The following is a 69,530-nucleotide window of genomic DNA, read 5'->3' as shown; positions in this document are numbered from 1 at the left end:
TCACCAGTCTTGCTCTTGCTACGATTGATTCTCCACATGGCACCCAGGGAAATCCTTTAAAAATGTGTTTATTTTATGTTACTTCCCAGCACAAAACCTTTCATTGAGTTCCCATAGGTGCTTAGAGTCAAATCCACACTCCTTCCCATGGCCTGTGAGGCCCTGCCTCGGTGATGCTCATGGCTGGGGAGAATTAGAGTTTGATGGGCGCATTGGGATTGTCACTCTGTTTGAGAGCTGGTGCTGCAACTGGCCGTTAGTGGGCAGGGTGAGGAATGCTAGATGTCCTACAGTGGCAGGGTGGGCCTTCATTCTGCCTATTGATCATTAACGGAGCCTGGGTCCGGACTCAATACCATCTATTAAATGCAAAGTAGAAAAGGATGTGCTGTGTTTTGTACCAAATTTTCTCCCGAACTGTCCCCCATTTCAGAAAATCCTCTTCCTGCTGAAGAAGCCACTGGCTGTGTTGGAGTCACTATTGCAACCTCCCTTCACATGCACATCAGTTCCACCCAACTGGGCTGTTATGCGCTCACATGTGTCTTCTAGCAGAGTCATGCCTAAGCATTTACATGTTGAAATACAAAATATTTCATTATAAATTGCTTTTTTAAACTTACTCCCTTAACAAGAAGTAATGGCTGATTGATGATACCAGTTTGGGCTCATCAGCAAAAATTTTGGTCTAATTCTATTCATCCATTGAGAGATGAGATGATATGTGAAGCATGAATTATTTCCCAATGCATAGACTATGGTTATCATAACAATCTTATAACAAAATAAGCAATAATCAACATGGGTCATGTTGGACACGTCTTACTCCTTTCACGGGAAAAATTGCAGATGAGGTCTGTCAATTTCTTGGCCACCTACAAAGAGGAGCAGAAATTTATGGTCTAATACCATTCTTATCTTTCCTAGAGGAATTAGATAGCTTTTGTCCTCTTGATACGTGGTTCAATTTTAAGACAGTGAAGGTGAAATTAACACATATAGGAATTTTATTTTGAGCAGTAGGAGCAGCACTGCAATTCTTTTTAAAGAGGCAGTGGGTCTCAGGTTCGAGATTTAGTGTCTTGTGTGCTCTGGTTCTAAAGTATCTTTCCTACCTGGCTTCATCCCACCCCAGTCCAAATTCTTGAACATATGAGGTTCATTCCCACCTGAGCACCTCTGCACCAGCTATTAATTCCCCCTTCCTCTAAGGCTCTTGCCCTGCTGTTCGGATGATGGCTCCTCCTTGAGTATTACTTCCTTTGGTCCTTGCTGACCTCTCTGGCAGTAGTGGCCCCAAAGGCACCCTCCATCACATCACCAGTGGTCATCACCTACTCAGGGATCTTCTCTGCCTTACACAAAAGAACACAGAACATTGCCTGGGAATATGGTAGGGGCCCAGGACATGTTGGTGGGATTGAAGAATGAATAATGTGAGGCGAGGTAAAGCATCTTGGTGGTAACATACAAATAGCATTCGTAGTTCTGTAACATACAAACTGCAAATGCTTGCAATACAAAATAAAATGTGAAGACATTTGAAACAGTATGGTGGCATCAATGGCACTCATGCTCACCATTTTGTAGATGACAAATTAGAGCTAACTGAACATACATTCACGATCAATTTGCAAGCTCTTTTTTCCAATTAGGTGTGGTATTTCTTAGTTAAAATATATTTGCGGCCACATATACAGGGTATAAAGTATCATATAAATGACTTCTCGTTCAAACTGGGGTTAAAAACAAAATCACAATGGATGAATATGAGGTCAAATGTCTCCCAGCAAACCTTGAGCACCAATTAAGCAAAGAGAAATATTTGTCAAAAACTGGCATAAGCATAGTGCTTAGGTGAATAAAACGTTTATTAAGAGAGCATACAAAGAGAAACGTGTGTAGGGACGCCTGGGTGACTCAGTTGGTTGGACAACTGCCTTCGGCTCAGGTCATGATTCCAGAGTCCTGGGATCGAGTCCTGCATCGGGTTCCCAGCTTCATGTGGAGTCTGCTTCTCCCTCTGACCTTCTCCTTGCTCATGCTCTCTCTCACTGTCTCTCTCTCAATAAATAAATAAAATCTTAAAAAAAAAAAAAAAAAGAGAGAGAGAGAGAGATGTGTGTAAAGAGTGTTAACGGAAAAAAAAAAAAAGAAAAAAAAGTGTTAATGAGCCTGCCTTCAGGCGCCCCTATCTTCAATCCATCCTCTACACGCTCTTTCTAAAATACCAGTGTTATCACTCTACTCCGTTGAAAATCCTTCAGTTTAGTCCTTATCACCATATATGACATGTAAAATAATGAGACCAGGAAGGGCCACCCTCCTGCCGAGCACAGTCTGGCTGTTCCCACCTCTTGGTATGTCCCCACATAGGCCCTAACCTCCAGTGACTCTGGAAAATTTGTTCTCCTCACCCTTGATGACCACTTGCCTTCACACAGCCTCTGTCTGAAAGGTCCTTCTGCCCAGAAAATTCCAACGCATTATCAAGAAGCATTTGGGGCCTCCCTGCAGCTGTCTCGGACAGTGTTGGACCCCCCTCCATTATGTTATCATAACACACTGGACATAGTCTCACTGTAAGCAACGGACACTCCTAGTGTAATTGTCTCCTCGTAGTCCTCCACTCAAGGAGCTGCTGTTTGAACACTATCTAGGGTCTGTATCTCATCTATCTTAGGGTCTGGAGTGTTATGCGAGGTTCAGAATACAATAGGTACGCAGTGAATGCTTGTCTGAGTGAAAAAAATGTATTTACTAGACACTTAGATTCTTTTACTGGAGTAAACTGATATCCTGGAAACTGATTTTCTAAACATGATTTTTGTCCTTTCACCCTTGAACACAATTTGCTTTTTCCATGGGGAAGTCTCACCCTGAGTCTGAATGTGAGATCTAAGCAGCCTTTCCTTGGGATTCTCATGTTCTACTTCTTCAGAAGAGTGTTGAGTACAAATACAGAAGATGCGTGAAGCCAGGTGAATATTTGCGAAGGTTTAATTCAACAAGCTTTCATGGAAGGTATTTGTGACTGGAAGGCTATATTGGGGGGGCAGGGGGGTTCCCAAGAGTGGAGGATGTGGTCGGGCCTGATGCAGTACTGAGCTGAAGTGGCCCAGCAGACAGTCACAGAAGGAGAGAGCTTGAAGAACCAAGGAGAGCTGGTAGCCCACAAGCCCTCAGATATCCACGTGGTGGGGTGGGGGGGTGGGGGGGATATGATGAGTCCCTGAAACTGCAGGTAAAATATTTTGTGCTCGTATTGAGATGTATTTTCCCTGCAAGTGAATGAGCCCCCAGCTTCCATTAAATTCTCAAAACCATCTGTGACTGATAAAAGGTTAAGATCTCGCCCCATATTGACTTCCCTCCCTCGAGGAAGCAAGCTCCGTCCCGGCGGGCTGCGGCAGCTGTCCCACGGCCACGCCGCACCTCAGCGTGCTGTCTGGGAGCCAGTCTCCAGGGATCTTTCCGCCGCTTGCCCGCGGGTCTTGCCTTCCCGTCAGGGAAGCCTGACGCTTCTGGCAGTTTTCTTAGAAAGGCTTCTTAAGGGGCGCCTGGGTGGCTCAGTGGGTTAAGCCTCTGCCTTCAGCTCGGGTCATGATCCCAGGGTCCTAGGATCGAGCCCCGCATTGGGAATTTCTGCTCAGCAGGAAGCCTGCCTCCCCCTCTCCCTCTGTCTGCCTCTGGGCCTACTTGTGATCTCTGTCAAATAAATAAATAAGATTTTTTAAAAGAAAGAATGAAAGGCTTCTTAAACTGGTTGAATATAATATCAGAGGGTACCACTTTAAAAGTGGGGCAAAGGTGCCCGCTTGCTGACTTGCACTTGATCTCCGCTTGACACCAGATTCCGTCCCTGTACTACTAGGACTGAGCGCTCTTTGGACTTTGGTTGGTTTCCCCCAACTCCCCGCCCCCACTCACACACGGTTTTGGGAGATACTTCGAAGTTTCGCTTAAATGTGTACAGCAGGTCCGAACGCAAAATCTGTAATAAAATTACCGAGCTGTGCTGGAGCTCTTAAAAGTGCCTGTTCGTAAGCTCTCGGTTTCTGACGCGATGACGACTTGCTTTACGTCTACCTGGGCCAAGCGATGTATCTTCTTTGAAGGGACTCTGCATTTTGCTCCTTCGTTTTCTCTATAGGGAATGACAGAAGTTCTCCTGAGCGTTCTTGTTCCAGCTCCTTTTTTCTGCTTTTAGAAAGAGAAGCCTCACCGCCCTTTGGTCTGGAATGGTAAAAACGAGGTTCTTCTTCTCTCATGCAACGCACCCCTCTCCAGAATCACAGCCTCGATGCAGTGGCCGTGGAGAGTGGCAAGGTCGGTCGGCGACGGCGTAGCCATTTTCCCAGCTTTGAACCACCACCGAAGGGCGGCAGTTCCGGGTTCCGCCGCAGTTGCCTCTGGGGGTTCTACTTGAGCTTGGAGCTGTGACTGAAAAAGTCTCGCTCCGGAGGTGCTCTCGTGGGGGCAGAGACGGGGGGAGAGCGCCCAAGCCCAATTGCAGAACAACTCCATGAGGTATGTCGCTCTCATGAGACGGTCAGCGGGGGGCGGGGGGGGGGTGTCCGTGTGTGGCTCCCTCTCTCTGAGCGCCTAGAAAAGACTAGATGGTATGGAGGAAGACAGGCCAGGAGGGAAAGGATAGGAACATTCTGTGAATGTGGAGGAGCCAAGCATTAGAATTGGGTGCATGGGAGGGACAACTGGTTTGCCCATTGCAGGTGCGGAGCAGAAGGGAGGGGTGGCTGGGAAGAGGCAGGAGAGCCATGGCCCGGGGCCAAGCGGCAAAGGGCAGGAGAGAAGGAAGAGTTCGGACTGGAGAGCACAAAGAGAAGATTGATCAGAAAGGCCAGCTCTCCACAGTCTGCCCTCCCCCCATGTCTCCCACATCTCTCCTCGCGCCCACCCTGCTGTCCCACCTACAAAGATAGCACTGCCCGCTTGCCGCCCTGCTTCCCTTCCAAGCCTGTCTTGGAGGCTTTTTTCCTCTAGCTTCTAATCATTCATTCATGTATGCAAGCATTTATTCAGCAAATGTTTATTGAGAGCGGCTTCTGGTAAGAGTCAAGATTTCATCTCGCCTTGGAACACAGCTGCGGGGAAATGGCCATGAGGAAGTCAAGCCTGGCACTGTTCCAACAACAGGCTTACTCACCTGCAGCGTGTAGGGAGCCTCTCGTAGAACTGGGGTCACTGGCAGAGCAGTCTCCTCTCTCTGGGTTCTTTCCCAAGTGGCCGTTTGATCAGAACTGACGGTGCCTGGGAGTGGCCGAAAGGCAGATGGCCTGGGAAGCTGGCGGTTGGAGAAATGCCCTGTGATATTGATTAGGGGTCGGATGTTTCATTGTTATTATGTGGTACTTCATTTGGCCTGTGGCATTCTTCCCCAAACCCCAGGCCAGCTGTGTGCCTAGTTCTGAATGTTGACTCCCAAAAACCAATCACGGGGGACTTCACTGGGGATGGGGACAGAGACGGAAGACGGGATTGGATGGTAATGCTGGATTTCCCCTGTAAATACGGTGATTACTACAGTGTTCTCGAACTTTCTTCTTTTCCTTCTCTCACAGAGCCTTCTGTTTGGGTTTGAGATTTTTGTTTACAAACACAAAATGTAAACACATTTTTCATTCAGGTAGCATGCCTGTGATTCATTAAGGAACGGCACAGAGGGACTCTTGCAAAGCGACAGTGCCAGACTCTGCTCTCCCCTTTCTTAATTTTGCTGCCCTGAGGCCACCACTGTCATCTGTTACTATTTTTCTTTTTACTTTTTTTTTTTTTAAGATTTTTATTTATTTATTTGACAGACAGAGATCACAAGTGGGCAGAGAGGCGGGCAGAGAGAGAGAGAGGCGGAGAAGCAGGCTCCCTGCTGAGCAGAGAGCCCAATGCCAGGCTCGATCCCAGGATCTGGAGATCATGACCTGAGCAGAAGGCAGAGGCTTAACCCACTGAGCCACCCAGGCACCCCGTCCCTGTTTTTCTTTTGCTTGCCATCTCCAGAGCTCTAAATAAACTCCTGCTTTTGTTTCTTGATTTATCGACTCTAGACCTTGTTTATTGATCCCCTCCCCATGACAGACGACTCCGCTAGCCTCCGTGGCTCCCGCTCGGTATAGCAGTTTCATGATTCTTGTTTCCTTAACTTTGCCCTCAGCTTCTCCTCTCAACCTTGTAACCTGAACCTCTATTTGCACAAAGTTGGAGTTGACAACATTTACACCATGTTCTCTAAACAGAGTCAAGTCTCCTGAGATTCACCCACAGGTTGATTCTAAATGTTCCAGGCTAGTAAACTTCATTGGCATTATCATATCTATGTCAGTAGCATCCAGCTAGAGGCAAGAAACTCTATGGTTCTAATAACAACAGGACAACAGGATCCCTCAGAGGGAAATGTTTCTGGAGGGAACTTCAAATGGGTTTTCCTTTCCTGTGTTCTCCCATGTACTCAAAATAACATTTGAGTGCAGTTTGCTTTTTATTTGGACCATAACTATTTTTTTTAAGATTTTATTTATTTGAGACAGAGAGAGAGACAGAGAGAGTACGCATGAGCCGGGATAGGGAGTGGAGGAAGGGACAGAGGGAGCAGGAGAAGCAGACTCCCCACTGAGCAGGGAGCCCCAATGCAGGGCTCCATCCCGGAACCCTGAGACCATAACCTGAGCCACAGGCAGATGCTTAACCAACTGAGCCACCCAGGTGCCCCTGGACCGTAACTTTCTAATGATGGGATTTTTTGTTTTGTCTTGTTTTTCTTAGAGTTACTGATTTTTTTCTTTTCTTTTACCTGCGTGTCATAGGTTTTTGATATTGTCATTCAAACTCCAACCTAGGTGTTGCCATGAAGAGATTTTGAAGATTCAGTTGAAGCCCCCAGTCAGTTGATTCTAAGTGAGGGAGATTAAAGTGGTAGGCTGAAGTTTCCCTTAGAGAAAAAGAAGAAATTCCTCCTGTGGACACCAGCTTTCACCCTGTACCATGGTTTCAACCTGTTGTCATCTTCCTTTTTGATAATCTGGCCTATGGATTTCAGACTTGTAGAGCCGGGCCCCACAGTTGTGCGAGCAAATCTCTCTCTCTATCGACCCCTCTCTCATTTAACTATCCCTACATCTAATCTATTATCTATCAATCTTCTATTGTCTCTATTTCTTTTCTCCTTGAACATTTCTGGTCCTTTGTTACATCTTCAAGTTTTACCAAAGTCTTCATAATATTATTTAGTCTACCAAATGCCCTCCCCTTTTTTCCAGAGCCCTTCTTCCTGGAACTGTCTCCCTGGCCCTGCATTCTATGTAAGTCAACCCAGACCTGGACGGCTGCTTTCTCAGGACTTCCCTTCATGGTTGTCCCAGGTTGAACTTAAAGTTCCTGGATTCCGTATCATCCTCTTTGTTGTCTTACTTCCTAATTCTGTTGGGAGTTCAGCTAAAAGTTATTTCCTTAAAAATAAATAAATAAATAAAGGCCAACTTTGAGAAAATGTCTTACATTTCACTCTCCCCCTTGATGGAAAATTTGGGTAACAGAATTGCAAGCTGAAAATATTTCCCCCAAAGAGCTTTGAAGGCATTGTTAAGAGTTTTTCCTTGCTATCTAGGATTGTTGGTGAGAAGCTGATGCCACCAGATTGCTTATCAGTCTTTTTTAGAGGATCTCTTTTTCCACGGAAAGCTTGTGGGATCTCTTCCTTCTTTGTCATGTTAAAAGTCACAATTATAGTTCTAGCTGTTATTAAAATTATGTCATCAGTTTGGCTAGGGATAGCCTAATCCCTAGAATCTGTGAACATGTTACCTTGCATGGTAAAAGGAACGTTGTAGATGTGAGTTGAAGATCTTCAGATGGGCCAAGGGAAATCACAGATGTTCTTATTATAAGGGAGGGAGGGAAGCTGGAGAGTCAGAATCAAAGAAGAAACTGGGACTAGGAAAGAGACATGAGAGAGAGTGGTCAAATGGAAGACACGGTGCTGCTGGCTTTCAAAGCAAGGGAAGGAGCCACAAGTTAAGGAATGCAGACAAGCCTTAAGAAGCTGGAAAACCCAAGGAAACTTCCTTGATCCTCCTTTAGAAACTCCAGATGGAACATAGACCTGCCCACCCCTTGAGTGTAGCCCAAGACAATCCATTTTAAACTTCTGACCTCCAGACTTGTAGGATAATACATTTGTGTGGTTTTAAGCCACTGAATTTGTGGCAATTTGTTATAGCAATAATATGAAACCAATAATATGAAACCCAAGAGATTTACTCATCTTTGTCATCCAGCCCTTCAGCTGATTGCTTTATTTCAGATATATATTTCATTTCTAAGACCTTTTATTACTGGATTGTTTCTCTTCTACAAGATCCAGTTCTTGTTTTATGGATATAGTATATATTTCATAGGCATATATCTTCTTTCAGACAGAGTATCTCAAAGCGAATTTGAAATATCCTTTATTTTCTAATTTTTTTTCCTGAAATTTTTGGAAATATCTTCTAATTTTTTTCTTCCTCTGCTACAGATTTTTCTGGGTTTTTGTTGTTGTTGTTGATTTTTAATCTTGGACTTTCTACATCATGGTGCTTGCTTTTCTCAAATGTCTGTTCAACTACTATTCTCCATTCATCCTGAAGAAACAAGCAATTAAAAGGCCCCTTAGAAGCCTAATACCTTCTTGAGTGTCAGCAAGGGGCTTGCTAACCAGCAGGGGTCCCTTCATGGCCATTATGTTAGGGGCATCCTAAATGCCAAAGGAGCAGGGTTTTATTCTTGGAGTCCAAGACCCATGGTGGCTGCCTAGTTCTTCGCAGAGAGTTTGCCGGGGGAAGAATCCTCCAATTTCTTTGTCTTGGAGTAATTGCCAGGCTGGAGCAGTTCTGCAAGCAAAAGCTAGAGAGGGGGATGAGAGAATGCTTCTAAATATTAGTCTTTCTGTTCTCTGTGCTGTGCTGTGTTCCTGTGCTGTGTTCTCTGTGCTGTGCTGTGTTCTGTGCTGTGATGTCTGTCATTGCCAGTCCCATCCCACAGCTGTAGCTCTCACCTCATGTTCTAGTCAGATGCTGCTTCCGGTGTGCCTCACCATCAACACTCACCATCCTCTTCACAAATTCCAGAAATGTGTTAAGCTCTCTTACCTGCCCGATGGATCCCTTGCGTTTTTTTAATTGCTGAGATTTGTGTTTTTTTGTTTGTTTTAACTTTAAGTTACTTAAGTATAATATAATACTAAAGGGATAATGGAGCTCTATGTGTGCACTTTGGTCTGCCATCTTAAATAAGATCTCCTCTGGAATTCTGAAACAGCAAAAACGTGGGCCAGAATGTGGTCAAAGGAAAATCCAAAAAAGTCCCTCTTGAGGCAGATGGGCTTGATTGTGCCTTGAAGGACAGGAAATACAACCACAGACAAAATAACATGAGGTTATATATATATATATATATATATATATATATGTATATGTATATATATGACAGTTTTAAGTGGTCCATAAATGACAGAGGCAGTCAGAAGCACCTCCAGTGTTGACATGCATCATTGTAATGATTTTTTTAAATTAATTTATTTATTTTCAGCATAACAGTATTCATTATTTTTGCACCACACCCAGTGCTCCATGCAATCCGTGCCCTCCATAATACCCACCACCTGGTACCCCAACCTCCCACCCCCCCCCCGCCACTTCAAATGCCTCAGATTGTTTTTCAGAGTCCATAGTCTCTCATGGTTCACCCCCCCTTCCAATTTCCCCCAACTCCCTTCTCTTCTCTAACTCCCCATGTCCTCCATGCTATCTGCTATGCTCCACAAATAAGTGAGACCATATGATAATTGACTCTCTCTGCTTGACTTATTTCACTCAGCATAATCTCCTCCAGTCCCGTCCATGTTGCTACAAAAGTTGGGTATTCATCCTTTCTGATAGAGGCATAATACTCCATAGTGTATATGGACCACATCTTCCTTATCCATTCATCCGTTGAAGGGCATCTTGATTCTTTCCACAGTTTGGCGACCATGGCCATTGCTGCTATAAACATTGGTGTACAGATGGCCTTTCTTTTCACTACATCTATATCTTTGGGGTAAATACCCAGTAGTGCAATGGCAGGGTCATAGGGAAGTTCTATTTTTAATTTCTTGAGGAATCTCCACACTGTTCTCCAAAGAGGCTGCACCAACTTGCATTTCCACCAACAGTGTAAGAGGGTTCCCCTTTCTCCACATCCCCTCCAACACATGTTGTTTCCTGTCTTGCTAATGTTGGCCATTCTAACTGGTCTAAGGTGATATCTCAAATTGATTTTAATTTGAATCTCCCTGAGGGCTAGTGATGATGAACATTTTTTCATGTGTCTGATAGCTATTTGTATGTCTTCATTGGAGAAGTGTCTGTTCATATCTTCTGCCCATTTTTTGATATGATTGTCTGTTTTGTGTGTGTTGAGTTTGAGGAGTTCTTTATAGATCCTGGATATCAACCTTTTGTCTGAAGAAATTGACAACCTGAATAGACCGATATCTAGTAACAAGATTGAAGCAGTGATCAAAACCTCCCCAAAAAACAAGAACCCAGGACCTGATGGATTTCCTGGGGAATTCTACCAAACTTTCAAAGAAATAACACCTATTCTGAAGCTGTTTCAAAAAATTGAAGCAGAAGGAAAACTTCTAGACTCTTTCTATGAAGCAAGCATTACCCTGATCCCCAAACCAGGCAAAGACCCTACCAAAAAGGAGAATTTCAGAACAATATCACTGATGAATATGGATGCTAAGATTCTTAAAAAGATCCTAGCAAACAGGATCCAACAGCACATTAAAAAGATTATCCACCATGACCAGGTGGGATTCATCCCTGGGCTACAAGGATGCGCTACAACATTTGCAAATCAATCAATGCAATAGAATAAATTAATATGAGAAGAGAGAAGAACACATGGTCCTCTCAATTGATGCAGAAAAAGCATTTGACAAAATCCAGCATCTGTTCCTGATTAAAATGTTTCAAAGTATAGAGATAGACTTGAATGCTAATCTCTTCTGGAAACTTCTGCACAAACACACCCTGAAATAACTGAGTAAAGAAGGTCATCCTCACCAATGTGGGTGGGCACCATCCAGTATAGTGAGGACCAAAATAGAACAAAAAAGCAGAGGAAGGTGAATTTGCTTGTTTTGCTTGAGCTAGGACCTCCATCTTCTCCTGCCTAACTTGGGTGCTCCTGGTTCTCAGACTTTTGGATTTAGACCAAAGTATACCTTTGGCTTTCCTATTCTCCCTCTTGCATCTGTCTTCTCAACCTCCACAATACGTGAGCCAATTCCTACAATAAACATATAAATATAGATATATAATTGTGTGTGTTTATATACCTTAACTCACATTTTTTTCAGTCATTAACACTAGAGACCACCATTCATTCAATAAATGGTTTATTAAGAGCATCTGTTTAGGGAAGCCTGGGTAGCTCGGTCAGTTAAGTGTCCAACTCCTGATTTCGCCTTAGCTCGTGATCTCAGGGTTGTGAGATGGAGCCCACGAGTCAGGGTCTGTGCTCAGTGGGGAGTCTGCTGGAGATTCTCTTTCTCTTTCTTTTTGCCCTCTGCCCCTCCCCCTGTTCACACACATTCTCTCCCTCTCAGATAAATAAATCTTTAAAAAAAAATCATCTGTTTAGTGCTAGATGCTGTCCTAGATGCTTTCAATATAATACTGAGCAAAAACAGTTGTGCTTCCTGTCCTCACAGAGTTAACACTCTTGTGATCACACAAGTAAATGTAAAATTATGCCCAGGATAGTGCTTTGAATGACTGGGACATTAGTCTACAAGAGTGAACGGGAGGCTTGCTGACCAAAACTGAGGGATAGGTGAAGGTTTCTGGGAGGAACTGACTCAGGAGTAGCATAACTTTCAATATGTACCAGTATATATTTTATAAGCATGTATGTATATTATATTATTGCATATTTGAATTTCCTCAAACACACACCATGTGAGAAATGGTAGAGTAGGAGTGAAAAGTGTTCAGCCTAAGTGTCAGGAGACCTGAGAGTCCCGGAGTCTTTGAGTTTCAACTTTGTCAATGGATGGCTCTCTGGTCTTGGACAACTAGATTTCACTACCCCAGGGCAGGAGTCCTTTTATCTGTAAAATAAAGGGGTTGGGTCAAACAATCTGTTGGGTCATTTTCTGATCTAAAAGTCTCTCAAAATATGTACATTTTATTAGGAGTTTTGTCTCCCTTAAGTATCTTGACTTAAGAAATAATTCTGGTTGGGTCATGTACATGTACTTTGCAATACTAAGGATCGTTTGTTCAAGAAATATCTTTCAAGTGCTTATTATCTAATTGCATGAGCGTGTAAAGAGAGACAAGAGAACGACTGAGCAAATGTGAGTAAGATGAGCCATTTTAAGTGAAAGTAGAAATATATCTCTATGTCACAAATACTTATTTTTTTAAGGATTTTATTTATTTATTTGACAGACAAAGATCACAAGTAGGCAGAGAGGCAGGCAGAGAGAGGGGGGGAAGCAGACTCCCTGCTGAGCAGACAGCCCAATGCAGGGCTCAATCCCAGGACCCTGAGAACATGACCTGAGCCAAAGGCAGAGGCATAACCTACTGAGCCACCTAGGCGCCCTACAAATACATATTTTCTTTCTTGGAGACGTGTTGACTGAACAGAGTTTTAAGCAACAACTATTTTTTGAGCATTAATTAAGTATTCCTTTGGGACTTTTGCTCCTGGCTTCATTTTAAATTGTAAAAGTTCCTAAAATATTAACATATGATAGTATCGACTACTCTTGAAATATTATTCATGAAACTAGATGGAAGCTTGTGTCTATGTGCATGCGTGTGTTTGTATAGAGTTTATTTATTGGCAAAAAAAGCACTCCTTGGCAGAAACACAAGATCTACTTTCTTTCTTTCTTTTTTTTTTTTTAATTTTTTAAAGATTTTATTTATTTGTTCAGAGAGAGTACAGGCAGGCAGAGTGGCAGGCAGAGGGAGATGCAGGCTCCCCGCGGAGCAAGGATGTGGGACTCAATCCCAGGATGCTGGGATCATGACCTGAGCCGAAGGCAGCCGCTTAACCGACTGAGCCACCCAGGCGTCCCACAAGATCTATTTTCTAAGTCCATAGAAACATCCTTAGAAATGGGCCCAAGTGATTTGGCAAATTGAAAGAGAATACTTCCATGTGACCAATAAACCAAAAGAGATTTTAGAATTAGGCAAGTTCTGTGTTCTTGAAGTGCATGATCTTTAATCCTCTATTAGTTTGTGCTTATTCTTATACTTGATCAGAAATGTTTATGCTTTGGAAACAATGATATCCCTAAGTGAATAAACTGCCCATATATTTAAAAAAATAAAGATACACACTTCCATCTTTGAAATTAATTTCAAAGTATGCCTGATAGTGTTCCCTACTTTTAATTCCTACTTTATTTTTGTTATTATCATTGTTTGTTTTTGTTAAGATTTTATTTACTTATTTGAGAGAGGGAGACAGATAGTGACAGAGACAGTGAGGGAGAGCACAAGCGGGGAGGAGAGGGGGAAGAAGACTGCTCCTGAGCAGGGAGCTAAATGCGGGGCTCCATCCAAGGGCTCTGCTGGGATCCTTACCTGAGCCGAAGACAGAAGCTTAACTGAGCCACCCAAGGGCCCCTTGATTCCTACTTTGGAGTAAATCCTCTAGCCTTTGGGAGCTTCAAGCTGGTGACCTAGAGGGTCCTCAAATTTAAGAGAATTTGCTATTTAACCAGAGGAATGGTCCCTCTACTCGCAGAGTGAGAACTCAGTTGCAGTGTAGCTAAACTAACAGAAGTACCTTGTTGTACCAAGACTTCTGTGGGGAGTATTAAGGTGGTGAGAAAGGAGGAGACATGATGACAAGGGCGGGGGAGGTCCCACACTGGAGTCCTTAAAAAAGACTCTGGTTTCACCAACACAGCCTTTCCTTCCTGGAAACAGTGGTTCCCCCAGCAGCAGGCAGTCTTCAATCTCTTTTGATCTCCAAGGGACTTTGAAATAGGAACATAATTACACATAAGGTTTTGGGTGGCACATGGAAATACTTAGGGAGCATCATCTTTGGAAAAGATGATGATTTCTACAGATTTCAATTCAAAAGTCAAATTTCTTTGCTGGAAGATGGTTTGCATTTTTCCCATTTTCTCCCCTGAACTTGGCGTTTCTATTGCTAACCACCATTGGTCGTCCAGAGTATGCAGGGGAGGACAACCAATGCACAGATAAATATACGTGAATTGCTAACAGGTGTCTCTCGACCTTATGGTCACTTTTCAGGATCCATCTAAGAACTAGGTTATAGGCAATTATGTTAGAGACACACATCACGTTGATCAGCTGTGGCTCTACCTAACTAGTCAAATGCAGCTGTGGAGGGATCAGGAAAAGCTGACCGATTCTGTCCTTAAAAATGGCATTAAAGGGGCACCTGGGTGACTCAGTGGGTTAAAGCCTCTGCCTTCAGCTTGGGTCATGATCTAAGTTCCTGGGATCGAGCCCCACATTGGGCTTTCTGCTTGGCGAGGAGCCTGCTTCCTCCTCTCTCTCTGCCTCTCTGCCTGCTTGTGATCTCTCTCTCTCTGTCAAATAAATGAATAAAATCTTTCAAAAAAAAAAGCTATTCCTAAAAAAAAAAAAAGGCATTATAATGCAACCCAGAAGAGATCAAATGTATGAAGGTGTTTATGTATTTCCTGAATCTATGAAGTCTGTGCCAATGGTTCAGACCTACATTTTAATATTATATTTATGTATTTATAAATGTGGAATTTTTTAGCCACTTAAAAATGATACTGTGGACAGTAAGACTATTCTGTACATACTTCTGGAAACTGATGTTTAAATTAAGTGTGTACAGAATGGTCTTCCTGTAGTATATAAATGTGAATATTTATAATAAGAAGAGGCCTGAACTGATACCTAGAAATTGTTAATAGAGATGACTCCCAAATAGTGGGATCATGGGTGTTTTAGTCCTTTTGCTGATCTGTGTTTTCTAACACAGATAAGATTTCCATAAGATTGCATTGCTTTTCTAATAAGAAAAAAAGATTAACGTCATTTAAACATACTGTATAACAGAAAGCATTAAGATCATTTGACAGTGACTAAGCCACAGATAATCTGCAGTGATCACATAAAACAGGGGTGAAAAGCAAAGAAATGGTAATATAAATGATTCTGATAAGGGAAAAACTGTACTCTAAGCTGGCTGACCAACCCAGCAAGGGAATTCCAGTCCCTGTCTCAAAGCCCTTCCGGGTTCTTCTTTCCTGCCCCGTGTCCCGCATGTGCCAAAAGTATCAAGTATGCGGATATTAGAGTATAAATTACCCTCCCTGCTTGTGCTTGGGACTCAGGCCTTTAGAGAGCACTCACCACCGAGCCCGCTGGTGTTAAATAAACCTCCCATCCTCCAGAGTCTCTGAGAGCTGCTTGGTTCTTCCGCCAGGATCCAGTCCAGGTTCCATAACAAGTCCTTTCATTCTGACACCAATTTCAATGTGTGGGTTTTTTCCCTACTACCAAGCAATTCTCCAACACTACCTGGGTGTCCTACAATTCAGTTCAATTCAATTCTGACACTATCTACAAGATCACCTCAGATCCCATGGGGTCAGGATTCAGTCCTATGACATCCCTCCCCTGCCCCCCACACACAGTTTCAGATGCCAGATGCAAGTCAGACTGTCACCTGGGCTTCCAACCCACCAGCTATAGATCAGAGGGCTTGGTTAATTTGCTGGAGCAGCTCACAGCACTCAGAGAACCATTTTACTTAATAGATCACTGATTTATTACAAAACGATATAACTCAAGGACCAGCTGGAAAGATGCATAGGGCTAGGTATGGGGGAAAAGGCAGAACTTCCATCCTCTGTGAACACGCCTTTCTCCCAGCGCCTGCAAATGTTCAGCAACCCAGAAACTCCAAACCCCATCTTTTGGTGGTTTTTATGGAGGTTTCATTATATAGACATGATTGGTTTAAATCATGAGCCATTGGCAACTGATTCAACAACCTCCAGTTCCTCACCCATCTCCAAGGTCAGAGAGGTTGAACAGGAAGTTTTAACCCTCTTATCAACCCTCTTATCAACTGGTTGATTTTTCCCCTGGCAGCCAGCCAGCTTTAGATACTTTCCGGAAGTTACCTTATTAACATAAATTCAGGTGAGGTTGAAACGGGTTTGTTTTATTGTTCTTATCACTTAGGAAATTCCAAGAGTTTTGGGAACTCTGTGCCAGAAATGGGGATGAAGACCACATACGTGTTTCTTATAGATCACAAGATCACAATTCTGTAGTGTGGCCTTTCCCGAAGTGTGCTTCCCAGACCACAGGTCCCACAAAATGCTATGTGAAACATAAAAAAAAAAAAAGGAGGCCTGTATCTAATACTTGAAATGTTTGACTTCAACCTTAGAGATTATGATAAATGGAATCCTACTCCACTTTGATTTCCTTTGGCTCTAAAAAGTGTTCTTTTAGTTTGGGAAAAACATTTGGATTGCTTTTTTTTATTATCTTATTTTTGGAGAAGATGACATTTAAGGATGTCATCACATGCTGTCCTGGATTTCCCAGTGAATGAAAAAAATCAAGGATTAAAATCAAACTTGCTGATTAAAAGGTTTTAATAGACCAGTAAATAGACCATTTAATAGACCAAACTATAGTTTGGTCTTCTTAGGAAATCCTGATAGTAACAATATTTAAAATGAGAAAATTTACACTCTGGCATGATAGCCTGAGGCTATTTAAAACAAAAGCAAAACACAGAATATAGCATTGAAATGTACCAGTTGAAAAAAACCACTTTAAAAAAAAAATTGCCATTACTAGTGTCATGAGGAAATTTTTTTATCTCAACCCCAATCAAAAGCTCGTCTAAACACTTTCACCTTGATAAACAGTTTACTTCTGTGTGGAAAAGTAGGCCTGTACTGACTGCCAGTTTCTTCACAAAGCAGGCTTCAAAGGTAAACATTCAGTAACCACAGTTTGAACACATTAACTATGTTCACCAATCATGTTCTGAGATGAAGCAATAGGTAAAGGGACAATTTCTCCAATAGGCAAGTACTTCCTTGTTGAAAACAGGACTGGTGCTGTGAGTCTCTTTCCAGCCTGCACCATGGCTCACGAAATAATTGCCAACTGCTTGAGATGAACTCCTCCAGCACGAGTGTGGAGTACTAAACTCACCAGTGAGCCCCCGAGCACCTCCTTTCTCTACATTTCTGGACATTTCTGCCAAGTGTTGATTGATACTCTGCACATCTGTGATTCTTCCCAAATGTAAGCCAAATGTCTACTAGCAGGCACTCAACGATAGACATTGCCCTTCTGTGCTCTATACCATGAATATTAGATGATATACAATGGCCCTCTTTGATTATGAAATTCCCAGTAGCTAATTTAAGTTTCTTCCTGGGCATGGTAATTATCATTAGCCTTACAGCTGGATTTATAAACTTCTCAGCAACAATGTGGCTTCCTATTTGTTGTTGTTGTTGGTGGTTGGTCTTCGGTGTACAATTTCAAATAATGTTTCTTTAGGTTGGGTCTTTTCACCTTTAAATGACAAAATTTATCAATTTCATATTAGAAAGCATTATTTTGTGCTTGTTCAGGAAAAACTCAATCGGTTTATCAGAAAGGTCACGGTACTTTGAAAGCAATGCAAAAGCTTCTGTGGCTTCTTGCCATTCCTTAACAAAGTTTTGTAACAGACAATGCAATAGAAACTAGAGGCAAATTGATTGCTAGTCTGATAAAATCCAATTTTCACATATTCATCAAGATTCCCTTGTTCTAGCACACACGGTTTCACATTCGATATTTGCATTGGACTCCTGTTCACTGTTTACAGTGGCTCTGTTATGTTGATATTGTCATTGCAATATGACTCTTAGACCGTTAAGCACTTGGACATCATAACATGCAATAACACATGTAAAATTAACAGATGTAAATATCACTTCAATATATAAAATTCAATGGTCAAGGCAAAGGGCACCATTAACAGAATAATAGCTGGGATGAACAACTTCTAGGAACATAATGATTAGGTATGCAACTACAATTTCTAGAAAATATAATAAATTAATCTTAATCTTCAAATTTACAAAATGAACATGAAATTATTTTCTTGCTCTTTCCTTCTATACACAGGTGGGAGAACACCAATGATCCACGGTTTGCCTGTGAGCAGTACTTACTGCCAAAATAGCTCATCATCCAACTAGCCTGATATCCAAAACCCCAAGTCATTTGTTATTCCTCTGATGACTTCAAGATAGATCAAGTAGGTTTTTTTAAAAGATTTTATTTATTTATTTTTGAAAGAGAGAGAGTGAGTGAGAGGAGGAGTAGGGTGGGCAGAGGGAGAACAGACTCCCTGCTGAGCAGGGAGCCCAATGTAGGACTTGATCCCAGGACCCTGAGATCATGACCTGAGCCAAAGGCAGATACTTAACCAACTGAGCCACCCAGGCACCCAAATCAAGGGATTTTTATTAAATATGAAGCCCATAGCATAAAGGTAGGCTACAGACATAGACTATATATATCAAACAGTCTTCACTTTCCAGAACTTATGATTCAGATCTTAAATAAATAAGCACAAATAAACTAAAAGCTACTGACTGTGGTAAGTGCTGAAGGAAAAAAAAAGATGAGAGGGAATAAGAAAGTGGTGGGTAAGGATGGGAAGGTCTAATTTAAATTGATGGGCCAAAGGCAAGTACTGTGTGAGCTATTTCCTTTGAAATCCTCAAAGATGAATAATCCACGGGTAGTTAGGACATGTTATTTCTTTCTAATAACATTTGTGTAATTAAAAATAACTGAAGACAGTGTTTATTCCTTCGTTCTATTACTATTATTATTAGTGTTTATGTTATGGGCACTGTTCTAGACTCTGGAAGTATATTGGTGACCGAGACAGACAAGAGTTCTGTTCTCGTGCAGCTTCTGTTCATTGTTGAGATGCTTCTCAGAATATGAAAAGAGAAAAATATGACTAAACTCTGGAGGAAGCCATTAAAAAACTTAGGAAGCATCATTTCGTCAGGAACACAAGCTCACCATGGGGATAAAGAAAAGTTCTCTTGCCCAAAAACAACACTCCGCTGTCATCCAGCTGAAGGTTTGGATATATGTAAAAAGGAAAAAAAAAAATGTATGTATCCATCAAAACTGGTGATCAGCAATGTAGGAGATAAAACTCTAAACCGGAGCTGGTATATCAGGTGATATAGATCAATGACACCGACTACTAAAACCACCTTGCTCCTCTTCTGATTGAAATCTGGCCTCAACTGGAAATAGGCCTCTAGAGAGAATGGTTGACAAGTACATGTTATATTTTTATAACCAATCAATAAGTTGGCATTCCGGTCACAGGCATTAGTGTCCATGAGTGTGCTTAAAATGAGTCCTTACCTGAGAGATCATAAATCAAGTGTGATTTATGACTGCCGGACTGAAGTTTGGTCCTGGATGGAGCAGAGCAGTCAACCACGGGTGGCACACCCCAGTAGCCATGTCAGGGTGCCCAGCAGGTTTTCCCCATGAGACTCCTGGCTTTAGATTAACTTCTCTTTCCAATCTGCAATTTGCTTTAATCAATAATCAGGAGATATTTTGGATGCATTCCATCAAGTGTACCTAGGGAGGAAATAATGATTTAAAAAAATAAAATGTGAGGTAGAAAAAGGTTATTTCAAGGCTCAGAAGAAACCATTTTCAAAACAACTGACACTCCTAAGAACTGTCAGAATAGACTAGAAAATGTTGGAGAAATTGAACCCACAACTTTTGATCCTTTCCTTTTATAATTATAGTTGCCTGCACTATCAGTAGGAAGACAGGCTAACACAGCTAGTGGAGTTCTTGTAATTAAATAAAGGGACATTTCTTATTTATTCTAACAAGCTGAAATAGTGTACAAGGTTAAAAAAAATTCATTTGGGTATTGTCTCCCTTTTTTGTGAAACTGAAAAGAAACAAAATAAGCACATTTGAATTTGGTGTAAAGGGGACTAAGGATATTTATCATAGACAGTTTAATATTGGTCTACTGAGACCAAAGCTACTCCTTCCAAGTTCAACAGAAATACACAAACAAATTGATAAATATTGAATTATGCTCAAGGCAATTCTCATTCTTTAATATAATCTGTTTTTTAAAAATTTATTTCCTTCTACTTTGAAATAAAAGTGCATCACCAGATACAATTTAAAAAATACATTGAACTGCTTTTCATCCGGTTTAGGCAAGAGCCCTTATTTGCTTTTATGCCATCACCTTTAACAATTTTTCTCCTAAATGAGAGGAAAGGAAGCTTGAATGTTTCCAGAGAAATGTTGTAAAAACCAGGCTGCCTGTAAAGTGATGTGATTATGTCAGATACACTGCGTATACTCCTGTCAAGTTAAGATAATGTATTTTTAAGACATTAAATTAGATTATGGCAACTATTTTGGAAATTTGAGTATTCATTTAATGAATTTTGTGTAGACTGGAGAATACTTAAACATTTGAAAATATTGATCCAGTTTTTCTACACTTGGCACATTAGGACCATCTGGCTGGAGAGGGATAGAGGGTGGGGAGAGTTGATTGCAAAAATATTGATGCCCGGTTCCCACCTCTGAGATCCTGGCTCCCTATTTGATTATAATCTGTCATCAAAGTTAAGAACCATTGCCCTAAGATAATTGTGGTACTGTAAGTACTTCTATAAGTCCAAAACACATTTAGGTTTACATTAGGTTGCCAGATAAGATGCTTAGTTAGTTTGAATTTCAGATAAACAATAGAAACATTTTTAGCTTTTGGAATATTGCATTAGACCCTGTCTTTATTTGCTAAATCTGGTAACCCTAAGTTTCCTTTGCTTGAAACTTCCTCAGAACAAAGCTGTTTATCTACTACCAGATTCTTTAGAAAAGACTTCTCTGGGTCAGATGACAGCAATGACAAACTAGCTAAACATGTTAGATGTTCTCCTGTCCTGGGGTCATAAATCAGTTCATCTCCTCTCTATACTTTCAGAGTTTTCCTTTCAGTGTGTCCTGCCTCTAAAGATACCCGTTCTTTTTGGGTTGCCCAGACCCAATTCCAACGTGGGTTAGAGGGAATCCAATACAAAACACTGAATTCTGACCCTATCTCCCTGGAGACAGCATCATTTAGTTCTACAGAACTGTGTCCCAGCATTCCCCACTCTGGATGCCAGTGGCAAGTAAGTCTCAAGCTGGAAACGTGCTGGTGACTGACCCACCAGTCCCAGACTGGAGATTCTGGAGACCGATCCTCCTTAGGGTCTTTTAATTTGCTAGGGTGACAGAACTCAAAGAAACACTTAGCTTGACAGTGTACTAAAAGATAGGATAGGGCACTTGGGTGGCTCAGTCATTAACCATCTGCCTTGGGCTCAGGTCATGATCCCACGGTCCTGGGAGCGAGCCCCGCATCAGGCTCCCTGTTCATTGGGAAGCCTGCTTTTCCCTCTCCCACTCCTTCTGCTTGTGTTCCCTCTCTCACTGTGTCTCTCTGTCAAATAAAGAAATAAAATCTTTAAAAAGAAAAAAAAAAAAGACAGAGTAAAGGATACAAATCAGCAGCCAGATGAGGAGATGCATAGAGCAGAGTATATTGGGAAGGGGCACAGACCTTCCAAGCCTTCTCTTAGCTTCCTCATTCCTCTCCCCAAACCCAATCTCCTCCAACTCCTAAAGGTAACCATAATAGTGACTTTTAAAAGAATCACTTTTCTATTTTTTCCCCTCAGTTTCCCCACCCAGGTATGTATCCACAAATGTTGTAATTTGCTTACTTTTAAACTTCAAATGCAATCATGTAGCATAAAGATTTTATGTCTAGATTCTTTCCCTAAGTATTTTGTTGTTGTGACTCATTAGTGTTCATTCTTGTAGCCGTTTATTTATTTGAAAAATCACTATTCTACCGTTAATGGACATTTGTTTCTATTTTAGGGCATAATGCTTCTGTGAACCCTTTTTAAAAAAAGAGTTATTTATTTATTTTAGAGTGAGAGCACAAGCAGAAAGGGCAAAGGGAGAGGGAGAGAGAATCTCAAGCAGACTCTATGCGGAATGCAGAGGCCAATGCAGGGCTCGATCTCATGAGCCCAAGATCACGACCTGAGCCAAAACCAAGAGTTGGACACTTAACCGGCTGTGCCACCCAGATGCCTCTGAACATTTCTATACATGTCTCTCAGGACATGACTGCAAACATTGCATTGTGATATATACCTGTGAGTGGCATTATTGCATCATAAGACTTGCATATGTACTTCATTTTGAAGTAATTTTTAAAACTGTTAGAAAAATTCCAAAAATGGGGCACCTAGGTGGCTCAGTTGGTTAAGCATCCAACTCCTGATTTCAGTTCAAATCATGATCACAAGTTTGTGAGAACGAGCCCTGAGTCAGGCTCCTGCTTAAGATTCTCTCTTGCTCCCTCTGTTCCTCCCCTGTCTCTTCCCCATCCTCAAAAAAAAAAAAAAAAAAAAAAGTTGCAAAAATAGTTCAAAGGGTTCCCATAAAAGATTCACTAAGATTTCCCAAATTAGAACATTTTACATAACCATAGCATTATTAACAAAACCAGGAGATTAATATTTATATAATACTATATTTATATAATACTATAAATAATATTTCTATAATACTATATAATCACATACCTTATTTGAATTTTGCCAATTTTCCGACTTTTAACACTATTTTCTTCTTTTTTTTTTTAAGAATTATTTTTACTAACATATAATGTATTATTATCCCCAGGGGTACAGGTCTGTGAATCATCAGGCTTACACACTTCACAACACTCACCATATCACATACCCTCTCCTCTCCCTAACCATTCGTCCCAGCAACCCTCAGATTGTTTTGTGAGATTAAGAGTCTCTTATGGTTTGTCTCCCTCCTGATCCCATCTTGTTTCATTTTTTCCTTCCCTATTCCCAAACCCCCCAGGTTGCCTCTCAAATTTCTCATATCAGGGAAATCATAATAATTGTCTTTCTCTGAGTGACTTATTTCACTCAGCATGATACCCTCTAGTTCCAACCATGTCATTGCAAATGGCGAGATTTCATTTCTTTTGATGGCTGCATAGTATTCCATTATATATACACCTCATCTTCTTGATCCATTCATCTGTTGATGGACATCTCGGTTCTTTCCATAGTTTGGTGTATTGTGGATATTGCTGCTATAAACATTCGGGCACATTACAGTTGGATCATTACATTTGTATCTTTAGGGGAAATACCCAGTGGTGTGATTGCTGGTTCATAGGATAGCTCTATTTTCAACTCTTTGAGGATCTTCCATGCTGTTTTCCAGAGTGGCTGCACCAGCTTGCACTCCCACCAGCAGTATAGGAGGGTTCCCCTTTCTCTGCATCCTCTCCAATATCTATCATTTCCTGACTTGTTAATTTTGGCCATTCTGACTGGTATGAGGTGGTATCTCATTGTGGTTTTGATTTGTATTTCCCTGATGCCAAGTGATGAGCATTTTTTCATGTGTCTGTTGGTTATCTGGATGTCTTCTTTGCAGAATGTCTGTTCATGTCTTCTGCCCATTTATTGATTGGATTATTTGTTCTTTGGATGTTGAGTTTGAGAAGTTCTTTATAGATTTTGGATACTAGCCCTTTATCTGATATGTCATTTGCAAATATCTTCTCTCATTCTGTCAGTTGTCTGTGATTTTGTTGAGTGTTTCCTTTGCTGTGCAAAAACTTTTGATCTCAATGAAGTCCCAATAGCTCATTTTTGCCCTTGCTTTCCTTGCCTTTGGCGATGTTTCTAGGAAGAAGTTGCTGTGGCTGAGGTGGAAGAGCTTGCTGCCCGTGTTCTCCTCAAGGATTTTATGGATTCCTGTCTCAAATTGAAGTATTTCATCCATTTTGAGTCCATTTATGTGTGTGGTGTAAGGAAATGGTCTAGTTTCATTTTTCTGCATGTGGCTGTCCAATTTTCCCAACACCATTTGTTGAAGAGACTGTCTTTTATCCATTGGACAGACATTCTTTCCTGCTTTGTCAAAGATTAGTTGACCATAAAGTTGAGGGTCTATTTCTGGGATCTCTATTCTGTTCCATGGATCTGTGTGTCTGTTTTTCTGCTAGTACCATATTGTGTTAATGATTACAACTTTGTAATCAAGCTTGAAGTCTGGAATTGTGATGCCACCAACTTTGGCTTTCTTTTTCAACATTACTCTGGCTATTTGGGGTCTTTTCTAGTGCCATGTAAATTTTAGGTTTCCATTTCTTTAAAAAAAATGATGGTATTTTGATAGGGATTGCATTAAATGCATAGATTGCTTTAGGTAGCATAGACATTTTCACAATATTTGTTCTTCTAATCCAGGAGCATGGAATGCTTTTCCATTTCTTTGTGTCTTCCTCAATTTCTTTCATGAGTACTTTATAGTTTTCCGAGTACAGATTCTTTATCTCTTTGGTTAGGTTTATTCCTACATATCTTATGGTTTTGGGCGCAACTGTAAATGGGATCGACTCCTTAATTTCTCTTTCTTCTGTCTTGTTGTCGGTGTAGAGAAATGCAACTGATTTCTGTGCATTGATTTTATCTCTTGACACCTTACTGAATTCCTGTACAAGTATAAATATATATATTTGGTAGTTTATACATCTCTATGTGGAAAAGCCACATAAAGTATCATATCATCTGCAAAGAGTGATAGTTTGACTTCTTCTTTGCCAATTTGGATGCCTTTAATTTCTTTTTGTTGTCTGATGGCTGAGGCTAGGACTTCTAGTACTATGTTGAATAGCATTGGTGACAGTGTACATCCCTGCCATGTTCCTGATCTTAGTGGAAAAGCTCTCCATTTTTCCCCATTGAGAATGACATTCACCGTGGGTTTTTCATAGATGGCTTTGATGATATTGAGGTATGTACCCTCTATCCTTACACTTTGAAGAGTTTTGATAAAGAAAGGATGCTGTACTTTGTCAAATGCTTTTTCTGCATCTATTGAGAGTATCATATGGTTCTTGTTCTTTCTTTTCTTAATGTATTATATCACTTTGATTGATTTTCAGATGTTGAACCAACCTTGCAGCCCAGGAATAAATCCCACTTGGTCGTGGTGTATAATCCTTTTAATGTACTGTTGGATCCTATTGGCTAGTATTCTGGTGAGAATTTTCACATCTGTGTTCATCAAGGATATTGGTTTGTAAATCTCTTGATGTGTTCTTTGGTTTTGGGATCAAGGTGATGCTGGCCTCCTAAAATGAGTTTGGAAGTTTTCCTTTCATATCTATTTTTTGGAACAGTTTCAGGAGAATAGGAATTAATTCTTCTTTTTTTTTTTTTTTAAGACAGACAGATCACAAGTAGGCAGAGAGGCAGGCAGAGAGAGAGAGAGGAGGAAGCAGGCTCCCCGTTCGGCAGAGAGCCCGATGCGGGGCTCGATCCCAGAACCTCGGGATCATGCCTTGAGCCGAAGGCAGAGGCTTTAACCCACTGAGCCACCCAGGTGCCCCGGAATTAATTCTTCTTTAAATGCTTGGTAGAACTCCCCTGGGAAGCCGTCTGACCCTGGGCTCTTTATTTGTTTGGAGATTTTTGATGACTGCTTCAATCTCCTTATTGGTTATGGGTCTGTTCAGGTTTTCTATTTCTTCCTGGTTCAGTTTTGGTAGTTTATACATCTCCAGGAATGCATTCATTTCTTCCAGATTGTCAAATTACCTGGTGTACAGTTATCCATAATATGTTCTTATAATTGTATTTCTTTGGTGTTGGTTGTGATCTCTCCTCTTTCATTTAGGATTTAATTTATTTGGGTCCTTCTCTTTTCTTTTTGAGAAGTCTGGCCAGGGGTTTATCAGTCTTATTAATTCTTTCAAAGAACAAGCTCCTAGTTTCGTTGATTTGTTCTACTGTTCTTTTGGTTTCTATTTCATTTATTTCTGCTCTGATCTTTATGATTTCTCTTCTTCTACTGGGTTTAGGCTTTCTTTTCTGTTCTTTCTCCAGCTCCTTTAGGTGTAGGGTTAGATTGTGTACTTGAGACCTTTCTTGTTTCTTGAGAAAGGCTTGTATTGCTATATATTTTCCTCTCAGAACTGCCTTTGCTGTGTCCCACAGATTTTGAACAGTTGTGTTTTCATTATCATTTGTTGCCTTGAATGTTTTCAATTCTTCTTTAATTTCCTGGTTGACTCATTCATTCTTTAGATGGCTGCTCTTTAACCTCCGTGTATTTGGGTTCTTTCCAACTTTCCTCTTGTGATTGAGTTCTAGCTTCAGAGCATTGTGATCTGAAAATATGCACGGAATAATCCCAAACTTTTGGTATCAGTTGAGACCTGATTTGTGACCCAGGATGTGATCTATTCTGGAGAGTGTTCCATGTGCACTAGAGAAGAATGTGTATTCTATTGCTTTGGGATGGAATGTTCTGAATATATCTGTGATGTCCATCTGGTCCAGTGTGTCATTTAAGGCTTTTATTTCCTTTGTGATCTTTTGCATGGATGATCTGTCCATTTCAGTGAGGGGAGTGTTAAAGTCCCACTATTATTGTATTATGGTCGATGTGTTTCTTTGATTTTGTTATTAATTGGTTTATATAGTTGGCTGCTCCCAGGTTAAGGGCATAGATATTTAAAATTGTTAGGTCTTCTTGTTGGACAGACCCTTTGAGTGTGATATAGTGTCCTTCCTCATCTCTTATTATAGCCTTTGGCTTAAAATCTAATTGATCTAAGGATTGCCACCCCAGCCTTCTTTTGATGTCCATTAACATTGTAAATTGTTTTCCATCCCCTCACTTTAAAGCTGGAGGTGTCTTTGGGTCTAAAATGAGTTTCTTGTAGACAGCATATTGATGGGTTTTGTTTTTTTATCCATTCTGATACCCTGTGTCTTTTGATTGGGGCATTTAGCCCAATTATATTCAGGGTAACTATTGAAAGATATGAATTTAGTGCCATTGTATCGCCTGTAAGGTGATTCTTACTGTATATTGTCTCTGTTCCTTTCTAGTCTACTACTTTTAGGCGCTCTCTTTGCTTAGAGGGTCCCTTTCAATATTTCCTGTAGGGTTGGTTTGTGTTTGAAAATTCTTTCAGTTTTTGTTTGTCCTGGAAGCTTTTTATCTTTCCTTTTATTTTCAATGATAGCCTAGCTGGATATATTCTTGGCTGCATATTTTTCTCTTGTAGTGCTCTGAATATATCATGCCAGTTCTTTCTGGCCTGCCAGGTCTCTGTAGATAAGTCTGTTGCCAGTCTAATATTTCTACCATTGTATGTTTCAGACTTCTTGTCCTGAGCTGCTTTCAGAATTTTCTCTTTGTCACTAAGACTTGTAAATTTTACTATTATGATGAGGTGTGGACCTATTTTTTATTGGTTTTGAGGGGATTATCTGTGCCTCCTGGATTTTGATGCTTATTCCCTTTGCCATATTAGGGAAATTCTCTACAATAATTCGCTCCAATATACCTTCCTCCTCCTCTTCTTCTTCTTCTTCTTGAATTCCAATTATTCTAATATTGTTTCATCTTATGGTATCACTTATCTCTTGAATTCTCCCCTTGTAGCTCAGTAGTTGTCTCTCTTTTGCTCAGCTTCTTTATTGCCCATCATTTGGTCTTCTATATCACTAATTCTTTCTTCTGCCTCATTTATCCTAGCAGTAAGAGCCTCCATTCTTGATTGCACCTCATTAATACATTTTTGGATTTCAGCTTGGTTAGATTTTAGTTCTTTTATTTCTCCAGAAAGGAATTCTATTTCTCCAGACAGGGTTTCTCTAATATTTTGCATGCCTTTTTTGAGTCCAGCTAACACGTTGAGAATTGTCATTCTGAACTCTAGATCTGACATATTACCAATGTCTGTATTGATTAGATCCCTAGCTGTTGGTACTGCCTCTTGTTCTTTTTTTTTTGTGGTGAGTTTTTACACCTTGTTACTTTATCCAAATAAGAATATATGAATGAGAGAATAAAATACTAAAAGGGTGGCAAAGACCCCAGAAAAATGTACACTAACCAAATCAGAAGAGACCCCAAACTGGGGGGAGAAGAAAGGGTAAAAAGAAATATTATATATAAAAATGAAATTTCTTTTATATAATATATTTTTTCTTTTATTATATATAAATATATAATTTTTATAAATATATATTTATATATCATATTTATATGATATACAATATTTATAATATATTATATATAATTATATATAATTTTATTATATATTTCTTTTATGATATATATATATATATATATATATATATATATATATAGACTGGTGAATAGAACAGAGCCACCCACTTGATTTTGGGTGTATTTTGGTTTCTTAGAAGAAACTACCTCTCAAATTTTAAAGAAAGAAAAACTTACATATATACAAAAATAAGGGTAAACATGAAGAAGGGATGGAATAGAACTGTAAAGATGAAAATTTAAAACAAATTCTAAAAACGGAATTGATAAGATAAATTGGTTGGAAAAAGAAGGGAAAAAAAAAAGAGGAGAGGATGTGCTCAGGCTGGAGACTAGAACAAAGCCCTATGCTAGATTTAAGGTATATTTTGATCTATTAGAAGAAATTGTATCCCAAAATGTTTTAGAAAAAAAAACAAAACCTATATGTATTAAAAAAAAATAAGGTTAAATACAATGAAGGGTAAAATATGACTATAATAATGAAGGTTTAAAAAGGTTTTTTTTTTAAAGAAAGGTATTGTTAGGATAAACTAGTTAAAAATCGTTAAAAGACAAAAGAGGAAAAGTTAAAATAAGAAAAAAAACTAAAAAAAATTAACTTTGCAAGACTAAAGGATCATGAGGAAAAAGCCATGAATTCCATGCATTGCTTTCCCCCAGCTCTGGAGTTCTGCTGTTCTCCTTGACTGGGGAGCTTGGTCTTGGCTGCATGGTCTTGCTGATCTTCTGGGGGAGGGGCCTGTTGTAGTAATTCTCAAAGTCTTTACCTGAGGTGGAATTGTGCTGCCCTTGCCAGGGGCCAGCCTAAGAAATCTGCTTGGGTTCAATCTTGGGAGCTTTTGTTCCCTGAACACTTTCCATAGAGCTCTGGAGGATGGGAATGAAAATGGCAGCCTCCCAATCTCTAGCCCAGAGGACACGAGAGCTCAGGGCCCCACTCCTCAGTGTGCTCTCAGAAAAACAGTCAGTCCCTCCCATCTCCCTGGTTTCCGGCTGCACTATGGGCTCACCTGGCCTGTGACTAAGCATTTGTGTCTCTGGCACACAGCCCGGTTTGGAGTCTCCAAACCCAGGAAATTCCTGCCACACTGCTCCTCTGGAGGAGGAAGGTGGGTCTCCCCAGATCTGCCACTTGTGGGGTCCCTGCTCAAAAAGCAGTGGCCTGACTGTGCCTTGGATCATGGCTTAAGGTAACCCTGAGCTGCGAGCTCACTCCTCGGCTCTGTCTCTGTAGTTGGCTTCTCTGCTCTGATATCTGAGAGTTCTGCCATACTCAGTCACCCTCAGTGACTCTGCAGGTCCTGAGACCACACTGTCCCTGTGAGGACTCCACCCCCACTTAGCCCCTGGAGCGATGTCCCTCAGTGGAGCTGAATTCTAAAAGTTCTGATTTTGTGTTCCATTGCTCTCTCACTTGCCAGGAGCCGCCCTCACCCCCTGTGGTCTATCTTCCTGTCACTTTGGATTCACTTCTCCACATGTCCTACCTTACAGAAAGTGGTTGATTTTCTGTTCCTAGAATTGCTGCTCTTTTTTTCTTTGATCTCCTGTTGAGTTTGTAGGTATTTGGAATGGTTTGATAACTATCTAGTTGAACTCCTGCTACCTATCATTTCAGTCCGCTATTTCTCTGCCATCTTGTCTCTCTCTCCAACTTTCAACACTTTTGTATCCTCACGTTTTAGATCTGCCCCTTGTAAAAAGCATATGGCTTGATTTTAAAAAATCCAGTTTCACAATCTATCTTTTGAGTATTAATACACTTACATTAAATATAATTCCTAATAGATAAGGGGCTTATATGTGTAACTCATTATTAGCTACCATTTTATTTTGTGCTTTGAATTTATTTCTTGTTTCTTTTTCTCTACATTTGGAACTTTTGGGTTGATTAGGTCATTTTTATCACTTCAGTTTCCCCCATTTGTTTTACATAAAAATTACAATACAAATATTTAACTTATGGAAACCCAAATTAAATCAATATATTTATCTACAAGGACCTACAACAATTTTTTAAAAGATTTTTATTTATTTATTTGACAGAGAGATCACAAGTAGGCAGAGAGGCAGGAGGAGAGAGAGGGAAGCAGGCTCCCCGCTGAGCAGAGAGCCCGATGCAGTACTCGATTCCAAAACCCTGAGATCATGACCTGAGCCGAAGGCAAAGGCTTAACCCACTGAGCCACCCAGGCACTGGACCTAAAACGATTTTAAGTCCATTTACTTCTTGTGCCAAATAAGATTTCATTATTTTAATAGATTTTAAGTCTAAGTTGTTTTTCATTCCACTAAACATTATTTTTGTTTGAAACACACAATACTTGTTCATACTTACTCATACCATTTGGCCCTTCCTCTGGCCTTTATTTCCTTTTGCCTAGCTGACTCTTCCTTTCAAATCACTTCCCTTCAGTCCAAATTATATCTTTTGCAATTTCTTTTTTGGAATTTTACAGTGGTGGTAAACTCTCTCTGTTTTTTGTTTAAAAATGTTTACTGGATATAGGATTTTAGATCAGTAGTGATTTTCTTTCAGAATATTAAAGATATTTCACTATGTATTGGTTTTCATCACTTGCTGTCAATCTAATTGGAGATCCTTTGAATATGTCCTTTCCACCCCACCCCCCTTCCTGGCTTCTTTTAAAATCTTAAGTTTTAAGTTTTTCTGCAGTGACACTGTGTTTCTCAGTGGAGATTTACTCTGAGTGTTTTGAGTACTTCTTGAAAATCCTCAGCCATTACCATGCCACATCTCTTTTTTTCTCCTCTTTAATTGGAACTGATACTAGATGTGTGATAGACTTTATTACTCTAAGCTCCATGTTACATAAACTCTCGTTTATACTTAATACTTATTTGTATCTCTGTATTCAGAATAATTTCTTATCTATCTTCAAATGCACTAATTCTTTTTTTCTTTTCCTATCTATCTTCAAATGCACTAATTCTTTTTTCAAATGCACTAATTCTTAATATGTTATTAAATCTCCATTTGAGTGTTTTGTTTTTTATTTCTACAGGTTCTGTTTTGTTCTCTTGCATATATATTAGCTTGTATTTTATAGTTTTCTATTCTCTGAAGATATTTTAACTTGTTTTTCATTTTTTAAAACATAGTAAGCATAGTAATTGTATTATCTGTCCCTGAAGAATTTGAATAGCTAAATTCATTTTATGTTTTTTGTTTCTGCAGTTTGTAGTTTCTGCTGGGTTTTGTTCTTCGTGATTTCCCCGTGACACTCCATTACTTTTGACTGTGAACTGCTTTTTGTTTTCCCTTGGAAAATTATTTTTAAGGATTCCTATGGGAATCCTTCGTCTCTGCTTGGTACACTGGAGCACTATCAGTTCAGAAACAGCTTAAATTCATGGCATAAGGGTTTTGGAACCACTCTGGTGATGTAACTATGGTATGCATTCATCTGGTTAAAACTTCTCAGGGATGGTTTTTATTTCCCATCCCTGCTCTGCTCAGAGCTAAGACAACCTTTCCTGCAGAAGTGGACTAGGTTAACTTTTGACTCATCCTTGGACCAAGGGAATATCCCTTGAGTATCTTGGCTTTATTCAAGAGTATCTTGGCTTTATCTAGATCTTCACCGTGAGAAAACCCTGGGCTTTGATTTCTATTATCCACATTCTGCAAGGCCATTAAAGTGAAAGTTTGCCTAGGTAAGCAAATGTTCTTAGGGCAAAGCAACTGAAGTGCTCTGCTAACATTTCTGGGGTCCCTCTCTATTTAGATTTTGGCCTGGAAATGCCTTACTGTCTCATAGGAGGTCTATGTTACTTTTAAGAACTGGTTTTTTGTGCTATCCATTATTTTAAGTTGTTCTTCCCTCTAGCTGGGAGGGTTGGCCTGAATAATGTAGCCTGCCATATAACTGGAAAGATAAGTCTCATTTTATAATTTAAAAAACTATATTCAACCTGTGTTTCTATTCTCTTCCTCATTCTTAATGTGTGTGTGTGCGTGTGTGTGCATTTTAATTAGAATTTTCTAGAGCATTTCTGTAGTACTTTTCCTCCATTTATGCCTCCAATAGTTTTTATTTCTTTAATTACTGATTTCACCTTTATTTGCTTTCTTATGATTTTTTAAAAAAATTCTTTTGAAAAAAAATCTAACAACCAAAAAAAATTCTTTCTAATTTATTGAGTTGAATACTCCATTTACCTTTAAGTTTTATTATTTAGGTAATGAAAATATTTAAATAATAAATGTGTTTCTGACTTCAACTTTGGGAGCATCCCATTAGTTCTATTATTTCACATGTGCCTTCTCTGAAATTTTGATTTCCTTTTTACCCTAAGACTTATTTGGAGTCATTTCCCTCCTCCGTTTTCTTTTTTTTTTTTTTTAAAGATTATATTTATTTATTTGACAGACAGAGATCACAAGTAGGCAGAGAGGCAGGCAGAGAGAGAGGAGGAAGCAGGCTCCCCGCTGAGCAGAGAGCCCGATGTGGGACTCGATCCCAGGACCCTGAGATCATGACCCCAGCCGAAGGCAGTGGCTTAACCCACTGAGCCACCCAGGCGCCCCTCCCTCCTCCGTTTTCAAACGATTCCTTTTTCCCCTGTTTTTTTATTTATTATTGATTTTGATTGTATTTTATTATTTTTAGGGAGTGTGGCCTATTTAGTTTCAGATTTTAAAAAAATTTACTGAGTTTTTGTGGCCTACTCTATTTACCAGTTTTAACACATATTTCACAGGCATTTGTCAAGAAAAGAATCATATGTAGGGTGCAATATTCAGGATATTCATAAACATAGATATCAATCTTTAAAACTAGTCATATGAGGGATTTTTTCCCCTACTTGATTTGTCAGGCCATTAATTCAAATGGCATAGGGACAAAATAAGAAGCTTTCTCAGGGCTAATGTGTTTAAACCTATTATCTTTTAAATTTGAAGACATTTTTCTTTATGTTAGAATGCTTAGTATTTTCACTAATGATACTTGAAAGAGTAAAGCACATGGTTACTGTATGTAAAAAGATTATTTTCTCTCCCTCTCAAATTTTTACTTCCTGTACCAATTTCAACACTGATACATCAACTCTGTGGTCTTTCTGTGCTTTGTCTCTCCACTAAGCAAAATCATGACTGCCTTTCTTCCTTATGCCTTGGACTGTCACTGTGTCAATTTCTTCCTAATTAACCACATATAGAGAAAAAAATAGGCAAGAATATAATCTGTAAATAGTATTTTGACTTCAGAAAGTCTCTCTTCTTACTTTTTTTAAAAAAAGATTTTATTGGGGCGCCTGGGTGGCTCAGTGGGTTAAGCTGCTGCCTTCGGCTCAGGTCATGGTCTCAGGGTCCTGGGATCGAGTCCCGCATTGGGCTCTCTGCTCAGCGGGGAGCCTGCTTCCCTCTCTCTCTCTCTCTCTCTCTCTGCCAGCCTCTCTACCTACCTGTGATCTCTCTCTGTCAAATGAATAAATAAAATCTTAAAAAAAAAAGATTTTATTTATTTATTTGACAAGGAGAGAGAGAGAGCACAAATAGGAGGAGCAGCAGGCAGAGGGAGAAGGAGAAGCAGACTCCCTGCTGAGCAGGGGGAGCCTTATGAAGACTCGAACCCAGGACCCCAGGATCATGACCTGAGCCCAAGGCAGTTGCTTAACCAACTGAGCCACCCAGGTATCCCTTTTTTTACTTTTTAAAAAAATCATTAATAAGATTTATTATTTTTTTTGTAAAATGGCTCCTTATAGAAAGTTTGAAAACAGCACCTGCAATATAAAGCAGCAGAAAAGAAAGGTGTATATAATCCCATCACTCCAAGGCAGCCATTGTTAACCTTTTTTTTTTTTTTTTTTACATAATTGAGATCAATGTTGTAATCTGAATTCTCCACAAGGATATATATTTTCCATGATTAAAAACTATCCATCAAACTTGTTTAAATACCCTGACGACATTTCATGATTTACTTAATACTCCTTTAATATTATAATTTTCAATATCTCTATATTAATAATGTTTTGATGGGTTTCTTTTCTTCTTTTGTTTTTCTTAAGTGATGCAGTTGGACTTGGATCTTTCAGCTGCATCGGAAGCACCTGAAGGGCCCCACGCCCAGAGTTTGATTCAGTCTGGGATGGGGCCAAAGAATTTGCATTTATAACAACTTGAAGGGATGCGGATTGGCCAGGGCTCACATTTTGAGTCACTGGAATAGCTTTAATGAGCAGGATGCATCCAGACTTGCTTTGGTAAATTTCTGAAAAACAGTGCTTCTTCCTTCCATAGTAAGTTATATCTTTGATATTGCAAGGGAAGAAATAGTAATACATATCTTGGTTGGAAAAAGAAATCGTGATGTCTATTAAAAGGTTCTCTAAAATCCTTACTCTCTGGCTTTTGCTTTTGCTACCGCATTTGCACTTACTGTGGAATCTTACTGGAACACTTACCATTTGACCCTGGAGCTACATCACTATACAGCTGGTCTCTTTTTTCCCTTCTCTTTCTTCTTCTCTCTCTCTCTCTTTTTTTTTTTTTTTTTTTTTTTTGGTAAGTCACCTGCTCTCATTTAGTTCATTTCCTTTCGTGTTTTCCTTCCTGTGGGAAGTCTCTGACATCTGTCCCACATACTTCTTTATGAGTACAAAGGCTCATCTTTTATCTTTTTATTTTTAACTTTTATGAGTCAGTTACTCTTACCCTTTTTATAGCTATGATCTTTTCATTCCTTATGTTTTGAAAAGATATTCTAGACTGTAATTCTTTGTGGCCAATCTTTTTTAATCTTTTTTTTTTTAACACCTTTAATTATTTTCTGTTGACATTTATATTTAGGTCTGAGCCTAATGTCAAATAGTAGCAGCATGAGGCTTCTCACTTCATTGGCACCATCATGTGGTGAAACTGAGTATCACACTGGAAAACCTGCTACGTAGAAGAAGACAAGGTGCCATTACAGTACATTTTAGAGAGAGCCAGCCCTGAAATTACAGTCATAATAAGTTGGGGGATCTGAAACAGTAGTTCTGCTACTTTATTTAAAGCACAGCAAAATGAGAACTAGTAAACACCGATCATGGATTACGTGAACACTGTAGTCATTTTTAAGAGCTCAAAGCTTGGCTTTCCTACTCAATATGATATGGCCTTGGGCACTTTGGTTACTCTCCTTGAGTCTCAACTTCCTCATACATATGGGGATACCAGTAGTATCTATCTCATAGGAACGTTGAGAGGAAAAATTACTATTATGATAATAGCACAATGGCCATCAAATAACTCAATAATATCAGTTATGATTTACTGTTAACAAACCATCATATTTGGTTTTTTCTTTATGTTCAAATCTAGAATGGAATGAGTATCAGAGAAGACGTCTCCTGAGATTTTAGAAAATTATGCCAAAATGGTATAACATTATACCAAAATGGTATAATTATCTTTAGAATGATCAGAAGTAACATGAAATTAAAAACTGCAAAAGGTGGATATTGAAAGAATATTTAAATAATAATGCCTTTTTAGAAAAAGGAGGAAACTTCTGGCAAGAAAATTCTTCTAAACTATTCTTACAAAGTGAAATTTGAAAATTATCTGGTTAAATTAACCACAATTGATAGTCAAAATAAATAATAGTGGGGGGGAGATAACCTAAAATTCTTTTCAAGGGTGGAAAAAACCTTTTAAAATTAAACATGACTGGGGCACCTGGGTGGCTCAGTGCGTTCAGCTCAGGTCATGATCCCAGCATCCATATCGGGCTCTCTCCTCGGCGGGAAGCCTGCTTCTCCCTCTCCCACTTTCCCTGCTTATATTCCCTCTCTCTCTGTGTCTCTCTCTGTCAAATAAATAAATAAAATCTTAAAAAAAAAAATTAAACATGACTTATAGTCCCAAATCTTTGTCAAGGTCTATTAAAGAGAACTGTATGCTTTTATAAATCCTGGAAAGAGATACATTTGGATGACTCCAGATGCTTGAAATTTTTTCCTCTTGGAAAATGAATTTTAATTATTTCCAGAAAAATAGAATGAAGGATATTTAAGATCAGTGAGAATAAAGCATGTAAGGTATCCGCCCCCCCCACCCCGAAAACCATGTGCATCCTTAGATAGAAAGAATAGTCTTGCCAGGAGCAGAGTCTTACATTCAATTTCCAAAGTGTGGTTTCCCCAGAGAGCTAGCTTCGTTCAATGAATTTTTGTTATGCCATTATGCAAATATAGTCTATGTTCATTATCTTTCCACTTATTAAATTCATCAAAATCTGTCCAGGAACACCTTTTCTGTTTTGTCAACTACACCCACAGTCTTGTTCCCAGATTTTTCATCAGTATTTTCAGGCTGTGAGGGAAAGAAAGCATGGAATGGGAATGATCTCATGAATCTTAAATATGCTGTAACTCTGTTCCAGTGCAAGATTTAAGTATATAACAGCCGTCTACAGTTGCTCGCAACCTATTCCAATCTCAGGGCAGTGCTGGCTTAGCGCAGTTGGTCAGAATGTGGTACTAATGTGTCCACACTCAATTGCTATGTGATTCAACTGGCTGTGGAGAGAAGAAACATGTCTTCAGTGTCAACCAAACTTCTGTGGCCAGCAATTTAGAAAATCTATGTCTTTGATTACTGAGATTTGAGGATTTTCCAGAAACTTATTATTAACATCTATTTTAATTTTATTGTGGTCTGGAAACATATTTTGCATGGTTTCAATCCTTACAAATCAATTATTGGGTTTTATAACCCAGAATATAGTCATATAGTCTTTCTTGGTATATGTTCTGGTGCACAGGTGTGTGGGGGGGGGCAGTGGCGGAGGCGGGGAGAAAAAGAAAGAGAGATCCCCACACTATCCATTTATTTGGGTCTTTCATTTCAGCAATGTTTCAGAGTAGTACAGTTCTTTCCTGTCTTTCATTACATTTATTCCTAGGTATTTAAATGCCATTTTAAATGTTATATTTAAAATTCATATTCTAATTGCTGCTTGCTAATATATAGAAATACTGATTTCTGCATACCGAGGTTATCCTGAGTGCACTAATTTCAGTTATTCATTCTAGTAGAATTCAAAGATTTTTCTACATGGACAGTTATTAATCTAAAGAGAAGTACTTAATAGTTTTTAAAAATAAATTTCTGGGCCCCTGGGTGGCTCAGTGGTTTAAGTGACTGCCTTTGGGTCAGGTCATGATTCCAGGGTCCCGAGATGGAGTCCTGCATAGGGCTCCCTGATCCAGTAAGGTGTCTGCTTCTCCCTCTGTCTCTTTCTGCCACTCTGCTTACTTGTGCGCACTTTCTCTGTCAAATAATTAAAATCCTTAAAAAAATAAAAAGTAAAAATAAAGAAAAATAATTTTCTATGAAGACCCTTGTGAATAGTTTTATTCTTCCTTTCCAATCTTTGCACCTTGTATAATTTTATTTTTGCCTATTGCGGTATCTAAGACCATTGATACAAAGTTGAATAGAAGTGAGGAGAGCAGACATTTCCAACCTTTTCCTAACCCTAGCGTTGAATATTTCACACCAAGCATGATAGTAGCTATTGGTCTTTCATAGATGCTCTTTATAAAATGAAGCCAGTCCTCTTTTATTTCTAGTTTTATGGATGTTTTCCAAATGAATTGGCATAAATTGTGTCAAATGCTTTTTCTAAGTTTCTTGAAATGATCACAACATTTTTTCTCTGTTAATATGGTATGCTACATTGTTTAATTTATTAAATGTTGAGCAAAAATTGCATTCTAGGAAAAAACTCAGTTGGCTATTGTCTTTTATCCTTTATTGTTAGGGTCAACCTGCTAGTATTTTATGTATTTTCTTTTAATGTTTTTGTCAGATATATTTCTATCATGGTTATGCTATTATTACAAAATTGGGATAATATTCTCACTTCCTCTGTTTTCTTCAAGAGTTTAGGTAAGATTGACAGCATGTATTTTCTAAATGTTGTAAAATTCACCAGCAATAGCATCTGGGCCTGGAATTTTCTTTGCAAAGTGTTCTTTAGTTATGAATTCAAATTCTGTAATAGATGTAGAACTACTAAGATTTTCTACTTCTTCAGTCAGTTTTGTTTTTCAAAGAATTTATTCATTTCTTCTAAGCTATCAAATTTTATTAACCTAAATTTGTAGTATTTTCCCTCTGTGGTTTTAATTGGAATTTTTCAGCCTCAGTGCTATTGATATTTGGGGCTAGAAAATTGCAGTGGGAACTGTCCTGTGCAAAGCAGCATCCCTGGTTTCCACACACCAGACGCTGGTAGCAGCCTCTCCAGGTGTGATAACCAAGAATGTCTCTAGATATTGTTAAATGTTCCTTGGGGGGTAAAACACCTCCAGTTGAGAACTAGGTTTTTTTTTTTTTTTTATTTGACAGACAGAGATCACAAGTAGGCAGAGAGGCAGGCAGAGAGAGAGAGGGGGAAGCAGGCTCCCCGCTGAGCAGAGAGCCCGATGTGGGGCTCAATCCCAGGACCCTGAGCCGAAGGCAGAGGCTTAACCCACTGAGCCACCCAGGCGCCCCAAGAACTAGTGTTTTAATGTCTGTGGGATCTTTAGTGATCTTTTATTCCAGATACTGATAATTTGTCTCTATTTTTAAATTAGCTCTGTTAAGAGTTTCGTCATAGGGTGTACAAAAGCAGACTCTGGCCCAAACTTGACCCATGGATCATTTTGCTGACCTAGACTTAGATCATTAAATAGCTATTCTTTTTTAAAGAGGTTATAAAAGAGCTATACATATTTCCTCTAAGAACACTTTATCTGTCTCCCATCAATTTTGAATGCTGTGTTGTGTTGATGAATATTAGCCAAATAATGGCTATGGAGAGTTATTGTTGATCTATGGAGAGAACATATGAGCATTATTGTTATTCCAAGAAAACTGCTTACAAATGGACTTTGGGTTCTGTGAGAGACAATGAATATTAATATAACTACATAATAAAATTTAGTCACATAAATTAAATACATTCTCCCAAGTAGTTGATACATTGATATAAATTCTTATAATCTGGGAACAACAGTCTTTTTATACTCTTCTAGCTAGGAAAAGCCACAGTCTGCAATACCCAGAACGTTTATCAGGACAGGAAAATTATAGCAATTTTACTGCACCTTATCGAATATTGATTTGCTGCCACCTGCTGGGAGGCAGAAATGAGTTTTCAGTGTCCTTAAAGGGCAAGAGTGATGGCCTTAGAAGTTGTAAAACTTTGCCTATCCCATAAAATGAAGCATAACATAGGTACCCTTGGGCCTGAAAGAAATCAATAATTTTATTTTTATTTTTTTCAGAAATCAATAGTTTTAGAATAAATTAACTGCAGATAAAGAAAATATGACCTGTATATAAGATTGGGAGTAAATCCTTGTTCATCTAAGAGAAATTGGATGGGATATTTGCATTTACCATGAAATGATGTACAATAAAGTTCCTTAAAAATGGGGTGAACTCCTCAAGTACTGATTTTGTATTTGTGTAAAGGTAATTAACCTCTTGACTGGGGCTAATGAAGAAACTTAAGAGCTGAGGAACTGCTAAAGATTAGTAAAAAAAATAAAATAAAATACTAAATCTAACAACGATGCTTGTGATGGGCACAATAATAACCACACAAAGATGTCCATGCTGTGACTCCCAGTGCCCAGAGTGGAGCCATGAGCCCAGAGACCAGAACCAAGAACCACAGGATTATTCCCTGGCCTTGAAACTTAATGGAGACTGCCTGATTATATTTTGACATTGTTTGGGACTGGTGACTTTTTTCCCTTCTTTGTTCTCCCTTATTGAATGGGAACAGCTGCAATTGCTCCTCCGTGCCTCCTCTTCCCTTGCATTTTGGAAGCAGACATTTTGTTTTCTTGCTTCCCAAGTCTATAAATGGAAAGGGATTTTGCCCCAGGATGGATTATAGTCAGAGCCATGCACCTATAAATACTTTACATGAGGTCTGGTAATCTTGAAATTTAGATGAAATGCTGTAATATGTTGACAGTTGGAGGGATTGAGGGAGGGGGTGAGTAGATTTTGTATGTGAACAGACAGGACTCTTTGGGGGTCAGAGGATGGACTGTGGTAAGAAGAATGCTCCTCCCATAGATGTTCGCACCCTAATTGCCAGATCTGTGAATGTTATCTTATAAGGATAAAGGGATTCTGCAGATGTGATTAAGGTTAAGAACTGTGGTATGGACAGATTAACCTGGATTATCCGGGTGTGTCCAATTTAATCACAGGAATCCTTAACAGTGGAGAATCTTTAACCAATGTTAATGGCTTTGAAGATAGAAAGGGGCCACAGGCTGAGGAAGTAAGTGGCCTCTAAAAGCAGGAAAACGCAAAGCAACAAAGCCTTCCCTAGAGAGGATTCTGTCCAGAAAGGAATGCAGTCAGCCGATATCTTGATTTTACCCCAGTGAGACCCATGTTGCGCTTCAGACTCACAGAATTATAAGATAATAAATCTGTCTTCTTTTAAATCACTAAGTTTGTGAAACAGAAAATGAATACAAAAACAGCTAGCAGTCACTATGTTCTACACATGCTAGCACTACAGCAAGGGCTTCCCAGAAAGTCTATTCAAAAAGGAGCTAAAACTCATCTGAAAGCATATTAATAATTTGGCTTCATCTACCTCTCTGGCCCCATCGCCTACAACTCTCCCTCTTACTTATCATCATTCATTTTGGTCTCCTTGCTCTTCTTGAAACATGCCAAGCATGCTGTCCCCTTCTGAGTCTGCACTTTACCACTCCTTCACTTCCTTCAGATCTCTGCTCAAATGTCACCTTCTCTGTTAGGTCGTCTTTGTTCACCCTACATAATGTAGTATTTGCCCACCCTTACTGGGGCCCCCTAATCTCTAAACCCTAGTTTGTTATTCTACATACCACTTATCATTTGATAGGTATTTCCTTTTACTCTGTGTTCTTTCTTGTTCCCCAAATGTAAACTGTGTGTGGGCAGGAACTTTATCTGTACATTTACTGATGGCAGTTTTATCTCTAGAACCTAGTACAGTGCCTGGGCACACAGTAGTAAAGAAATATTTGTAGGAATAAATGAGCAATTTTAAAAACTATTAACAGATTATAAGAATTCATTAATATTGTTAAAATTCTAATGCAACATACACAGTATAGAGCAGGGATGACTGATGTACCCGAACCTTACTCTAGTGAACAGGCCTCAGTGTAGATTCAATATCATGCCTTAAAGAGTGAGGTCATTTCTCAATCTCCTATAGTTCTTAGACATAGCACGCCATTCCTCAAGGTCAGAGTATAAGAAAACTAGTATTTCTTATATAACTGAATAAATAAATTTCTTATATTCATTTCTAATATATAAATGAATTCTGTATTTTCTAATAATTAAATGTTATCAGTATATTTTATTTTTTTAAAGTAATTGCTAGTTAGGAAAAAAAAAAAGGAAAAACTAGTATCTGCTAGCTATACTTTATTCCCCAACTTTCAATTTTTAAAAATTTCAAGTCTATAGAAGGGTGAAAAGAGCATTCATATACGCTTCACCTAGAACCATAATTAACACAGGGCTGTTTTCTCTTTACATACATATATATATATTTTTTTTAAGCAGGGACTATTTGAGTGAAGTTCCCAAACAGATATCATGATCTTTCCTCTAAAGACTTGAACATGCACCTCCTAAGAATAAAAGCATTCTTGTAATAAACACAATTTATCATACCTGAGAAATTTAAGCCAACAATATATTTAATTTTGCTTCCATGTTCAAAATTCTCCAATTGTCCACAAAAGTCTTCTGAAACTTAAAAAAAATCCAGAATCCTACCCAGTTCAGTTGCCCTAACTTGAGATCGTCCTTTCTTTTTATTTCTTCTGTGCTTTGATCTTATACTGAAAAGTCCAAATAGATCACATTGTGAATTTATCTGGGTATTCCTCACAGATTCAGGCTGTGTTTTCAGCAAGAATGCTACACAGATGTACCTCCAAAAACCTCACAGCAGCAGGTGTGTGTTTCCCCAGTACTGATGCCGGAAATTTTTTCCACAAAGCATCCATTAACATTTGCAAAGGACTAATGTTCCATAGAACAGTTTAGGAAACACCTGGATTTAAAAAGAAAAAAAAAAAGGTGAAATGAACTAAAGTGTTTAACAGTTTGTAGACTAAAAACCAGGTAAAGATTGAAAGTCATTTTTAAATTAATAAACTTCCTCAACCTCCTTAGGTAATGCAGTTTTCATAAAATTTAACACCAAAAAATAAAAAACAAAACACAAACCATTGTATAGATCATGAATCCCCAACTTAAAGAAATGAAGTAACATTACCAAGTTTTTATCTTTACTGTATTTATTGTATTCAGGAGCTGAGATCTGAAACCAGATCCGCTTCCCTGTTCTCCACTAGGCCCTCTACTTCACTTTGACTGATGTTTCGTTTTCCCTAGTTGACTATACTTGGGCCAATTACAATTGAGGTAAAAGTGGTGATCCTTTAGTCTGAACAGTAATACAGTAATGAAAACCAAGAGTTCTTTTTAAAAATTTTTTTTTATTGGTCTACGTCTAACAAGAATGAACCCATACCAAGGGTTGGGGAAGGCCTAACCCCTCACCAATGCATGCAAGTCTGACTATTACATGCAGGAGTGCGTACTGCGGCCTTGGCTCCAAATACTAATTATAGTACCATTTCTATTTGCCATAATTTGATCCTTGCTATTTATTGCCTATTGGTGCTGTCTTTATTACATTACAGCATACATTTGGGAGACTTCAGTTTTCCCTAAAAACCCTAGAAGTCATGTAAAACTCAGGTTTTATTACTTATTACACAAACCCAACAGGTTTTCAAAAAAATTAGTTACCATTCCAGTCCGGCAGTGAGATAGCAAATATTAAGCATGTTCGTTTTCATCTCCATTTCAACCGGGAAACCTTCCTCGGCAACTTTCCGAGGGCAATCGCGGGTCCTTACTTTTGGTACAAGTTAAAACGTTCATACGAATGGTAACTTTCAAGAGGAAAAAACTGTGCCACGGCTTAAACACTCGAGCTCTGTTTCGGTGGAGCGTTTATTCCAACAGGCTGGAAACTGCTCTGCAGAGTTGGGAGTCTCCGTGATGTTACCGGTTTGTCAAGCATCCCACGTCCCGCCCTCTACCCCACACTGGGAGCTCCTGGCATTGGAAGAACGGGGTCTGCGCCGGCGGATCCCGACGCCGCGGGGCCCCGGGGCTGCAGTCCGGCTCCGTCCCACTTGCTTCGCAGAGCGCCAAGGCTGAGAGGGTAGGAAGGCCGCCCTCGAGATCTGGAGGCGGGCGACCCAATGCGGACCCAGAGAAAAGCCACCCGAAAGCCCTAAACCACCTGCCCCGCCTCACTTCCAGACAGCTTCCCAGCGCCCCGCCGACTTCCACTCTCGACGCAGGCCCGCACCCTTCACGCACACGCGGCCCCCACACACGCCGGAATTCCGCGGCCACGTCCGCCGGGACCCTAGCCCCGCCCCACGCCTCCGACCAGCCCCCGGGCGCCCCAGGGCTTCTCGCGTCCGGCAGTGGGCCCTGCGCCTGCGCGCCGCGGCCAGCGCGGGGCGGGGCGGGGCGAACCCTGTCCGGCGGAAGGGGCGGGGCGGGGCCGCACTTCCGTGGCCTCGGGCGGGTGAGTGTGGGGCGGGGGTTGCGCGCGGCGTCTGGAGTCGGCGCTGGGCTCCCACCTCGGGCCGCCCTTGGGGCCCACCCGGGTGTCGGGGGCGCCCCCTGGAGGTTTTGGGGTGGGGGAAGGAAAGGAGAATATTACTGAATTGAGTGATGCTGGGAATGCGGGTTCTGTGCTGACAGGCAGGCTGGGCAGAATGGGTTCAGAGGGAAGTTTCGTTGTTTTTTTTCCCTTCAAAAAGCAAAGGCTCTGTAAGCCGTGTTAGAAGTTTTGCATCATTTTAGGCAGGGCTAAGAGCTTACCGTGTGCCACAGTAAGGAGGTTTTGGTAAGGTTGCTGGTCCCTTGCCGCTGCCAAACCTGGAATGGTTAACCAGAGAATGGATCCGGAAAGGCAGGATTGTCCGTCCAGTGTAGCTACTCCCCAAGACTGAAATTAAAACAGCTCTTCTGTGGAATAAAATCCAGGGTATAAAATTAGGGTTCAAACTGAAAGTCACAAGGCGCATCTAGGCTTTGTCAACTACTCTAGAGGGCTAAGTCCTTTCCGGCAGATGAGCTGCATTCAAATAATTTATATTTCTCATTAGCAAATGAAAGACCACTGAAGCCAAAATAGCATAAATTTTCTTATTTTACGACCTTTCTTAAGAGCTGTGCCCCGGTAAATAATACTCCGGAAAACAGATTATTATAGCTTTTCTAAGTCGGTAGAAGTTTCCCAAAGGCCTGTGCAGATTCTTAATCCTTTGGGGGTCATCTGCAGTGTTCAAAATACTCTTTTATTGGTAAACATTTAATATCGCTTTGTGTTCAAAGTAATTAGAATTTTAAAAAGGGAACAACTCTTATTTTAAGAGCTGTATTCTATTAGAGGCAAAACAGACATGAAACATTATATAATAAGAAATGTAGATCTCAACTTGAGATGTTTGGGATGTCTAAAGAAAGTCTGTATTTGGCATGGAAAGGGCTAGTGAGTGCTTGAAACATTTGCCCCGTTGACTGCCTGTTGCCATGTGGGCATGCGGGTCCCTCAGATGTAGGGATCTCTAAGTCTCTAAGCTCTAATAGGGCTCCCTAAGACCAGTTTGGATTTGAACTTCAGTGGTAAAAATGGGAATGAATGAAAATGTTTAACGGTGACGAACTTGAGAAAAATAGAGATTTCCCACGCAGATTTAGAAACCTAGAAGTAAAAATTGGGAAGTCTGCGTCTTAACTGAAAAAGTGATAAAAGTTAACATGGATAGAGAACCTTAGAATATTCCCTGCATGAGTTCAGTATGTATTCGGTGTTACTCTAATATAGCTATGACTTATTTAAAGGTTGCTTGTTTAAAAAGCCACCTGGGTGGCTCAGTGGGTTAAGCCTCTGCCTTCTGCTCAGGTCATGATCCCAGGGTCCTGGGACCCCCCCCCCCATTCAACTCTCTGCTCAGCAGGGAGCTTGCTTTCTCCTCTCTCTCTACCTGCCTCTCTGCCTAATTGTGATCTCTGTCAAATATATAAATTTTTAAAAATCTTAAAAAAAAAAAAAGATTCTCTTTAAAAAGTCATTTCTGCTGTACCAAAATTTCCTGAGATTATTGGAAAAGGACAATGTAAAACCCTCTATGGGTTTGGTGGGAGATGGTAAACAAATTAATGGCATCTGACAGTTTATCTTCAAATCAAAAAAGCATTGAGAAATGGAAACACACGGTGTAACACTGCATTGCCTGTATGAACTGTGTGCCGTGCTGTAGACACTGACCTAATGTATTGATTTTGGAAATCCTATATGCTTTCTCTTACCAGAGTAGTTATTGAAATTGAGAATATTCATTGGATCAATTTCAAGACAAATATCCCAAGTCAGACTGGTTGCTGCTGAGCAAATTTTTAATGAAGGGAAATATCCATATATTGAAATAAGACTTTAAAGAGAAAATCCTTAAAATAAATATATATTTACTGTAAAAATATGGAAAAATGTATGTTTTCAAACATCAATTGAGTAATCAGCATAATGGAGTTATTGATCCATACATAATTATAGTATATGTTAATTTATTCTGTGAGCAATGAACTATGCTGTGGGTACAAAGATAACTCACAGTCTAGGCAAGACTAACAAATCAAAACAATGTGACCAGCATTGTAATAGAGGGATGTGACCTGTACGTGACAAGAGAGGTAGTGACAACAGAAAGGGCATGGAAAGGGGGAGTAGAGAATTGTTTCTAGAGGAGACACTTGAGTTGATTCTTGAAGGCTGAAGAGGAATTTGTGAGATGATTAAAGAAGGGCATTTTAAACAGAAGGAACATCGTGTACAATGGCCAGGGTGTGTGGTTTTTCTGGGACTTGTGTGCAAATCAGAACAGTAACAGCAGGGTGGCAAAAGTGAAGGGGGGAATGAATTAAGTTGGAGAGCTGGATAAGAGCACTCCTAAAGAGTGTGTAATATTTTCGTAATAACTGTCTTAGCTGGATTGTAGACTTGACAATATTAGGACCTATGTTGGACTTATATACCAAAGTATAGCACAGTACCTAGCATACAGTACGTTCTCAGTAAATAGTTGCTGAGTACATGAATGGCTTAATTAAATAAAAATTATTTAATTGATTAATTTATATATGTATTTTATAGATTAAAGCAGAGGGAAATTTTTATGTATTTTAAGCAGATGAGTAAAATAGATTTGCATTTTATGATAAGTGGTACTATGGAAGATGAGTTAATAATGGTCATAGAGGTATCTATGATCAGCATTTTTCAAACCTAACGTTTTTCCTGTGGTAGCTTACAATTTGCATTAAAAAAAAACAGAATAGAAAAGATAAATTAGAGTATATCCCATGTATTAGAGTGTATCACATGTACTAGCAGTAAGAAATATTTTGTTAAACTTTTGTTTCAGTTATATTCTTATGTGTTAACTAATGGAAATGCATTTCTTCCTATGGACATTGATCAAAGCTTGAAAGCCGTTATAGTAGAGAAATGTGGGAAGGAAGGTGGGGAAGAGGGGATGGATATAAAGGTGATATTGGAGGGGCACCTGGGTGTCTCAGTGGGTTAAGCCTCCCAACTTTTGATGTCAACTCAGGTCATGATCTCAGGGTGGTGAGAGAGAGTCCCACTTCAGGCACCATGCTGGGCATAGGGCCTGTTTAAGACTCTCTCCCTCTTCCTCTGCACTGCTCACCCCCACAACTTGGGCGCTTGCTCTCTCTAAAAAAAAAAATAATAATAAATAAAAAGAGACTGGAGGAAAACAAATGTGAATCTTAAAATGCTGCTGTCCATATAAACCTTTTTGCCTGAGAGGGGTGTTCACTTACCTACTCACTTTAGTATTTTTGCCCACTCGACATTTTTCATTGTGTATTAATAAATTAACATTCTGGTTTATTAAGAATGGCAGTGCTTTGAGGGATCTTAATGTTGTAAATGCTGTGAGATTTCTCTTGTGTTTTGGTAGTACTCAAAATTGTAGGATGAGACCTCCATGATTCTCGGGAATCATAAAAATTCTTTGAAACAGTTTGATTTGATTATTGGCTAAGTTTTAAAACTTTTTTCCGTAAGAAAGCAGGAATAGATGGTTAGTTACACAAGCAGATGGGAAGTCTCTACCTCCATGATTTTGTCACTCTAGTAGACTTAGTCTGTTCTGCCAGTGACATGTTAAAAGGGTAGAGAGTTGTTCATACAAGGATGGGTTACATGGTTTAAAAGAAATTATGGACTTCTTTAAAATCTGGTTGGGGTTAAATTGATGAATTCATGTTATGCACTTAATTATCAGGTATGGATTATTCTCTGTGGAGTGAAAAACATTTAAAAATTGTAGAAATTTGGTCTGTTCTGTCACCTTATACTTTATTGGGATGTCCTAATAAGGTTTGCACAGAAAACATAAACCAATATCTCATTTTGCCTGAAGGAAAAAAGAAAAAAAAAACAAAATGAAGATAAACGGCTTGCCATAATCATTCCATTTTTAAATATAGAGGGTTATTTGGTATTCCCTTGGTGAGACATGACACCACCTTTCTTCACGTACATCTGGATTATTAAAATCCGTAGTTTTCCCCAAGTTCTGCCACTAGTCATGAGGCCTTGGTCAATCAATATATCTTTACTGAGCCTCATCTGTAAAATAGAATAGAATCTTGTGTACTGTTGTGAGGCTTAGCTGAAGAAGTGTATGCAGAAATGTCTCACTCATAATAAATGGTCAATGAAAGGTAGCAGCTGCTGTTCAGCCATTCACATGGTCCAGAAGGTTTGGGGACAACAAGAAAATCAGCCCCCGTGGAAAGATTTGAAGGTGTAAAAACGTTGAATTATGTACATCTGGATAGTTTTTGATTTTGGCAAAGAATGGGGGAAAATGATATCATCCTTTTCCTGGCTCTTTTTCACTTAAAGGTTTTTAAAGATTTGTATTGGCATCAAAGGACAGAGAACTTCACAATCCCAAATTGTGATAAACCCTGCAGTATAAACCAGAAGCTTGTCAGGTAGTTGGCATGGATTTTCTGTGGAAGACTTTGATTAAATTTTTGCAAAAAATAACTACTCTAAATGTTAGAACAACCTCTGTGCTATTTACTAGATGACTTTTATTTACCTCATTTATTTAGGGAATATTGTTTGCTTGCATTATTATATTTATTTAGGGAATATTGTTTGCTTGCATTATTGCATACTATATTATATAATAGATATATATATTATATATGTCCACATTATTATAAGTGGACATATTTTCATCTTGTAAAGCTCTTGTTACTGGGTTTTGATTCCTTGCAAACTTATTTTTCTGTTTTCTGTTTGGGAACATTAGATGTCAAAGGTGCCTTGATTCCAAACAGGGAACTTAGAAGATAGAATGTTTTTAGTAAAGATTGTCAGATCACACAGGATAAGGATGTTACTCCAACTTTCCTTTCTAGTATATTAGGTCGACGTAAATAGAGAATCCACTCATGAACCTTAAAAAAATTGAACAGGTTACGATGTGCCTAACACTACTGGATTCTGAGGAAACTAAGTATCAGACATTGTCTCTTCTCTGGGAGGATCATAAGCTAGGCTGAGGGATGAGAATTGGTGGGGAGAGATCTGTAAATAGATAAATTAGAAAACAAGATGAATAAAAGGCTGTGGAGCTTTGCAGATGGAACAACTGACTGCCTGAGAGAGGTGGGGGAAGGTGTGTCCTCGAAGAAGGGATATTTGAACTGAGTAGGACTTTGTCAGGCAAAAAAGTGGAAGATAAGCATTCTAGATGCCTAATTTTTGTTAGAGCATATAGACTTTTATTTTTTTTTTTTTTAAGGATTTTATTTAATTTGACAGAGAAAGCATGTACAAGTAGGCATAGTGGCAGGGAGAGGGACAAGCAGACTCCCTACTGAGCAGGGAGCCCAATGTGGGACTTGATCCCAGGACGCTGGGATGATGACCTGGGGTGAAGGTAGACGCTTAATCCCAGTGAGCCACCCATGTGTCCCTAGACTCTTTTTTTTTTTTAAGCTACTGTGCTCAAAATGGTTACTTGCCCTCGTGTATCACATCATTTCAGAGTACTATTGAACTTTGTATCTTAAAGTGGTGATTCTGATAGAATGTCTGTGCATAGAAGCATGGCTAAAACATGATTATCACTTTTTTCACTTTGTACATAATTCTTTTTACTAGGTTTTTAAGTGTATGTGCTAGTTTTATGTTTAATTTAGAAACTGACATACAAATATACATTGAATGTAATGCATGCTGACGGTCATAGTAACTGTTCAAGGACTCATCAACTTTGATTCTCACATTATGAAGAAATCTCAATGCAGAAGGAAGCAAGTTATAGGTTATAGGTGCAGTCAGAGGTAAAAATTAAATCATAAGCAGTTATTAGACATTTCTTATTGAAAATATACAAATTCCATGTTTTATCTTTTAAAAAGTTTTATTTTTAATCACAGCAACTGTATTAGTTTTCTTTTGCTGCTACAACAAATAACCACAAACTTAATGGCTTAAAAAAATACAAATTTATCATCTTACAGCTCTGTAGATCAGAAGTCTGATATTGGTTTTACTGGGCTAAAATCAAGGCATTGGTAGCCCTTTGTTCTATCCTAGAGGTTCAGCAACGGTGGGCTGAATCTTCCTCACATTGATATCATTTGGTCTTCCACCTTCCTCTTTCTTTAAAGGACTTTGGTGTTATTTTGGGTCCACCTGGATAATCCAGGATAATTGTTTTATTGTTAGGTCAGCTCATTAGAAAATTTAATTGCATTTTTGCAACTTTAATTCCCCTTTGCCATTTAACATAACATATTCACAGGTTCCAGGCATTAAAACTTGGACATCCTTGGGGAGGGGGGCATTATTCTGCTTACAACAGAAAAATATGATTCGCCAAAAAACATGTAAGCACTGTAATACCACTTACCTATAGATGAAATTAACATTTTGACATGTATTTCTGTGTGTATATGTGTAAAACTTTATGAGAAATGGTATAACACCTCTGTCTTCAGCCACTCTTCTAATCTCATTTGTTCTCATGGATTTAATTAACACCTAAATACTGAATGATTCTCAAATTTACATGTAAGCTCTGACCTCTTCCTTATGCTAGTAATGCATCTCCCCACTCAGGATCCCACCTGGATGTTTGGTAGGCATCTCAAACTTAATGTATCAGAAACTAAACGTGCCTGATCTTACCTGAAACCTGACCTTCTGTGAAGTCTTTCCAAGCTCATTAAAGGGAAGCTCCATCTTTGCTGTGGCTCAGGGTAAAACCTGTGCTGAATTCTTGACTGCTCTCTTTCTCTTCCATCCCACATCTCATTTATTAGCAGGTCCTTTAGAGTTCACCCAGAATTTGATTTAACACCATCCCTACGTGGTCCATGTCCTCCTCAGTTCTCATGTGCATTATTGCATGTAATTACAAGTAATCTTAGCCGGTCTCCCCATTTCTGTTCTTGCATCCCCATCAGATCCCTTTAGAACAGAAGTCAATCAGGTTCTCCTTTGTCCTACTGCTTCCATTCTCATTCACAGTCAGAGTTTGCCAGTCATACCTATAGCTGTATATATGACCCCCTCTTTGGCCTTAAACTTTCCTTCTTCCTTATTCACATCTAGCCACACTGGCTGTCTTATATATACATCTATAATCTGTCTTCCCTTACTAGAATGTTGGCTTTATGAGGTCAAGAACTTTGTTCTGTTTTGATCATTGTTGTATCCGCCTTGCGAGACTATTGCATGGCACATAGTAAAGGGTCACATATTTGTTGAATTAATGCTTTATAATCTTGTTTCTCTCTCAACATATTACTTTGTTCTTTTTGATCAGAGCTTTGTTGGGTAATGAGAGGTAGTCATGGTAAAATTTGTTAATTAAAGGGAATATTTTAGATAGTTATATTTTTTTCTTAGACAACATAAATAGCATTTTTCCTATGCGAGAAATGTCTCCTCTCCCTGAGAACTAGGTTTGGTAGTAAGAATTTTCTGTCTCCTCTTCATCATTTCCTTTTTCTCTGTTCTTTGGCTTGTTCTAATGCCATCACTCTCATTGCACACTTTTTTTCCTTTTTTTAATTTTAAAATGTTATTTATTTATTTTAGAGAGTTGGGGGAGGGGCAGAGGGAGAGCATCTGAAGCAAACTCCCCACTGAGCTTGATCTCATGACCCATGAAATCATGACCTGAGCCAAAACCAAGAGTCAGACAATTAACCTCCTGAGCAGGAGTGTGCACCCTCACTGCACACTTTTTAAAAGATGCTTTGGGAGGGACAGAGTTACTAACATCTCTTTACCTTTTAGCAAAAGGACTCCTCCTTGATCCTGAAATAACTTATTAAGAAAAAGTGCCATAGAATCAAAAGACCTGGGTTTGAGTCCTGGCCCTCTCATTGGCTATGACATTAGTCACCTAACTCACTCTTGTTACATGAGGAATAATAATAATAATAATTGTCATAAAATTTTCTGGGAGAGTAAAGTGAGAAGTATTTGGAAATGTTTTATAAGCTCTTGAGTAACAGGCTGGTGAGAAATGAAATAGATTCTAGTCAGCAGCCTTTTTTGTTTGTTTTTCAGCAATTACAATGTGCCAGCCTCCATTGTGAGCTTTGAGGATTCTAAAGTGGACAACAGGGTCTTGAATCTGACTTCTCTTTCCCTTAATGCCCTGCCTAAGTTCAGGTCCTCCTCATCTCTTTTGAGTCTTTGCTAGGGTGTCCTGAACTGGGTGTTAGGTTACCTGGGTTGGATTCCTCTTGGCTTCTCACCACTGCTCCTGGTGTTATCTCCCTAAAAACCCAAGTTGATTATGTCACTAATCTCTGTAAAGATCTCTGTCATTTCTCCACTGTCAGTAAGGAGCCTCCATTTACATCCTGGTCCAGCTTCATTTCCTATCACTAGTTCCGTATATACACCAGGCTTCTGTCTCACTGAACTGCTCAATTTTCTCTTGATAAGGCAGGGAAGAGACCAGGTTCCAGCTGTGACTGTACATGTAAGTCCTCAGTCTGGAAGGCTGCCTCCTCTAGTTTTTTTGTTTGTTTGTTTTTGTTGTGTTTTTTTTTTTTTAATCCTTTCAGACCCAGCCTTGACGTTGACCCCTCCGTGACTTGAACCTTCTACTCCCTAGGGAGAGTTAGCTTCTATAATTTTGTCTGTTCCCACAGCACTTTGTGGGTTTTTTTGGACATGGTGTTTATTATTCTGTGGGCTTTTGAAGTGCTGGGATTATGTCATTTAGAGTAATATAATGTGACAGTCCTCCTAAGAAGGTATAGTGGATTGAATGGTGGCCTTCAAAAAGATATACCCATGTCCTAATCCCTGGAACTTGTGAATGTGACTTTGATTTGGACAAAGGGGTTTTTACAGATGACAGTTGCCATTAAGTTAAGGATTTTGTTTTTAAGAGACACCGTGTGTGTAAGCAGGTTGACGAGGGGCGGGGAACAGAAGAAGAGGGAGGATCTTAAGCAGGCTTCACATCCAGCATGGAGCCCAACTCGGGGCTCAGTCTCATCACCCTGATATCATGACCTGAGCCGAAACCAAGAGTCAGATACTTGACCAACTGGGCTACCCAGATGTCCCGAAATTAAAGATCTTGAGATGAAATCATGTTGGATTATCTGAGCAGATCTACTGAGTTACAGATCTCCACACAGAGGAGAGACACAAAGAGAAGAGAAGGCCATGTGGTGCAGCTGTGAGCCAAGGAACACCCGGAGCCACCAGGTGCTAGGAGGGACAGGGAGAGTCCTCAGAGGGGTGCAGGCCTGCTAACACTTGGATTTCTGACTTCCAGCCTCCAGAACAGTGAGAATAATTTTTTTTTTAAGCCACCCAGTTTGTGGTAATTTGTCACAGCAGCCCTAGGAAACTAATATAGAAGGTCGCAGTAGAATGACTGGAACATAGTAAATGTCATTGTCATCACCAACAGTAACACTGTCATCACTATGATTCTTAAACCTAGAATGGGACCTGAAAAGCAGTACATGCTGAGAAAATAGTGGCTAAGTAAAAATACAGTTCTTTCCCATGAGCTTCCAAGCTGTTGTGATGGCAATGATATTGTTGAGGAGTGTGCTTAAAGAGAACTTCCAAAATAGATCCTCTCTTAACTGTATTGTTTTAAATGCCTTTGTGTGAAGGGTGCTAGTGGATGTTTTAAATTGTTTTTTTTTTTTTTAGAGCCATTTTATACAGTTTTCCACAAACTGTCCTTTTAGAATAAGACTAATTTTGTCAAAAAAGAAGTCATAATGCTCTCTTGTCCCCCCCCATAGAAAAATGATGAGCAGTTATAGTTTTAACAATAAAAAAAACTTAAAATATGTCTTCTTTTTCCTTTGAGAATGTTATTTAGTAAAATTAATTTCATGCTGATTGGCCTTGAAATATAACTTAGAGAGGAACTTTGGAGTAATAAAGTAGTTTATTTCATTCAGCTATGAGATAATTGAAAACCCAAATTTTCAAATAATCATAAACCCAAATCTGGTAGGCCATATGTATCATTTTCATGTAAATTTTAGTTTGCCACTGGAAGCTAGGTGTATGACCTAATTTTTAACTAATGTTTTACAAATTGGTATCATAATAAAAGCTAATGTTTATTGAGCTCTTACTCTATGCTAGGCACTGGTCCAGGCTTTTTACAGGAGGCTCTTTACATGAGCCTTCAGGCTCTTTAACTGAACTCATTCTCACAGCGGTCCTGTTCTCTTAACTCAAGAGGGTGCTGAGGCCCAGAGTGGTCAACAGCATGATAGCCGACATGGCAGAGACTCACTGTGGCCGTGGCTCGTACCCTCCGTACTTTTCTAACTCTCCATGACTGTGTCAGCTTTCAGTGTTGAATACAGTTTGAGGTGGAGAGTATCAGTAAATCTAAGTAAAGCATCCTCATCTAATCCCATAGTGATTCAGACTTCAGTGCACTTTCTGACCCATGGAGATGCTGATGTATGGGCCTGGGAATATGCATTTTAGTAGGTACCAGGTGGTTTGGGTCCTACTTGGAAAGACAGTGACCTAGTTACCATACAAACCTCATAGTTCATTTCACATGAAGGCCCGGGGTGATGGTGGTGGTCGTGGTGGTGGTAATTAATGGTGGGCTTATAGCACATTCTTTGCATATATCTATGTTCCAGGGTGAGCCCACTGAACGCTTACATTTATCCAAGCTTACGCCTCAAGTGCCTATGCTATTAATCACATTTTTTTTTTTTTTTTTTTTTTTTGGGTAGAGAAAGAATAAAAAGGCTAGCATGAGAAGAATTTTTTTTTTAACCTTTTGAATGAGCCTCAAAATCAGGTCCATTCGATCTGAGGAAATTGTAAAGTCTGTAGACAGAAGAAAATAAGCATGACATAAAATTTCTACCCTCACAGGAGCTTTGTATATTTATTTTTTGTTTAGAAGAAAATTTTAATGTACATTCTTTTTTACAGTAGAGCAATAATCCATCATTTGGGCTACTCTGAATATTAACTGTAGGCAAGGGGGTGATCATCTCTCTTAGGTTTGGTAAGAAACTTTCACCCATTTGTACTGCCAAGTAGCCTGATTATGTGTGTTTTAGAATATAGGGAAAACACTAAGCTTGCAGTTTTACTAACTTCAGTATCTTAATTGTATATTGAATTGGCAAAAATATGTTTTTCTTTCTTCTAGGGAGTCACAAATCACATTGAGCCAAAAAAACAATCCAGTGTTTTCTGCCGTTACAAACAGAATGAATATTCCCATGCTACTGCAACATTCTCACCGGAGTTTCCTAAAAGGCCTTTTAAGAACACCTTTCCGTCGTTACTGCTTCATCTTTCACTCAAGTACTCATCTCGGATCAGGAGTCCCTTGTGCTCGGCCGTTTAATTCTCTTGGACTCCATTGTACAAAATGGATGCTGCTGTCAAATGGTTTAAAGAGAAAATTATGTGTACAAACAACCTTAAAGGAACAAACAGAAGAACTTTCTGATAAAGAACAAAGATTTGTGGATAAACTTTATACCGGTTTAATCCAAGGGCACAGAGCCTGCTTAGCAGAGGCCATAACTCTCATAGAATCAACCCACAAGAGGAAAAAAGAGTTAGCCCAGGTGCTTCTTCAGAAAGTATTAGTCTACCACAGGGAACAAGAACAAATAAATAAGGGAAAACCACTAGCATTTCGAGTGGGTCAGTCTTTTTTTTTTTAGTCTCTTAAGTAAATATTTTTCTAAGTTTTCTATATTTTAAAATAAGTCTGAATAGTTTGCAATCTAATGGGAATTCTTTTTTTTTTCCCCCAAAATTTGGGCTGGATTTTAATCCCCCCCACTCCCCACTTTCTCTCTTTTTCTTTTCTTTTTTGCAAATATTGTTCTTGTTAAGTTGGTGGGGGGATGTCATGGTCATTTGAGCCAAGGCTCTGTATTTTAAGAGAATAATATTTCTGCTTTGGCAAGAACCTGTGGCTCCCAGAATAGACTATGCATATGAAGAATCGTTAAGTGGTTTACTCAGCTTGATAGTCCGAAGTGAACGCCTTGTTTCTGTATTTATATCAACTATAATTATCCTTATCACATTTCAAAATTCTGCTTCTTAGGTGTTTCATTAGTCTTTCTAGGGCAAGTCTCCCTTCTTCCAGGTACTTTCTGTTAGAGTTTCTGGGAGTTGCTTGGCTCTAAGCATAGCCATCTCAATACCAAAATGTGTTTTAAAGGAGAAACCCTATTCATTTGCTGTCTAAAAATATTAGAAATTCACTTGATTTCTTGAACAGATGACTAGGTTCTGTAATCGCAAATAAGCTGGCTTTATTTTTTTTAATTGTGCATTTTTAAACAATTTAGATACGTTTTAGTGGATTGAGAGTTTCCACGATGGCAGAGTAGGTGATCCAATCAACTTTCCCACTAAAAAGACCTGGAAATGGTGGACAAAGTGCAGAAATTTTGTGAGGATTGGGCAAATACACTTAAAAATTGACTGGCATTGTATTAGACTTATATCTCAGTTTAATGATATGGGATTAAAACCTTCTAATTTTATGGTAACAGGGTATGCATCTTTGAAGATTATTTCAAAAAGAGTTCACCAACTGATATTGGGAGTCTGCATTATTCACACATCCCATTCTTCTGCCCTCATTGAAGGAACTCTCATTTTGAGAGTAGTACATTGACTGTGAATAATCTTTATGTGACAGACAAAACAGCAGACTCCCAAAGAGAAATTCCAGTTATGACAAAGTGTTTACTTATTATACCTAATGGATGTTTGAAGAGAAAACATCCCAGAAATATATGGAGTTAACCAGCAACTCACACGAAGCTAGTAACTCACAAATTTTCATTGCTGTTCTGGTTCTTTCATTTTGGTCTTATGAAGCCAGATGAACCTTTGTCTTTATTGTAGCTTTTCTATCACCATCATCTTCTATCACAGGTGTTTGCTCAGTACCCATACAGATGTTTAAGACAGAGAAGAGACCTTCCCTGAAAATTACAGTAAGGTTGGGCATGCCGTATGATCTACACATACTTTTGAATGCAGTTACAGTTAAATTCTTAACTTTTATATACTTTATACCATGTTCTGTTCTAAACATCACAAATAGCAACTCATCTAGTTCTTACAACAACCTAAAGAGATACGTGCTATCGTATGCATTTGATTGCAGAGTATACTCAGGTACAGAATGGCTAGGTAACTTCTCCAGGATCACACAGCTCTTAAGAGGCAGAGCTAGAACCAGAACCAGTCACCTGGCTCCAGAGTGTGTGTTCTTATCTTATCGCCAGGCAGGGAATTTCCTCCCTTTCTTAAGACAAACTAATTTCTTCAGGATTCAGTTTAAATTTGAGTTATGGGTAAGGTGCAAAAAATTATCTTTCATAAGTGGGAAATTATTTTCTCAATTACTGGGAATTTCCAAAGTACTGAGTTGTTCTTCCAATGGGAAGATCAAGTGTCCAGCTTTGGGGTAGGTGGAATAATTACTGCTCATGATGCGGCGGGCAGGTGTTGGGGAAATTCAGCACATTAACAACAGAAGCAGTGATGTCTGTCCAGAAAGATCTGTATTATAGTAAAAGGGCCGATCCTATTTTGTCCTTTTACAAAGTAAATTTGGAGAACATACGGAACTCAGAGTTGTTTTCTTCCTATATCCCTGTTGCTCAGGAGCTAGATAAATGGTTTTTCACTTACTTTAGGAAATGTTAAAATACATTAATGATGGTTTTAATACATTAGGAGAAATACAAGGTAATCTGATATTTGAATAGAACTTAACATTGTGCTGATCTTATTTCTTTCATTAAATTAGAAGGTCTTTCTCTACTACAGGATTGTCTGGGCCCCCTGGTGCTGGAAAATCAACCTTTATAGAGTATTTTGGAAAAATGCTTACTGAGAGAGGGCACAAATTATCTGTGCTAGCTGTGGACCCTTCTTCTTGTACTAGTGGTGGTGAGTATTGGTGATTTTTTTTTTTTTTTAATTGCAGAGCAGGTCTCCTAGGGCTCTCTTATAATTTAATGGGAATTTGCACAGTCCAGTAACTAACCTCTTGCGGAGTTTGATCTCATTGAAAGGAGTTTTGGGGGGGTGAGGTGGAGATGGAGGTAGCTTGGGGCCTTGGGCTTCTTAGTTTGTGGGGAGTCCAGGAGGGGCTGGGTACTTAGAGAACTAGGAAAATGGGTGCCAGAAGTTGAAGATAACCAAAAGCAAATTTCAGCTCTTTGTCTATCATAGCTGACACTAGGCTCTCTTCCCTCCTGTTCCCGCCACCACCCCTGCTCCATCACCCCCTATGCAGTTCAGAAAATGGGTCCATCCCCTCATTCACTTTTTTCCTGTATTGTTGTAACATTTCTTAATCTTAAAATATTATTGCTCTTTATAACTTGTCACCTGTTCATGTTATATGTTCAGTGAAACAGAAAGCCCTTAGGGAGACTGTGTAATACACCTTTGTTCCCCCCACAGCACTTAGCATGGTATGTACATCTCGGGCTCAGCAACTGCTTACTGGTTTGAGGGCACACAGTCACTCGAGTTTAATTGGCAGCTCATGAGAGAGAAAATGAATAAACTTCATTTTCCCAAAGGATCATTTAAGGAAAATATAAAGCATACCATGTAAATACTCAGGAAAGTTTTTCCTTTCCTTTTTTTTTTTTTTTTTTTAAAGATTTTATTTTATTTTTATTTGACAGAGAGAGACACAGTGAGAGAGGGAACACAAGCAGGGGGAGTGGGAGAGGGAGAAGCCAGCTTCCTGTTGAGCAGGGAGCCTGATGTGGGGCTTGAACCCAGGACCCTGGGATCATGACCAGAGCTGAAGGCAGATGCTTAACAACTGAGACACCCAGGTGCCCCAGGAAAGTTTTTTCTTTCCTTATCCCTCTCACATTACAGTTATTCATTTAACAAGCATTTGCATATCTGCCATAGGGGAGGCATCATACAAGGAAGGCACCGGGGCGTGTAATGGTGACTGAGACACAGTCCTCTTAGTCTTATGCTGTATATCTAATGATGGAAACAGACATGTAAACACCGGCCATTACAATGTAGTGTGTGTTGTAAGGGGGAAGTACAGGGCACTTTGTGGAAGTGTTTGGTTTGCATACTGTGGGTTTCATGCTAAAAAAATAGAGATGATATAATCCTATTTAAAGAGCTTTAGGTCAGTTGAGAGGTGGACAGCAATTCCTGTTACCACTCATTGAGAACTTTAGCTGAAAACATGTACAGTTTTTGATTCACAATAATAAATGTTAACCATAAAATAAAATTATACTCACAGGGCTCAAGATTAAAGCCATGCGAATGCATTTTCTTATTTACAGTCTAAGCACTTACTTTGTTAAAGGTAAGGACTTGAGCAAATAATTTTTTTATAGTGGCTCTCATTTTCATACAGGTGAGAAGGCTTTTTTTCCTCTCACTGTATTCTAGAATACTTGAAATAGCAAAAGAAAATAATAGCTTGAGATAGTAGTAGCAGATTTGGTGACAAGAGAGCCTAATTAAAGTTGCATGGCCATGTGGTTTTAATTCTTAAACTTCCCTTTCTCAGGTGAAAAAAATATATAGACTTTGAAAGAGAAAATACTTGAGGATTAACAGGGCACTGTAAGTTTCCATTTCTACTTTATTTTTGCTGCAGTAGTTACATTTGCAAAACAGCACGATGCTAAAGTTGAAAAGCATTACTTTTTTGGTCTCTAGTCGGTGCATCTTGGAGACCTGTCTAAGGGTCTGCAACTGACAGTTTTTGACTCACTGGCTAAGACAGTTAGATGGGAGAGTAATTTCATAATCTTTAATTCAGTGTGTTAGGATCTATAGGATAATAAGTTAAAGTACAGCTTTGGCAGATTGGTGACTTATACAGAGATGATTTCATGCCGAAAATTACTTTAGAAAAAAGTTTTGTGTGCAGTAAAGCAGTTGAGATATGTGGTAGGTGTCTGCTCTAGAATTAGAACCTGTGAGAACTCTAAACTGGAATCACAAGAGAAAAGACCATATCTTTAAGGACCTTCTCAATGCTTAGCATCAACTTTATGTAGAGAAGTTAGCTCTTAGGCAGAGGGAAAATTAAAGTGTGGGTTAGACTAGAACTACACCTTCAAATGTTGTTATATGGCTAAAGGAAAGTAAAAGTTTGAGGTAATTTCAATAGTCCCAGGGCATTTAGTCTTCTAGAATTTGCAAGTAGTGGTATTTGCCAAAATACTGCAGTAAGCCCTAGGACATCACTAGTTCTAATCCACAGTCATTAAATTGATTGATGGGGTGCCTGGGTGGCTCAGTCAGTCAAGCGTCTGCCTTCAGCTCAGGTCATGATCCCAGGGTCCTGGGATGGAGCCTCTCTTTGGGCTCCCTGCTCAGCGGGATGCCTGCTTCTCTCTCTGCCCCTACACCCTGCTCGTGCTCTCTCTCTTTCTCTCAAATGAATAAGTAAAATCTTTTTAAAAAATTAACTAATTAATTCCTACAGTGAATAAGCTCTCATTAGAGAATATGTAAGACATGGTCCCATGAGCAAGGAACTTCTATTAAAGCACAGTTTCTCAGCCTTGGCACTGATGACATTCTTTGTTTGGGGCAGCTTCCTGACACTAAAGGCTGCTTAGCGGTATCCTTGGCCTCCACCCACCAGATGCCAATAGCATCCTACCCCCAGTTTTGACAAGTAAAAATCTCTCTAGACATTGCCAGATTTCCTCTGGGGGAAAACTCATCCCCATTTGAAAACTTTAAAGGCAACAATGTTAAGATGACAGTAAAGAAACCATCTTGGCTGAAATGGAAGATTGATTTGGGGACTAGTAGAAGCTGAAATTGGACAGGTAAGGTAGGGCTGCATTCTGAGGTCCTTTAGTGCTAAGCTGAAGAATCTGGATGTGAACCTCTGTCAGTGGGAAGCCATTATAAATTTTGAGGGGCTTGAAATGTTAAAACAATTAATTTGGCATCATATATGCTGTGTTGCACTAAAGCTCAATAATATGAAATAATTTTGAGATTTGGGGAGAAATGCCCTAAAGCACATCATGTGGGAATTAATTAGCTGATTGATAATTGGCCTTTATAGGTGTTCCATGATTAGAAAACTCTGTGTTTTAGGATCACTCTTAGGTGATAAAACCCGAATGACTGAGTTATCAAGAGATATGAATGCATACATCAGGCCGTCTCCTACCAGTGGTACTCTAGGAGGCGTGACAAGGACCACAAATGAAGCTATTCTGTTGTGTGAAGGAGGGGGATATGACATCATTCTTATTGAAACCGTAGGTGAGTGTGATTTTCTATTTCATAACAATAAAATACTATTATAATGAATGCTATGTAAAGATGAGTGACAACTAGTATCATTTTATTCCTTGAGTGTATATTTCCCAAAGGTATAATAAAATACAAGATATCTTGGGTTCTATAGGAGATAAGAAAATGCAGGCTCTAATCCTGACCTTTAAAGAAAAGCCATCTATCTGGAGAACTGTGATACATATGTAAATGCCAAAGGAGAGCTGTAAGCATTGAAAACAATACATTAACTTAACACCTGTTGTGTTGAAGCACATTTCACATGTCTATAATATTCGCTACAAAAATACACATAGTTGGTTACCCCTTTAATACAGGGCCATGCTTTTTTTCACCTTTCTATCCCTAGTACATAGTTATACACAATGAAAATACTGAAATGGAAACCCCAAGAAATTCACAGGCTATGGAGAGACAATCCACTGTTACTGAGTGATAAATGTTTGTGCCACAACCCGATTCGGGTTTGAGGGATCAGGGAAGACTTCTGGGAGGGGGTGACAGTTGAGCTCAGTGTTGAAGGAGGAACTGGGGTGAAATAAAGAGAGCGAGAGGGCATGGCCAATTTACAGAACCACGGTTTGTTCAGAATACGTAGCCCATAGAGTATGGAGGCGCATAGCGGGTAAAGAGAGGTGGGGCTGGAGACCAGAAACTCCACCATGTAGGGGGGGATGGAGGAAGAGTTGCCCGTGTGGTAGTGGGAGAATCGAGAGAGGAGAGAGCCATAAAAACCAAGTGCATTGGTTAGAAGTTGCATTTGACTGCTTCTCCCAGAGACTCGAAAGAGCTGTGATTCAGCAGAGGTGGTGTATTTTTTTTGTAAACAGAAGAAGCCCAGAGGCAGGCAGGCCCGAGTAGGCCTGGTGGCCCCACAGTGCCCTCAGTGTCCCCAGCTTCTGTCTCTGCTCTCCAGTCTCAGCATTTAGTTTCCCTCCTCAGGGTTGCTCTTGGTTAAAAGACACCTGACAAAGCTCTAACGGTCACATACACATTCCAAGCAGGAGGCAGAGAGATGAGGTAGAGGGTAAGGAAGGAGGGGTAAGGGGTCGGCAGAAGAGATGTACCTCTGGCTGGGTTAGCCCCTCTTTAAAGAGTCTTCCTGGAAACCCCATGTGGTGACTTTTGCTTTCACGCATAAATCATCCCTGGCGGAAGCCCGGTCTGATGACTGTGGGCTTCTACCTGGTACATCAGTGCTCCTAACAACCCCTGTGGTAAGGAAATGGGGAAGAATAAATATGGAATGGACAGCTAGAAGTCTCTGACACCCCAGCGAAGGGCAGACTCTTAAGAGAGGTTTCAGTGGAGCGTGTGATGTGCAAGTCAGATTTAAGTGGATTGAAATTAATGTGAAGTAATGAAGTGAAGACAAATGAGCATACATTGATTTTTCTTATTAGACACTTAGCTATAAAGAAAGTGAGAAATATGGTGATAATTGGAGGAGGTTGTGTGAGGTTTTGTCCTATTTTTTTTTTCTTGGTTCATTTAGTTTTCAATGAGAAGGACCCGAGCACAGTTCCTATGAGGTGCTGAGCGACAGGAGCCGGTAGACTGAGGAGAGCTTAAAGATAAAGCAGAGCCTGGCCCTGAGGAGGTGGGGAGGAAGGAGCCGCTAATCTCCGGCGGGTACTTCTTACGCTGCAACTGCAGAGGAGGCAGTGAGCAGGGTTGGCATTTGGGGAGAGGGAAATGCTGAGGGAGCTCTGGCCTTTATTTCACCACCAAGTAGTGCCATGGGCATCATTGTGAGGAAGACCACGGCCCAGTGAATGTTTGTAACAGCCACTGCAAGAAATGGGAATGCAGCTGACTGAGGGTGCCTAGCAGCTCCGCTTTTGCTGGGCTTTGCGGAGTGGGCAGCGGACAGTAGACCCCATGACCCTGCCGTGGTGCCTGTTCTTGAGCCATTCCTCCGGCACCTTACAGAAGAGAGAACACGGATCGTTGGACTGTTCCATGGGTGGGGCTTTGCAGGGCTCCTGGGAGGATGGAAAGCCAGAAAGCCGAAAGTCTTGACAGGCATGGTCTAGGATTAGAACCACACTGTTCAAGCCACTCACTGGTGAAAGGGAAGCCAGGAAAGAGCTGCGAGGGGGAGGAGAGAATGGGCGTCTCGAGGTTCGCCATTTAGCCAGCATGAAGGCTACTGGCCATAAGCGAGGGCGAGAGGTGGGAAGGGTCACAGGTGGTACTCATAGGGCAGCGCATTGCATAGATTCCTCAGAGGTGGGGGTTTCAAAGTGGGATCAGCTTGAGTGTGTGTACGGGAAGGAGTGAATGAATGGCGGTCGAGGTAGCTGAGAAAGTCTAATCACTATGAATATTTTACAATCTCAGGCGTGGGCCAGTCCGAGTTTGCCGTTGCGGATATGGTTGACATGTTTGTTTTACTGTTGCCACCAGCAGGAGGAGATGAATTGCAGGTGATTATGTTGCCTTTTTTCCTCCCAAAACACAAAGTATACATCTCTGAAAGTACACATTGCCAGTGTTGTGTTGCTGTAAATTAAGCTGGGGTAATGGAAGCAAAAGAAGTAGCATTCAGAGGCGCCTGGGTGGCTCAGTTGGTAAAGCATCTGCTTTCAGCTCAGGTCATGATCTCAGGGTCCTGGGATTGAGTCCCGCATGGGGCTCCCTGCTTGGCGGGGAATCTGCTTCTCCATCTCCCTCTGTTCCTCCCCCTACTAGTATGCATGCGTGCTCTCTCTGGCTCTTAAATAAATAAATAAATAAAAAGAAAAGAAAATCATTCATATTAGCTAAAATGCCCGAGTCAAAGGCACATTCTCTGTGTTTTTTCCTAACTTATAGTAACAAAATTTATGACCTTGAGCTAATCCTACAACTTAGATTTTTCTACCGGCGGCATGGGGAGTGAATGGAGCACATGGATAGTTCCAGCCAAAAGAGGACCACTGTGGTGTGGGTGTTTGTAGTACCAAGACTGGGCCATCTTTAGCTATCTGGTTATTTTCCTCAAATGCAAATTGGAAAAAAAATTATAAACCTTGAGGAAAGGTTCAAAGACTGTGTATGGAAATGCAGATGTTAGCGATAGGTGTCTTTACCCTATAACCACTTAATGATGGTTGGTTTTGCGTCCTGAGCATTAGCTCAGGAGAGACAGAATCCGTCATGAGACAGCTGGACTTGTGTCCTGCCACTCATTCTTGTTCTGTCTTGAGGATGTACTTTCTCTAATTGTAAATGTATTTTCTCACGTTAGTCTCTAAATTTGGGAGAGATCTTACAGATGACTTCCATAATCCCAACAGTTAAGTGAGTGTGGTTCCCGGTACTCAGGGCTTGGGAGAATGTGGAGGTAAAGTTAGTTAATGAAGTGTGTGACTCTCAAAATCTTAGCGTTGACTGGTCGCCCATTTTTTGCTCTATTTAAATGAAATGTTTTTGATACATCGCTCTCTTTTTCTCTTCAGGGTATCAAGAGAGGTATAATTGAGATGGCGGACCTGGTGGCCATCACGAAATCTGACGGAGACCTGATTGTGCCGGCTCGAAGGATACAGGCAGAGTACGTGAGCGCCCTGAAGTTACTCCGCAAGCGCTCCGAAGTCTGGAGACCCAAGGTCAGCTTGTGTTCTGCTCTGTGCTCCCCACCTGAGTGGACTGCGCACATTAGAGGAAAGAATGCAAGTCCCGTGCCACACATAATCCATTTCTGCTTGGATGTGAGATCACAATTTAAAAATTATGACAAAGCCAGAGCAGGTAGTCATGATTTTAAATATAATCCTTCAACCTCAAGATGTCAAAAGCCAGATATGAGGGGATAGATTAGATTGCTTAATGCTTGACTTGAGCCATTCGGAAGTGATAGCAAATCCATTCTGAAAGGAACCTTCTGAAGATTCTGGAGCGGTTAGTGATTTGATTCTCTATCTCAGAGTTTGAGGAGCGGACAAGAGGCTTTTGATGTGATCACTTCCCTCCCCATTATGCTTGCTGGGTGCTATTTTCAATAAAGAAAAAACAAAGACCCGTTCTGTAATAAATGGTACACGGATACAGATGTGGGTGGCCTTCTGTGCAGGAGGTCACTCTGTTATTAAAGAGTGAGCCAGTATCACTCAGGTTAGAGCAGCGATGACCTCTCTTACCGCCCGCTCCCCAGCTCGCCCATCCAGGTTGTCTACCCTGGGCATGGGGCCATCTGGCCTGTGCAGGTGCTGGGTGTTTGGCTCTTAGCTGAGCTGAATCGGAATGGGGCTGTTTTCTCACCGTAGTTTTGTTCCTTAGCACTCAGGCCTCGGGGCAACCTACCCAGCATTGCCCTTCCCATCCTCGTGACCCTCTCACAGCTCCTCCTTGTTGCGTCTGAAAACCATCTGAGCAATCCTACGTCAAAATAAGCCTGTGGGCTAAACATTTTGACCTGATGTCAGTGTCTTGTTTCTGCATATAGTAATCGTAGTAAGTGACCTCAGTCTATTTCTGGGTATAGTTTACTTCGACACAGTGATAAAATGTCTCCATTTTCACTTAACTATTTTTGTATACTGTAAGAATTAATTGGCAAATATCAGAGACCCTAAGAAGATGTTTCCTGTCATTTTAAGTAAAACGGTTTTGGTTCTTCCCTTTTCAATAGGTAATTCGTATCTCCGCCAGAAGTGGAGAGGGCATCAGTGAAATGTGGGATAAAATGAGAGAGTTCCAGGACCTCATGCTCACCAGTGGGGAGCTGACAGCCAAGCGGCAGAGGCAGCAGAAAGTTTGGATGTGGAATCTCATTCAGGAAAGCGTGTTAGAACATTTCAGGACCCATCCCACCATCCGGGAACAGATCCCCGTTATGGAAAAAAAGGTTCTCAGTGGGGCCATGTCCCCAGGACTAGCAGCAGACGTGTTGTTGAAAACTTTTAAAAGCAGAGACTAAGGAAATTTATCATGTGCAATGATTTTATCTATCATTTCATAAAGTATTTTAATATTAAAAGTCACTTGAATGCTTATATTTTCAGTAATTCTTTTGTGGTGCCCTTGGCCTCATTTGTGAACCGTGCTTGAAAAGTATGATATAGCTGGCAAAGGTCAGGCCCTTGGCAGTATTTATAAGGTACCTGTTACATGTTACTGATTTCCATTTCTTTCTCTTCTTACACCCTGGCATGGTAGGTGGCAGGGGGGTTCCTTCTCATCAGTCACAGGCAGAGAAAACTGAAAGAACAGAAAAGGCTCATGTGCCTTAAAATGTTTTCTTTGATACTGTATTCTCTGCGTTTCCAGAGAAAATGTAAGTAAGAGTTCTTCAGACCAGAATCCTACACAATGGGCTTAAGAGCTAAAAATCACGACTGATATTTAGTGTCCAGACTATTCTAGGGATTTCTGAAATGGCCATGTAATGTACATGAGTAAGCAAACAAGTGGAATGTATAGTGATGTGAACACAGTTTTAAAGTCTACTTGTCTAGACTTGTGGACCCCCCATGATAGGAAAGCCCAAAGGGAGCTGGGGGAAATCAGCTACAAATAATATGGCCCATTAATCCCCAAAAGTTGAAGTATACCCTCAAAAGACCCAAGTGAGGTCACAATGATTTAAGGGGTATTCAGTTTGAATATTATCAGAGGCTTTTGCTTCTTTTCCTCCTTGGTCATTTGACTTCGTATTAGCATCTTAAACATCTGCCCTACTCCTAATGAGGAGGAGCAAGTTTTCTCCAGAGGAAGCATGGCACAGGGGTTGGGTTCTGGGGTTGAACTGTGTGGGTTTAAACTTTAAACATTGATCAGTCACTCATTAGCTGTTTAAGTTTGGACAAATAACCTACCTCTGTTTCAGTTTCTTCCCTGCTAAAAGGGAACTGACATGTCAACTTTATAGGGCTGATGAGGATAAATGAGATAACTCAGGAGAATCATTTTGCTACCATGGTGGTATATAGGAAACACCCTGAAGCTGCTTGCTGTTATTATTATGTTAGTTATAAATACCTGAAGCTGTACAAGTCTTATATGTAAGTTGAATTTTCTGTCATGGTCTTATTACTGCCATCATGCTCTTGTGCTATTTTATGATTGTCTTTAAAGTACCGGCTGTAGTTAATTCTTTGAATATATTTTATACTGTTTGATGGTGGTTATAAGTGTGTACATTTGAATAAAATTATCTCTAACCATGAAATTTCTCCAATGCACAAAATTTCTTCCCAGAAATTTCAAATGTATACTATTCTGAATCCTTTAGAATATTTTACACAGTATGTCAGTTTTCACTGCTAGCCTCCTATTTGGAAGTAAATTACTTGAGTATTATTTTAGCAAACGTTCTATAACTTTATTTTTAATTTTAATTATTTGTTTGAGGGAGAGCGTATGAGCAGGGGGAACAGCAGAGGGAGAGGGAGATGTGGGCTCCTCGCTGAGCAGGGAGCCCAACATGGGTCTTGATACCAGGACTGTGAGATCGTGACCTGAGCCAAAGGCAGATGCTTAACTGACTGAGCCACCCAGGTGTCCCCATAACTTTTTTTTTTTAAAAGGATTTTTCTTTAAATCCTTTAAAAGGATTTGTCCTCATCTTATATGAGGGCTAGGAGAAACCAAAAGAATCTAGCCAGCTCACCTAATTTCAGAAAGGACAACCATTAAACCAGATGAAAAACTGTTTTTGGAATCTTCCAGAGAAAGAATTTCATGAATTCCTTTAATATACTACTACTATGGGGAATGAGAAACCTGTCATTTGTGGTCCAGTGTATGTAGTGGTGAAGTGTATACATGCTGCGTTATGAAGAAGGAGGCAGAGGGTGGCTTTGGTTAGCCCTCCACCTAGCTCTGCATTTCTTCTCAGTTTGAATTACTTTTAAATGTTATAAGTATAGTCATAAAAAGCATTAGAAATCCCCCTTGTCCTCTTTATGTAGTTACTGTACCACTGGCTATAATGTAGAGACCAATTTCCAAGATACTGTTTACCTCTCTTACTTGCTAAACTGGCACCTGTATAATGCACTAAAATGTTCGTGGCCTTTAAAAAAAACCCATGATCCTTTTGGTTAAGCTTGAAAACGCCATCCTTCCCTGCCCTCTGTTACTCTACCACACTAAACCCTTCACCTGGACAAAAGCATAGGTTTTGACTTGGATGTACGTAGTCAGATTTCAGCTGTCCTAATTAGCCATGTGATTCGGGCAATTTTTTTTTTCTCTTTTTTATGCACCTGTTTCCTTGTATTTAAAATCAGGGTAAGAATAGCTATTTTATAGAATAACTAAATGAGAGGTTGTATGGGAAATGCCAACACTCAGTAATTGGTAGGTGTTGGGAATATTACAGACGGGTACCCGTGGCAGCTTGTTGTCCTATAAAACAGACCAGTATCTATTTTTTAAAAAAGATTTTATTTATTTACTTGACACAGAGAGAGAGATCACAAGTAGGCAGAGAGTCAGGCAGAGAGAGTGGGGGGAAGCAGGCTCCCCCCTGAGCAGAGAGCCCGAGACGGGGCTCGATCCCACGACCCTGGGATCATGACCTGAGCTGAAGGCAGAGGCTTAACCCACTGAGCCACTCAGGCACCCTAGACTAGTATCAATTTTAATTTAAGTTTGGCCAAACTACTTAATCCCCCTGTATTTCAGTTTCCTTGTTATTAAATGGGGTTGACAATGACATCCACCCAGAGTTGTTGAAAGGACTGTTTTAGGTAATATACACACAGTGCCTGGATGTAGTTAAGTGCTAAATAAATACTTAAAAGAGTAAAATATTTAATGTCTTAGGGTTGTTTTAAGGATTAACTGAGTTAGTCTCCCCCTATCTTATTTTTTTTTTTTTTAAAGATTTTATTTATTTATTTGACAGAGAGAAATCACAAGTAGACGGAGAGGCAGGCAGAGAGAGAGGAAGGGAAGCAGACTCCCTGCTGAGCAGAGAGCCCGATGCGGGACTCGATCCCAGGACCCTGAGATCATGACCTGAGCCGAAGGCAGCGGCTTAACCCACTGAGCCACCCAGGCGCCCAAGTCTCCCCCTATCTTAAAAGAATAATTCTTTTCTGAAAAAAACCTCCTAGGTTGATTTTGCCTTTGTCAAAAGCATAATTACCATTAATTTCTGTAGGTAGGTAAAAAAAAAGGTGCTCTGTTCTAAACTGAGCTCCAAAATTGACAGATATTTTGC

At 39.8% G+C, this 69,530-nt stretch overlaps 1 protein-coding gene and 1 long non-coding RNA gene across 3 annotated transcripts; one reads left to right on the top strand and one right to left on the bottom strand.

Moving 5' to 3' along the window:
- Nucleotides 1-41,772: 41,772 nt before the first annotated feature.
- On the bottom strand, nucleotides 41,773-43,861 carry LOC123391558. The gene is made up of 2 exons (XR_006606254.1): nucleotides 43,189-43,861; nucleotides 41,773-42,424 (listed from the first exon to the last, which is right to left on the bottom strand). It is a non-coding gene; the product is annotated as an uncharacterized LOC123391558 (long non-coding RNA).
- Nucleotides 43,862-43,931: 70 nt separating this feature from the next.
- Nucleotides 43,932-67,529, top strand: MMAA (metabolism of cobalamin associated A). 2 transcript variants are annotated; one of them, XM_004758002.3, is made up of 7 exons: nucleotides 43,932-43,984; nucleotides 55,215-55,720; nucleotides 57,878-58,000; nucleotides 61,172-61,342; nucleotides 63,719-63,804; nucleotides 64,819-64,968; nucleotides 65,991-67,529. In XM_004758002.3, exons 2-7 carry the CDS (start codon nucleotides 55,276-55,278, stop codon nucleotides 66,276-66,278), a joined length of 1,263 nt encoding a protein of 420 aa, XP_004758059.1. In that variant the 5' UTR covers nucleotides 43,932-43,984; nucleotides 55,215-55,275; the 3' UTR covers nucleotides 66,279-67,529. The 2 variants fall into 2 exon arrangements, with proteins under 2 accessions (XP_004758059.1, XP_012914596.1); XM_013059142.2 differs by lacking the exons at nucleotides 43,932-43,984; nucleotides 55,215-55,720 and adding an exon at nucleotides 55,838-57,041.
- The last annotated feature ends 2,001 nt before the right edge of the window (nucleotides 67,530-69,530 follow it).

Source organism: Mustela putorius, unplaced genomic scaffold, assembly GCF_011764305.1.
Source record: "Mustela putorius furo isolate JIRA1106 unplaced genomic scaffold, ASM1176430v1.1 tig00000242_pilon_pilon_pilon, whole genome shotgun sequence".
Classification (NCBI taxonomy): domain Eukaryota; kingdom Metazoa; phylum Chordata; class Mammalia; order Carnivora; family Mustelidae; genus Mustela; species Mustela putorius.
This window is presented reverse-complemented; position numbering and strand designations above follow the sequence as displayed.

Bases quoted from the DNA above. Each gene is read 5' to 3' on its own strand.
- MMAA (XM_004758002.3), top strand. From the start codon at position 55,276: ATGAATATTCCCATGCTACTGCAACATTCTCACCGGAGTTTCCTAAAA. The intron at 55,721-57,877 runs GTCAGTCTTTTT...TCTCTACTACAG, and splicing joins ACCACTAGCATTTCGAGTGG to GATTGTCTGGGCCCCCTGGT. The intron at 63,805-64,818 runs GTGATTATGTTG...TTTTCTCTTCAG, and splicing joins CAGGAGGAGATGAATTGCAG to GGTATCAAGAGAGGTATAAT.